Raw genomic sequence first — 71,109 nt, forward strand, 5'->3', positions numbered from 1 at the left:
TGATGCTGTTTCCGAAGCTATTCATTGCTGGGATTGAGAAGTCAGTATCAGTAGGGCATGGTGGTATAAACCTGTAGTCCCAGTGGTTGAGAGGTAGGGGTAGAAGGACCTGGAGTAAAGGTCGTTCTTGGATAAATAGTGAACTCGAAGCTGGCTTGAGCTATGAGAGACTATGTCTCGAACATACGAATACACACACACACATACACACATACTTATCAGTATTGACTTCTAGGTTAGTGTGTACATATATTTGATATTGATCTGTATTATCTTTCTTAACTATGGCTACAATATTGTAAATACCTGCTTCCTGAAATATAACTTGTGATAACGTAATTGCGTTTTAGGAGGTTTGCAGACGTATGCTTCTGATCAGGCTCAGAACAACGGCCTTGTTGATGCTTTCGCAGCCCTTTCGTCAGGAAATGGAGCTGTCTCTCAGCGCTCCATCCAGGTTGGGATTCTTACTATTTGGCTTCTCACGTCTGCTTATAATCACAGACAAGGCTGCTAGACACTTTGAGTTCTACACTCCTCTGGGTGTTAGTTAAAATGCAGAGTCTTAGCTTGCCATCCAAATACAACCTTACCTATTTAAATGTGGCTGTTGGAATTTACTTATTTTATAAGACAATGAAATAACCTATATGGTATGTCTAGTAATTCCTTATAAGCATTTGCTAACAAGCACGGGTTGGAATATGATTGACTTGTGTTGTCTTCAGAACAGATCATCTATACATATTCTAGGACAGGTGTTCAGACCTGAATCGCCCTATTTTTCCATTGCTCAAGTCCCTATGATTGGCCATGGTTTTCCCATTGCAGAGAGACAGCACTTTGCACTACTAAAACCCCATGCAGTTCATTCAGACTCCTGAGTCTTTACCCTGGGTCCAGCACGCCTTCAAACTTTCGACCAAAGTTTCAGTAGGCATGAAGTGGGAGGGGCCCAGCAAGGCCTGGATGACAGATTCCAAACAATAGGATTTGGGGCCAGCTGGTGTACTGTGTCTGTAATCTTGGGAGACAGCAATGGCTCCTATGTTGGTTGTCATGCAGGAAATTTAAAAATAAACTCAAGGGCTGCCTTTTGCCAAGAAAGCAATGTGCCCCGGAAAAGGAATTCAGCAGTTGAGAAGCTCCCAGCCTTGTCTATGATTTTTTTTTTTTTTTTACTCTGAGAAAGCAGGGAGGGAAACGGAAAGGTGAGCAGACTTGTCACCAAACCACCAGGAGAACAAGGGCCCGTTAACCTCCAGATCCATTCCTTGTGCATCCATGGGACCAGAAAGCCTGGTTCCATGAAGACCTCGTCTAATAGGCACCACCTTAGACAGAAAGAATTACTGTGGAAGGAGACAATTCTCACAATCGTGTTTTCCACCAGAACGTTGTTGCTCTTTTCCCACCCCAGCCCCTACCCTGCAGCAACTCCACTTTGTGGCAAACGGCAATCACCTGGTTCAGCGGTTTATTTCAGTCCCCTTCAGAAGGACTGCCATCTGCTTAACATAGTTACTTGTAAATTTTAACTTATATCCTCTATCCCTGGGTAATAAATGAGTACAGCCAGTTCCCCTCAGGGATTAGTGCAGCAAGAGGTGGGATGTTTACATTAGTAAAGCAGAAGGCGGCGAGCATCAAAGGCCGCCCAGGGAGAAAGCTGCATGGGAGCGCATAGGAAAAGGGTGACCCCTGTGTCCCAAGAGACAGACAGCAGTGGAAGCTTCATGAAGAAAGTCACACTTACATCCAATTCTGGAGGGTCAGTAAGACTCAGACAAGAAGAGAGAAAGTCCTGACGTCTAGGACAAGCTGAGAGTGTGACGCTTATGCTTTGTAAACCCTTAGAGGGAGGTGGTCTTTTTGGTGGAGAAAGAAGTATGGGAACTTGAAGGTAGAACAGTAATTTACAGCTGAGTCTTAAATGACCCTAAATACCAAACAAAGGACTCAAGGATGCCTACAGGCCATTTAACTGGCTCCTAGCAATGAGGACCTGGTACTAAGACCATGAGATGCATGTCGTATTGTCTGGGGAGTAAAGTGTCCGTCTTCTCAACAGCTGGAGAGCAAGGGAGCCAATCTCCAGAAGGGCCAGTGGATGAATGGCTCGGTGATTGTGGACAGCACAGTGGGGAAGGACACTTTATTTCTTGTCACCTGGACAACACAAGCTCCTCAAATTCTTCTCTGGGATCCCAGTGGGACAAAACAAGGTGGCTTTGTTGTGGACAAAGCCACCAAGATGGCCTACCTCCAAGTCCCAGGCACTGCCAAGGTATGAAGTCCACTTCCTTGCAGATTAGATTTTTTTTTTTACAAATGACTGTAGTTTTTTTTTTTTAAAGAGTGAGTGTTGACTTTAGGAACACTAAATAAAAAATTCTTCATTCATTGAAGTCAGCCTGTTGGTTAAGTCAAGAGAGAGGAAATGGGTAATTGTATGTCCCCAAACGAAAGGGAAACAAACTACATATCAATCCAGATGACAAATGATCCTTGAGGCTTTGGGATTAAGAAAATGATTTCCTGTCCCTCAGAAACCCAGCCTTAGAAACTCCAGGTAGTAATCAGTGAGGGTGCGGCTTTTGGGCCTCATTATCCCTATCTGGGTTTGTCTTGACAACGGGAGCCACATAGTTGGTCCAAACACACTCAAGTGTGCCTCGACTGACAGAGTGTTAAGGACGCCCACATTTTTCTATACATGCTCCCAACACGCTTTGGTCACATAGGCATTTGTCGTTAAGTCTTTGTTCCTGACTGGAAATATCTGCATCTGTTTTGGTCAGGTGGGCCTTTGGAAATACAGCCTGCAAGCGAGCTCACAAACACTCACTTTGACCGTCACCTCCCGGGCTGCAAGTACCAAAGTGCCTCCAATTACAGTGACCCCAGTAGTGAATACGAACGCAGCGAGCTTCCCCAGCCCTGTAACGGTCTATGCAGCTCTTCGCCAAGGAGTCTCGCCAATTCTCAGGGCCAGCGTCACGGCCTTGATTGAATCCGTGAATGGAAAAACAGTGACCCTGGAGTTACTGGATAATGGGGCAGGTAACCATCAAAGAAAGTAGAAATTAATTCCTCTTCCAAAACACCACCATGAAACGGCTAACAGGCATGGTCTACTGAGGACAGTTGGTACTAGGGCCTGGTGAAAGAGTTCTCAGCATCCTCATACATGCCATGTTCCCAAACACTGGGAAACATGAAGAGGCCCAGTTTGGGCCTCTCCAAAGCTAAAGTGCATTAACAGTTTGAATTCAGTAGTATTAGAGCCTGCACAGAACTGTCTGCCTTCCAAAGTAAGGGAAGGGAATAATAGTCATTTTCTGTTCATTGCCTCCTCAATCTGTATGCACGTATAAACATATATATATATGTACATATACATATATATATGTTTATTTTATATGCATATATAATCTTCATTGTTATGTTCACCACACACTTTTTAGGTATTACTATCCCTCCATTATTGATAAAGATATACTGTCACACTTTAATGAACAAAGATGAATTCCAGCAGAGTTCTAGATGATTCTTATATCCATGTGAACTTTGGTTAGGCTTGACCCCCAAGTATGAAATTCTGCCCACTTTCCTTGCATTTAAGAAATCTATAAAGAAGAAATACAATTCAGTATTTATTTTTTGGAATGTGTCTATTTATTCTGATAGAAGAATCTTTATTAGAATGAATTTTGTAAGTGTATTTCCTACTCAAACATCCTCTGGAGAGAAATTATGATTTTTTTTTCTTCCCCATCATATATATAAAGCAATCTGATTTGACAGGACAGATAATTAGTGAGTTGATAGCTCATCCTACCAGTCATGACAGAGACATGTGAAATGACCTCTGATTTCAAAAGGAACAGACTTTTCAGGGTGAGAAGATTTACACAAAAGTCTATATACATGTAGACACATAGTATACAGAAGCGTCAGGCCTCATCCTATACATAATCAAGCCTCTGGTCTCTTGCTGATAATGCTCAGTTTCTCTGTTTGCAAAATCTGAATCCACATGCGAATTGGAAATACAGGTGTCAAGTTGCCTTTAGGGTATTCATGAATTCGTTCATCTCCTTGTCAAGGTGCTGATGCTACCAAGAATGATGGTGTCTACTCAAGATTTTTTACAGCTTTTGATACAAATGGTAGATACAGCATAAAAATATGGGCTCTGGGAGGAATTACAGCAGGCGGACAGAGAACATTACCTCAGAATGGAGTCATGTACATAGACGGCTGGATTGAAAATGGTAAGTGGTCTGCAGATGGACCAAAGACTTGGGTCTAGAAGAATTACTGATCTTGAGGAAGAATAATGCAAGACGCCTCTTGGTTTCTGACTCTCACTCTACCTTATTGGTGTTTGGGGCTGGTGATCCTTTGTTCTGAGTACACTCTTACATCTTGTAAGATCCTTCTGCATCCCTGGAACCAAACAATCCACTAGATACCAGTAAAGGCCCCAACCCCAAGTTACTATATTCAAAAATGTCCCTAGTCATTTGCCATTGTCCTGTAAGAGAGGGCAAAATCCCCCCCCCCCATTTTATAACCAATTAGGCAAATCACAGCTTTTAATCACTTTGGCTTGAAATCATATCATCTACAAGACAAACTATGTCCTTCACTTTCTTCCACTGCAAAACAGACTCTTAGAGGGCAACCCCCTGAGCCCACATGTAACCAAGTGGGAAAAACACATCTTTAAGAAATAAGACCATACACAACACAGTGGGTTTCAAACGCTTGCTCAGGATCAGAGTGGATTAAGAGCAAGAGAGTCTAAAGGGTTTCACGATTTGCCTTCCTAATTAAAACCAACAACAACAACAAAAAGTCTTTAAACAAGTGGAACTTATGAGAAAGTAAATTCCGAATAATGTCATATTCTGCACAAAACACCTTCATTGGATGAGTTCTGAGAACTTAATTGACTGCATGAGCCATAGTAGTCTTTGAGGCACAGAATTTGTTTTATATAAGACTGTGAAGCAAATTCCTTTGTGAATAAATTCCCAGGAATTGACTGAGACAATTGGGCTGGAAGTGGGTGGCATATACCTGCAATCTCAGCACTCCAGAAAGGGAGGCAGGAAGATCATGAGTTTGAGACCAACCTGGGCTGTATAGTGAGACACTGCCTCTTTCAAAAGCATCAAGTGTTAGAACTCTTAACTCACAAACTATTTCATGAGAAATTGTAATCAAGCAAGAAAGATAAAGCACAAATATGGAGAATGTGAAAACAGGCAAAATTAAACAATCAAGGTAATTCTCCAAGACCAAGGAGATTAAGTGCAAAGTAAATGAGAGTGACTATGGCCCTCACAATATTAGAAAAGTGATAAGCGACTTCTTAAGACAATAGCAGAGATGGTATTTAATCTGACCTTATAGAAGACAGGAACTTGAGAGGCTGGTGACATAGCTCAGTGAATAACAGAGCTTGTTGCCAAGTCCAACACCTGGAATTCTACTCCCGGTACCCCTGTGTGGGAGGAGAGAATCCACTCCTGCAGTTTGTCCTCTGAATAAAAATTTTTAATTAAAGACAAAAAATGAGAGAATATATTTAATTCCAGGGCAAATGTTAGAAAAATTAATTGCAGGGTTTTTTTTTTTCGTATTACAATCAGGAAACACCTGTTAGGTAGAGAAATGAAGACCTGACTTTGCTCATTCCCTTCTTATGCAAAAGGATTTGGTGTCTTGTCGCCAAACTTTAAAGTGGATTTTGTGGGTGGGAGGAGAGAAGGAGAAAAGTAAGAAACAGGAAGAAAGAAAGATCCAGTAAGAAACAGGAAGGCTTGCCTTTCAGCAGCGTTGCCCTTTATATTTAACACAGGTGAAGTAAAATTCAATCCTCCACGTCCTGAAACTAATAATGTCCAAGACAAGCAACTGTGCTTCACTAGGACATCTTCCGGGGGATCATTCATGGCCTCTAAGGTCCCCTCGGCTCCCATACCTGACCTCTTTCCACCTTGCCGAGTCACCGACCTAAAGGCTAGCATCCAGGGGCACAAGCTCGTGAATCTGACTTGGACTGCTCCCGGGGATGACTACGACAATGGGAGAGGTAAGATGCTGTGGTACAGACCCTGAAGATGAGTTTATCAACCAACCAGAGGCACAGTAGAGGTTGTGTTGAAGGCAGGAGGAGACAGAGGAAGGGGATCTCAAATGGCTTCTAAAATTAAAATTAAAGATTTAAAAAGTCCAAGAAGCTTACCTACTTAAGGAATGAGATATTTTATCTCAGAAAAGAAAACCTTGGTATTTTGTTTTTTTGGTTTAGGCTTTGGTTTTGTTTTTGTTTTTAGCTGCTGACAGATGAGGTTTTGCTGTGTTTCTAGAGAAGGGTTATGAATACAGACGGCCATAAACATCTCCGGAAGAATTCTCCCACGCTACCAGACTTTGGCTCTCAAAATATCAGAATAGAAATTAGGTGTGGGATGGAGCCTAAGGTTCTCTGTTTCTAGCATGTGTTTATGAGATGTGTGGGCGACAGCCTGACCTAATTAACTAAATCTTTGTTTTAAGAACATCTGAGCACGTTAACATTCAAGAACCACTAGCACCAAAACCACCCTTCTTCAGCCAAGCCCTGTGCTCAGGGGCTTTAGGCAATCACTCAGCAGCTTTATAGTCCACTTTGTTAAGAGTAACAAAGGCACACAGAAGATGACAATCTTTGCGAATACGGTCTAGTTATGGTAACTTCATGAGGTGATGACGTAATCCCTAACAGGTTTTTAAAGCTCAAGATTTGAAAATTACAAGTCGCAGCCTCTCTCACTCCTCTCTCTCCCTCCCTCTCCGACCCCCATCTCTCTATCTCACATTTTAGCTTCCAGGTACATCATCCAAATAAGCACAAATATTGTTGATCTCAGAGACAAGTTCAATACCTCCGTCCAAGTGAACACTACCAACCTCATCCCCAAGGAGGCCAACTCTGAGGAAACTTTTGAGTTTGAGCTGGAAGATGGTAGTTTTGGAAATGGCACCGATATCTTCATTGCTATCCAGGCTGTGGATAAGTCCAACCTGAAATCAGAAATATCAAACATTGCACGGGTATCCCTGTTCATCCCCACTGAAGAGCAGTCCACCTCCAACGACACAGCGCCTCTCTGTCCTGATATTAGTATCAACAGCACTATCCCTGGAATCCACGTGCTGAAAATAATGTGGAAGTGGCTAGGGGAAATGCAGGTGACGCTGGGCTTGCACTGAATTTTCAGGAGATAAATAAATAAAGCATTTCTTGCATTGTAGAACTTTCTAAAATGGATTTTAGACTTCCTGTAGGGGGCAATATAGCAATATGGGAAGCTCAAACTCTGGATCCATGTGTATTAATAATTCTCCGCCCAAATTCTAAGGTTTAATCATTGTTCGATCTTTGGATGGTAATTTTTTTGAATGCTTGGAAGAACCAAATGTTGCTTTTACCAGTAGATTTTAGTTAGTCCTAAGGAACTTTGCCAGGTGAAAATAACATTCAGTTGCAGTTAGTTAATCTACTAACTAATAAAATGTCAGAAATGCCTAACCAAATTATTTAAATACAAAAGGTCTGGAACTAACATCACCAAGAATGTGTCTTCCTTTCTCTAGATTTGAGTAAAGATGGAACATTCGTGGAAGGGGGCACACTGTGGGAAGAAATCACACATTGGTAGTTCAATGAGTGTGGAAATGCAAGAGTCAGTGATGCTTAAAGCCACAGTGACGGGAAACAAGGAAGGGATGTAGATTCAGATCAAGTGATACAGAAATAAAAATATATTTTATAACTTTGTCCAAATGTTCTATTAACAGCCATCTTGGTTTTCTGTGGCTGTGAAAAGGCACCATGGCCAAGGCAACATATAGAAGAAGGCATTTAACTGTGGGCTTTCTTACAGTGTAAGCCGGTTAGTCTGTCATCACCACGATGTGGAGTGAGGCCATAGGACAGCAGGCATAACACTGGAGCAGTAGCTGAGAACTAAGTTGGAAGCAGAGTCTGGGTGGGGTAGGGTGGGGGACTGCACCTGGTGGGGGATTTTCAAACTTCAAATTCCAGCCCCAGCGAAACACCTCTCCCAGGAAGATCACACCTAATCCCTCCCAAAACAGTTCTACCAACAAGAGACCAAGCATTCAAATGTGTAAGCCTAAGGGGGCTGGTCCTCTTCAAACCACCACACCGACATACAAACATGAGCTTATTTAGCAGTATTCAATTAAATCCATGGGTGATTTCAGCTGTTAATAAAGCAGGCCACTCTACGTCCACCCAAAGTGTATTTCTTTACTTTCAGACCTTTCCTTGTTACAATTAGAATTTAAGAACAAGTTACAACAATTAAATCCACAGCAACAGTAAAAAAGCAGAGAGGAGATTTACTCAATGTGGGCATATCAGGAAGCAAACTGTCTAACACCCTCCCCTATTCCATATTCAAAGTGCTAAGGTGGGTTTAGTTTAAATAGGAGGTAAGAGGTGAGTAGTTAAGTAATCTGGGTCAAGGTCAAGCCCTTTCTATCACTGACCCAGGATTATCACTCATGCAAAGTGGTCTGCAAGTTGTCAGAACTGAGTTCCAGGACACAAGTCCTTCCTCCGGCTGGAACCGTGACCCCAGCCTTTTTCTTTTCTCAACTTGAGACTCTGGGAACTTCTGATTCTTTGGGGATTGTCTTAGTTAGGGTTAACATTGCTATGATGAAAGGCCATCAAGCATGGTGACCAAAGACATGACCAAATAACAAGTTAGGGAGGGAAGAGTCCATTTGGCTTACACTTCCACAGTGGTATTCGTCATAGGAGGAACTCAAACAGGGCAGGAGCCTGGAGGCAGGAACTGATGCAGAAGCCAGGGAGGCGGCGCTGCTTAGTGGCTTGCTCCTCACAGGTAGCCTAACCTGCTTTCTTATAGACCCCCAGGACCGCCAGTCCAGGGATGGCACCACCCACAACAGGTTGGGCCCACCCCCATCCATCACTAACTTAAAAATTAACCTCCAGGTTTGCCTGCAGCTGGGTCTCATGGAGGCAAGAGAGGCTCCCTCTCTGCAATAGCCATAGCTTGTATCACGTTGACATCAAATTAGCCGGCACAAGGATCAGTTTCATAGTCTGATGGGCAAATGGAGGAAGGAAGCCAGAAGGGCATGTGATTCTCTTTAAATATCTTCATTCCTGCTGGGGCGGTTATGCTGTATACTAGTCGCCTGTCAGGGGTACTTGCAGATCCTTGCCAACTCAGTGAACAGAAGGTCAGGAGGCAACTCTCTTGAGCCAAGTGCGAATGGACACCAAGCCACATGCCGGGTGAGAGGGCCACCTTATGTTGCCGTGAACGAATATGTCTGAGGCCCCAGTTCAGCTCTCTAGAGCATGGCTGCCGTAAGACTTGCCTGGGAAATTTCTAAGAGATTGCTCACTGCAAGAATTTAGCTTTCCCCCCTCCATGTAATAATGTAGATCCATTTTGGGACAAGCTGCCCGATGATTCAGAGTTCATGCAAATGGCGTTCTTCTGTTGGACTCTGCTTTCTGTCTTAGCTATGTGCTGACATTCATCCCCTTTCTCCTCAGAAGTTAGCTCTTACCTGTCTATGAGGATCTCACTATTCCATAGTACATTCCATTCAGTTCACTCAAATGGAAATGGGCATAGAAAGGTGTGGACATGACCAGAGACATTTGCCTGGTTACCTAGGAAACAGAACGCTAATGAATCCCCCCTCCCCCACCCCGGTTTATGTTTTGGTAAAAAGGCTGTTTGGGAGAATAAACAAGGAGGAAATTTCAGGATGTGAACTCTGGATTTCATGAGGGATCCCTGAGAATCTCCCTCCCGATAAAGCCATGGGAGTTGTCTCAGTTATTGCCCACATCTCCCTGGCTGGTCCAGAGAAATAATTTATGGTCCAGGCTGGCACCGGACCATGACACAATGGGTCCTTTGTCCTCTCAGTACACATAGCCAACTTTATTGCCCACTGTTCTACCTCTATGCCCTATAAACTTCTGCTTACCCCCTCGCCTCTCTCCTGTCTGCTTACTGGTGACAGTACTGTCCTAAGAGTCTGGGGAGAATTCCCCTAGATGGCAGGAAATTCCTGTGAGCTTGAGATCCAAAGCAAAGCTGTCTAGTTTGCACTTGGAGCCTGAATGGCGATTTTGTTTAAATGACCAAAGCTGTTCATACAAGTAAGTCTCCCTCTGAGCCTAGCAGTCTAAGAGCTAGATTTTGTCCTTTGAAGGTATTCTTAGAGGAAGACTTTATTCCACTGAGGAAAAAAGACTACCTCAGAGACGCTCCTAACTGAGCAACTTCATCCTGAGTGAGGGGGGTCAGCCTGAGCAGGAGGTTCAAACTCCAGCTGGGGAAGGAGTCAATACAGAAGAACTAGGAACTCAACAGAATTTCTAATCTCCTGTGCTAACACTCAGACTCACCCATGGACACCTGGATAGCAGGTGGTGACCGTGATCATTCTAGCCCATCTAATCTCATTAGAGACAGAGGTCTGCCTGTTTCCACTGCAGAGGCCTTCATTCCTGTTTCTATACTTGGGATTGTCCCTTGGACTCTGTGCTATGATAAAGCCTCAAGAACTGCACTAGATTCCATAGAACCTAAAGCAAAAGAAGCTAATACCGTGCTCAAACGCCATCTAGCCCCGGTACAAGCTGTGAGGGAGACACACGGGGAGGAGACTTAAACTACAATACTAGGCTCCAAGTGTGTTATATGTTAAACACACACACACACACACACACACACACACACACACACACACGGGGGAAACCTCTCCTATCTTAAATGGTCCCCATTTATGTTCAAATTCTGCTTTTAAAGCAGAAAATAGAGGGCAACAGAGCTAAGAAAATACGTCTTCTGCCACTCCACAGAGCTTCACCCTGTTTCTATATTCTCCCTATATTCCCAGGTTACCAGGGACATAGAGGCCAGCCCTACAAACCAGACAGAGAGTGGAGCTTGCTACCAACCATCCACTGTGTTGTCCCTAGCATTCTCCTTAAGGAAAATTCATAGATGGGGACAGTTGGAGTACATGTCCCTTCTTCACTCACTGACCTTCAACAATGCAAGGAAGGCTAGGAAGCCTCTCTGAGGACACCCCAATTTACCTCTCATGGAAACACCTATACTCGCTGTACCCCGAGTAACAATAGATGATGGGGGGGGGGTAACTAAAAAACATGCAGATGAACCAGTTTAGTCCGAGACCCTGAGGCCATCTGTTCATTTCCCAGGACCTCCAAGTTCAGAAGTCACTGGCTGGAATTATAGCCACCCAGCAATAAACCATGGATTTCAGCGGGTTCATGACTGGGATACACATTATACTTAGAACCTGTCAACTCTGAAAAGGCAGAGAGGTCACTCAAGGAAAGGAGGGCCTTATCTTCTAACAGGCCTTAGGCATTCTGTTGTTCATCCAGTACATTTTGTAAGTGTTCCTATTTGCACCATAACCTCTGTGCTAGCTGCCAACGGCACGAACGTGGGGACGGGGAAGCCATTAAGCTATCATCAGCACAAGTTGTCAAAGGTCTGTATTTTTCTGTGTCACCAAATGTATCTGCAGAATGACCTGGAAGGCCAGGTTCAGATGGGAAAGTCTTTTAATGCCATGCTGGCAAGGGGCAGCCCAGGACAAGATGGGTCACTGTTTGTGTTCTTTTCTCTCTATCCATTGTCCCCATATCCCAACGGGGCTTGATGGGGGAGGTTAGTTTTGATTTTGAGACAGCATCTAAATATACATATGTTACACACACACACACACACACACACAGTAAACTGGCCTTAAATCCATGGAAATCCTCTGCCTCAACCCCTTACTGGCATGAAACATCATGCCTATCCTTGATGATAGTCCTAAATCATTTAAAGTTTTTAATGTCACTTTTATTGATCCTTTTATACTTTTATCAATTACACACTATACTTTGATCATATCCTCTTATCATTACTGCCCCCCTACACTCTCTAGTGCCTTCCACACCACTGCCCCCCGAACCTCATGTCATTTAGTTTCCCGTTACTGATAACCCCCGAGTCCAGGTAGTGCTGCCCATATGCGCATGAGTGTGTGTCCACAGCCATGTTCTCAAAGGAGGTAAGAGTGTTTGATTTGTATGTGTACAATGTGCATTTCGTAGCTCACACACGCTTGTGAACTTTGGTCAGAACAATAAAAATATTTTACAAAACTGACTCAAATATTTTCCTCTCCCTTGATGTGCTAGATCTCTGCCATATTGAGTGTATTTGGGGGTTTCAGTACATTATGATGGGGAGTGCGTGGCAGAAGGCAACAGATCACAACATGGCGCTCAGGAAGTAGACCAGGCACCTTCTTCCTCTAACCAGGTCTTCTCTCCATCACAATATTCTACCCAAACTTTGAACTCACTGGTTAGATCAGAGTCCTCATGACCTAATCACCTCTAGAAATAGTTTCACTGTCACACCCAGGGGCATACTTAACTAACCTTGCGGTCATCTCCAAAGCCAAGGAAGTGACATTCGAGATTAACATCACCCTGGCCAGGCCCATGCTACCTCGAACGTCACGTGTTGGCCCATGGCCCTACAGAAGCCAGGTTCTGTGTTGATGTCTTGTGCTACCACCAAATGCCATGCAGTTGTCCGTGTCTGTGCAGTAGCCTGAAGCCATTGATGTCCCAGGGCAGTGCTGCCGACAGGTGTCGTATTGCTTCAAGCGGCTTGCATTGCCACCTGAGGCCAGGGTGATATCTGGGTCAGTGCTCCTGCCAAGGACCTTGTCTGGATTCATGGTCCTACTGCAGCTGGGGCGGTGTTTGTGGTCTGGGCTGTGGCCCGTGATCCATTCTCCCGTGAAGAGCAAGGAGACTTTTGTGATACTGATGACTCCAGATGCACAGTTGACAGGGAGGGACATGGACGGCTTCGGTGACAACCCCTACCACAACTCAACTCCCCAACCCCCACATGCTGACAGAGACTGCTTGTTTGTTCCCTGCCACACAGACCAGAAATAATCACACAGAAACTATATTAATTAAAACACTGCTTGGCCTATTAGCTCGGGATTCTTATTAACTGACTCTTACATTTTAAATTAACCCATTTCTATTTTGTATTTTACCATGAGGCTCATGGTTTACTGATAAGGTTCCAGTGGGCAGGCATATTTCTCCTTCAGCAGCTATATGGCATCTCTCTGACTCCGCCTTCTTTTCTATTCTATCTCTGCTTGGAATTTCCACCTTGCTCTATTCTGCCCTGTCACAGGCCCAAAGCAGCTTCTTTATTACCCAATGGTAATAAAACATATTTACAGCATACAGAGGGGAATCCCACATCACCCACACACAAAGTAACAGCCTAGACAGGAAGCCATTGAACACTCTCCACAACTGATGGCTTGTGGCGGGCTGAAGGAGGGGAAGGACTCAGTACTAGTTAAGGGGCAGACCACTGAGAGTTTGTCCATACTCCAGTGAGTGTATACATAACAAAAATTAGACTTTTTATTGTTTTTTTGGGGGAGTCACAAGGATGAGGAGGGCAGACATGGAAGGACTGGGAAGGGAGAAAGATTGGAGTGCATGATGTAAAATTCCCAGAGAATCAATAAAAATGTTACACTGGTTTAAAAAGAAATTATCATCACCCTTTATATGATTGCATTCTACCAGCATTCTTGACCTTTGGCCTCCTGAAAAGTAAGGACAAGAAAAAGAAGTATGGGTCATTCTGTCTGCCCTTCTACAGGTTAATTTTCATGAAGTAGTTGACTGATACAGAGAAGTAACACATAAACAGAAAGGAACAAGTCCTTGGTTCTTTCTTAAAATGTCATTTCATTCCTTCTGTGTTTGAAGTTCTAGTCTGAACTGGAATTGTGGCGTCTGACTGTCAGGACATCTGCTTACACGGTTCCTGGTTCTAGATACAACATGCTTGTCTTTGAGTTTCTCAATTCCCACACATTTTTGGTCCATGCGAATTCTGTGTAAATGAGTATCATGAACCTCTATGTTAATGATACAACAAGCAACAGCACACGTACACACACACACACACACACACACTCCCCTCTCCTGAAGCACATTTTTCATGGTCCTATCAGATAAAGATTAAGAGGTCAAATTGTTAAGAATTTCAAGATAACCAGGGAAGAGCATTAAAACACACGGTACTCTTGTGAGGTCAGGACTTCAGGTGACTCCACCAGTCTGGTGCCCACGAAGACAGCCGTAGGTCAACACAGCCGGGGAAGGGCGGGGCAGTCACAGAGGTCCTTCCACTGTTGCTTCCACAAACAGCTGGAGTTTAGAACCTAACGCACTGCTTGCAGTCTCTTTGGGACGTGCTGAGGCCACCTCCACCCTGAAGTTAGCTTGACTCTGGAGACGAGCCACTGAAATCGGCATACTCTTCCATCTTTCTGAAAACAGAAAGCCAGACACAGTCTTGGACCAGCGTGGAGACTTTCAGGCCTTCTAGACCTCTCAGCCAAATAGCATTTTCAGACAATTCATTAGCAAACGGGTTCGGAAACATAGTTATAATTACAGCTAGGCTATTCGTGAAATATGAGCTTGGTGAAGAAGGGAGCAACAGATGCTTTTTAGTAGTAACAATTATTCAAAAAATAATAATATATATTATTGCTTAGATGTAGTAATCAGAATGGCTAGTCTGTGCTGGGCACTACCCCAAGGATTCTGCTACAATATCACATTTTCTTCACAGGAACTCTATGAGGTTCATAATAATCTTGTCTTGCCCAAGTCTGACAAATCAGGAGGTCAAAGCCAAGAGTGATTCCACAAATTGACTGGAGTCATCAGCTCGTTAGCACTTCAAACCAGGCAGTTCTACTACTTCATACAGTGCTGTCTGTACTTGGATCCATCCCTATAACTGCAACTCTTATGCAGGCAGGTGGGATTGCTCACTGACCCAGACAAGATTATCGAACACTATCCCCAGAATAATAGTAGGGAATTTTAAAATTTTTAGAAATTTATCTGACATCAATAAATTACAAGTTATAGTTGATACATATTTTAATTTAATTTCTGGGGAAGAATTTTTAAATAATGCTATTATAGACATCATTTTTATCAGATAGCCCAGTTTCCAAAGGTGGGGATCTTACAGATGCCAGAAACATTTTATTTTAATGTTTCCATAGACCAGAAACCTTGAATGGAGTTCCACTTGAAGAAACATATGACATTTACCTGAATATCCTGTATGCTTTTTTATAAGTCTACATTTATGGTCTGACAGGTATTGTAAAATAAACCAAAACCCCTACTGACTCACAAAAAAAAAAAAACAGTTCTCTGCATAGCTGTTGACTTTAGCATTATGTGTCATTTAGATTGCTAACAATGGTCACAGGTCATTGTCCGGCCTGTCTGTTTGTTTGCTTTCTGTGTTGTTGATGCTGGGTAACGTGCTAACATAATTTGCTACATAACACAGCTGACTCAGTAGTTTGTCTCCTCCTCTGTTTACCTCTGTACTGGGTCAGGTCTACATGGAAACACACGTACTATCTATGTGTGATTCGCCTGGTAGCAAATCAACAGCCATGAATGATGAGCCATGAGTAACAAAGGTAGCCAGGAAAAGCAGACAGAAGATCCCAAGTACCGGAACTCATTTAAAATTGTATGTATTAAACATTTTACAGGCATAATAAGTGATTTAAAATACATATATACTTGCTAATTTTGTAAATTAGAAAAATTAATGCATTTCTGAATTAAGTGCTGATCACAGAAAAAGCACTAAGCAGTTTCAATGTCTCATCGTTTCTCCCTTCCTCTCTCTTCTCATTCCAAAGAATTCTCTCAGTGGGCTGTTGATCATACATTATACAGTGTTTAGATGTTTGAATGCATAGATTGTTTTGATGTTTTAAGAAAAAAATGTGTGTGGTAATAATACCTAATTAAACTATTTTGAACCTTGTACGGTCCAAACTAAAACAACAAACACACATAACTTATTTACCCAATAGATATTTGTACACACAACAAAGATATCATCTGTGCAGAACAAGTCAAAACATACTGAGAAAGGAAAGAATCATATTCTAAAGTCATTAACATAGTATAAATTAAAACTTTATACTAAATTAAAGCACTTATCTAGAAAACTCTCAGATAGTATTATGTAAATCAGGCGAGTACTGATTTGTGCCAGACCATGAAGCTACCATATACTCATACAAACAGCAACAGGGAATAACAAACCCGCTGGGGCTAGTTCTCTTGGAACTACCTATGTGAATGGTCCTCCCATAGCAATCTCTACAGCAGCTAGATGCTTGGGCACCAGGATGTTCTCATCTGGGACCATCCCATTCTTCAGAAATTATCCCCTAGGTAACTTCAGAAGTCAATATAGATTGGAAAAGTTGTCAATAAAACTGGTAGTGGGAGGTGGAGAGATGGCTCAGTAATTAACAGCACTGGCTCCACTTTCAGAGGTCCTGAGTTCAATTCCCACCAACCACATGGTGGCTCACAACTGATGTGGGAGTCCCTTCTGTGTGCTGTGATTGCCTTTAATGAATTTAAAAACTGCTTTGGACAGAACTAAGGCAGAACTTAGGTAGGCAGGGAAAGCTAGGCTGAATGCTGAGAGAAAGAAGGGCAGAGTCAGAGAGAAACCATGGAGCTTCACCGAAGATAGATACCGGAACTTTGGCCATTAAGCCATAGCCACGTGGCCATACTAATATTAATAGAAATTGGTTAAATTAATATGTAAGAGTTAGCCAATAAGAAACTAGAGCTGGTGGGACAAGCAGTGATTTAATTAATATAGTTTCTGTGTGATTATTTCGGGGCTAAGTGGTCAGGAACCAACAAGTGGCCTCCGCCAACACACAACCATCTATAATGGGATCCAATGCCCTCTTCTCTCTAATGCCTTCTTCTGTCACAGGTGCTATGTGCAAGTAGAGCTCTCATATACATAAAGCACATAAATAAATAAATCTTTTAAAACTGATTGTATATTTATTCCTACTTAATAAAACACATAAACAAATAAATCTTTTAAAACTGATTGTATATGTATTCCTGCTTAATCTTCAGTTTAGCTGAGTTCTGAGTTCAGGACATCTTTAGACAGAGAGTGCTTCTTAGCTACTTTATTTTTGTCATATCTCAAATGAATAGATGCAAATTCAGAACATTTCACCCAGGTGTCCAGGAAATGAAGCTTCAATATGGGCTAGACAAGCTATGTTCCTTTAAATTACTGTATAGCTCACCAGCCATGTATGAATTCAGCCAATCTCAATGGGATCTAATTCACTAGTTTGCCTGTTGTGATATGATCCTTTCTTCTCTCTGTAGTGACATTTCAATTGCATTTTAATAAATAAAGACTGCCTGAAGATCTGAGAGTAAAGCAGTACCACTGGTCAGCCTTACAGACCAGGTAATGATAAGACACACCTTTAATCCCAGTAGCCGTACTAGTTGCCATAGTAACTGGGCACTGAATGTCTTTAACCACAGTGGAGCACGTCTTTAATCCCAGCCCTAGAGAGGATTGTAAAATGGGAGGAAACAGCTCTCAACACAAGGCTTACTGGAGCATTCTGTGAGGCTGGATCATTTCAGCCAGCAGTCTTGAAGCTGTTCTGGATGTAGAACTCAGAGGAAGCGGCAACAAATGTACTCTGAAACATTGATCATTTGGGTCATCTCTTCCCACTGGAGATTTTTCAGGGCATCTCCCTTGATGAAACCTTATTCTTTTAACCCAGAATGAATCCACGGCCTCTCAATTCCTGTGGAAAGAAAACAAAACATCTTCTCCAAAGTAACATATCATTTGACTTAAATTTTGAAATCAAATCATTTTGATCAAACCTTAATTTTTTTAAATTCAAAATGAATCTGCAGCCTCTTCCTTCCTACGGAAACAAAAGCAAAACTTCTTTTCCAAAGTAACATATCTTTTGAATTAAATTTTGAAGTCAAGGCATTCTCAAAATTATAAATTGGATTAGTCCAGCAACATTTAAAATCAAAAGTCTTTTAGCAGCTGTTGCTCCTTCCTCAGCAGTCAAACAATTCAAAGACAGCATAATAACATACAGTATCCAGAGTCTCTGTGCATTTTCCATCTTTACATGGAAGCTAAACTGGGGTAGATGGGAGCTGGGAGTGTTAGTTTTTCTCCTGAACCCAGGTGTCTAGGTTTGAGTTCCAATTCCTAGAACTGGATTCCAATCCCAGCCCTGGCTTGGGCTGCTGGCTAAAAAGCCTCAGGAAAATGGCTTTTCTGCAAATTTGTGCCCCAAACACTTGGGTGTCAAATGAAGCATGATTCAATGAAAACTTGGTCAGAAATCTGAGATTCTGGGAGAGAGAATTACCATTTCAGACTGAGGTCGAGGTAAGAGTCAGTGGCTGGTTGTTTTGCTTTTTGGATCTTCAGGTTGAACCCTCCCCCCACTCCAAAAAATTGTACATACATTTCTAATCTTGTTTAAGGTATTTTACCTATACAGCTCATTTAAAAATGTAATGCAATTTTTTAGTCCTTAAAAATTATTAACGACTGTTTAGGAAAATAAAGAAATATAGTAGTTATTCACCTAGTCCAATCTAACTTGTAGTCATATTAGTTATGTTCTCAAGGTCAAACAAAGATATAATTTAGATAGATAGGTCATCTTCAAACACTTCAGAGATCTATAGAATATGGCATTTAAGTGTTTTAATAACCTAGGTTCTTCTTTTTTAAGACAAGAGACATGTCTGTTCCTGGCAGCACCAATCTACTTCAGAGAAGATAATGAGCACTGAAGAGACGCTACATGGTTTACTTTCTTTGTGGAAAAAGTAAGTCACTGGGCAAGAAAATGCCCCTGCCTCGACTGCTGACATTATGCTGTCCTAATTAGACAAGCAGGACACAAAATATCCTGCTTCACAGAAAGGTCTGTTGAATATGCTAGTCCTGTAGTCCCAAAGTAGCAGAGGAACTTTGGGTGACTGTCCACACAGTCAACTGTTGTAGCATGAGGTCTGGCTTGTTGGGGTTTCTGTCCCGCCCAGTACCCCACAGCAGGCAAGTCCCAGAGAAAATCACACACAAGACTTCATAAGATTATAAACTGATTGGCCCATTAGGTCAGGCTACTTATTAGTTCTTATAATTTATGTTACCCCATTATCCTTATCTACGTTAGCACATGGCTCCGTACCTTTCTCAGCTGGGCAAGTTACATGCTGCCTCTTCAGTGGTCTGCGCAGGAGTGGCTGAGGAACCTCCCTGCTTCCCAGAATTCTCCTGTTCTCATTGCATCACCTCTACTTCCTGTCTGGTTTTCCCGCCTATACTTCCTGCCTGGCCAATCAGCGTTTTATTAAAATACATGATTGACAGAATACAGATAATTCTCCCGCACCATTTCCCTCTTTTTTTTTAAACAAAGGAAAATACCCATAGTCCATTTGTTGGGAATGTGGGCGTAGTATTTCAGGCTACTTCCTGCTGGTTGGGGGTGCTGATAATCTTATGGGGACCTAAAGAAAATTTAGAGTTATAATCAAGTCCTGACTGAAGTATCCTGTGAGTCTTGATCATCTCAGGCAGCAGTCTTGAACCTGTTCTGGATGAAGAACTCAGACATCTGGGCCATCTGTTCCTACCGGAGATTGCTCAGGTGGTCTCCCTTGGCCAAAGATGATTTTTCTTAACTCTGAATAAATCCAGAGCCTCTCATTTTCTGTGGAAACACAAGCAAAATCTCTTCTCCAAAGTAACAAACCTTTTGACTTCAGTTTTGAAGCCAAGGTATTTTCAAAATACCTATCTCGGGTTAGTTCAGCAGTATTTATAAACAACAGTCCTTTAGCAGCTGTTGCTCCTTCCTCAGCATTCAAACAATTCAAAGAGAGCATAATAGCATACAGTATCAAGATTCTCTGTTTATTTTCCATCTTTATTTTAACCTCTATTTCTTTTATTTTTACTTTTACTTTTTGAGACAGGTTCTCTGTATATCTTTGTCCTGGAATAACACTGTAGACCAGGCTGTCCTTGAACTCACAGAGATTCTTCTGTCTCTGCTTCCCCAGTGCTAGGATTAAAGGTGTGTGCTACCACACCTTGAACTCAGAGATCTGTCTGTCTCTGCCTCCCAGGCATTGGGATTAAAGGTGTGTGCTACCACACCTTGAAGTCACAGAGGTCAATCTACCTCTACCCCTTGAAGACACAGAGGTCAATATGCCTCATATATTTTTAACACACTGTAAACTCTTTAGAGGTTTTCTTCATCTTTGATCCTCTATTTACTGTATCTCTCTCTCTCTTTTGACTACATGAGTCTTTAAGGAGAAGATTAATCCTCTCCTTTAAAGCCGTGACTTTGAAGGCTAGATACAGTCCATTCCTTAGCTTTCCAGCCTCGTGGCTGAGGTACCAGCCAGAGCTGTGTTCACTGGCACAACTCTATGGCGTTTCAAGGTCCTTGCTAGCAAGCAAGCTGCAGCATTCTGCTCACAGACCACACTCAGTCGGACTGCCTGCCTGAAAGAGTCAGAGATTGCCCTGGCAGGACAGCCCAGAAAGCCGACATTTTAAAAACAGCGCAGCTTTTTTCCTGCTACAGCTGAAAACCCGAAAAGCATGCGTTCAGCTTTTCATCAACACCGTTTAAGTGCTTCACGGCAGGACCTCTTAAAAGAGCTGCAAGGTTTTGCAGCTAAAGCTGAGTCAGGAAGCCTCTCTTAGATGAGAGCCTTGCTTGCCTCTAGCAAGCAAAGTAAACCCAAGAAATTGCTGCTACCAACAAAACATGCTTTACTCTATTCTTTCCCAAGCTTTCTCAGGCTTTCTGTGGATTCTGTTATCCACACGTTGGCGCCATATGTAACATGATGGCTAGCTTGTTGGGGTATCTGTTCCTGCCCAGTACCCCACAGCTGGCAAATCCCAGAGAAAATCACACACAAGACTTCATAAGATTATAAACTGATTGGCCCATTAGGTCAGGCTACTTATTAGTTCTTATAATTTATGTTACCCCATTATCCTTATCTACGTTAGCACATGGCTCCGTACCTTTCTCAGCTGGGCAAGTTACATGCTGCCTCTTCAGTGGTCTGCGCAGGAGTGGCTGAGGAACCTCCCTGCTTCCCAGAATTCTCCTGTTCTCATTGCATCACCTCTACTTCCTGTCTGGTTTTCCTGCCTATACTTCCTGCCTGGCCAATCAGCGTTTTATTAAAATACATGATTGACAGAATACAGATAATTCTTCCGCACCAAACTGTTTCTATCATTACTCCCGTTTTTTGCAAGTCACTTGCTTGTACTTCCTGCTTACTCAGATAATATTATTTCCTTCTTAGGTCTCCAAGGGAGTTGAAGATTAGATAGCTATACTTATAGTTTATCAGACACAGAAAGCAAGTTATTATAGAAAGTAAATTAGGTGAAAGACCTTGAACTCACCAAGGTAGGATAGACATAAAACATTTTCTCTGAATTTGTCAAATGTAAATTGACTAGACATTGTTGATATATTTATTGCCTGTATATATTGTATATAGTCATTGTCTTTATTGTATATAGTTCTGTTTTATCAGTTATAGCTTTCTTTTTCATTTTAGACAAAAAGGGAAATGTAGTGGCATTTCTATTGTATTTTAATAAAGACTGCCTGAAGATCTGAGAGTAAAACAGTCCCACTGGTCAACCTTACAGACCAGGTAATGGTGACATACACCTTTAATCCAGTAGCCACACTAGTTGCCATAGAAACCGGGTGGTGCATACCTTTAATCACACTGGTGCACGCCTTTAATCCCAGCCCTAGAGAGGATTATAAAATGAGAGGAAACAGCTCTCAACATCTTTCCAATGTTTTATAGAAAGTGTCCTGTAAACAATATGTGTGTATACATACATATATATGGTATATATACACACACACACACACACACACACACACATATATATATATATATATATATATATATTCAAGGACACAAACAATAAGAGGGGAGTGGTAGGACTCAGCTAATGGGGTATAATTTCCCTTGGTGCTGGCAACATCTAAGGAGGCACAGAGTGTGTTAAGTAGTTACAAGAGGTTTTCATGGGGCAGAAAACCTGGTGAGGATATTACAAATCAAGTTTCTGGGCTTATTAATAATATAACATCCTTATTTTCAATACTTGAATACAGTTGGTCTTAAAGCTTGAAGGGACAAGTGTTTATGTTGCTGTGCACGTGTGTGTCTGTGTGTATCTCTGTGCGTACAAAGCCTCCTTTGTCCCATGCTGCTTCATAACCCAGGAAACCTTTCCATTAAGACTCCATTTTTCTTTAATGAACTCTAAAAAGTCTTCCATACTTAAAACTAATGAACCTAGTTAGTCATGTCTCTACATGTATATATGTATATGATATATATGTATATGTACCAGAAGTGAAGATTCACAAATACAGGAAACCTGTATGAACTTGAGCTACATTGTGATTGTTTCCCTTTATTCTCTCCAGAAAAAGCTTTGACATCCTGCAGAGGCTTTGTTACAGAACACCCAATGTCTCACACCTGGCTGATCGGTTGACACAGATCACTCTGATACTGAAGGGATACCAGTCAATGACCAACAGGGAAAGTGGGAACATATGGCAAACACAAGGAAAGTAGCCCCAGGAGAATGTCTGCCACTGACCGGTGCAGACAGGTTCTAGGAGCCAGTACTAAATCTCTGGCAGGTGCATTGAGGAAAGTAAATTGGCTAGAAAAATTATAAAGGGAGTGAAAATGCCTGTCTTTGCATATGTGACAAATTATCCTTAAGAAAAATACTTTTTCTCTTTAAAAATTCCTGTAACAGGCATAGTGGTGCATTCCTTTAATTCCAGCACTATGGAGATAAAAGTAGAAGGATCTCTATGAGTTCAAGGCCAGCCTAATCTGTGTAGTGAGTTCCAGGAATTCACAGGGTGACTCTGTCTCAATAAAAATCAATCAATCAATAAATAAATAATCACTAATTTATTTTTTAATTCCTCTAAAAGAAATTTCTAAACCTTGTCATATTTTGTCCCAGTTGCTTGGGATGATCTTGTATCTCTTGAAATGCCTCCTGTCACTTGACATCAATGCTAAACTTTCCATCTTCAGGAGAAATGAAGAGTGACTATTCCTGGTACACGAATTGTCACCTTCTCAAACTTCAGTTTGAACACAAATCACTTGGGGAGCTATTTAAAAACACAGATCTGGTTCAGTAAATTCAAACGCCCAGGATTCTTTGTTTTGAGCGAGACTCGAGTGATGCTGAGGGCCTCCCCTTGAAAAGGAAGGATTGATCCCACCCACCATAGCTTTCATTCCCTGGCTTCTCCTTCGAGGTTGATTCACCGGGGTGGACCTGAGTCAGGCGGATGGGCATCTTCTCCTGCTGGCAGGTGAATGTTCAGGGTGGGTGACTCAGGGAAGGCTGAACACTTCTCTTCTGGACACAGGTGATTCATTCATTGAGGATGAGTGAGTCAGAAGCCAGGCACCTCTCTTCTTTGTGAGGTAAGCACAAGGAATAAGACCCGTGTGTCTCTGGCAGCAAAGCTGTGTGTTATGAGGTTCTGACCTGGTCTCTGGGAACTTGTTCTGATGAAAGAAGAGACAAAGAAGGCAGGAAATGATCAGAAACTTGACGCTATCCTTATTCCTCGTTTCCATAGTTACTCCCAACCTGACACTTACTTTTGCTGTGGCATATAATATGTTTCTAATTGCCTTTCTGTGTAAAAATTCACTTGATATTCTGTTCCATGCAACCAAGAATGCCATCTACATATTACTCAGAAAATATAATAAATAATTCAGAAAGCAGTTCATCTTCCGTCTTTAAAAGCTAAATAAATCGAATTTTAAACAGAGAGCCTGCTTTCTAAATTTTGGTCTGTGTCTTAATCACGTAACTGACCAAAATATCTGAGAGGACAACTGAAGAGAGGAGTGGTTTGTCTGGGTTCATGGCTTCAGGGTGTTCGGTTACTTGGTTTTTGGTCCCATGCATTTGGGGCATCATGGCAGTGGGAGCATCTGGAAAAAGAGAGTCTTCTCCTTGTGGTGGGCCGGAAACAGAAACAGAAAGGAAGTAAGGAACAGGAATAATCTTCAAAGTGCATGTCCAGTGACCTAGCTCCTCCAACCCGTTCAACCAGTCCCCACCTCTTAAAGACTCCAGAACCTCCTAAAGCAGTGTGACCTTACAGGCATGAGCCTGTAAGGGTCATTTCATAGATACACTGTAACAGTTTGGGCACTGCATGGTCTAACATCTGGGCTATAATAACTGCTCATGAGTGAGTTTGTGCTAAAGGCTCCTTCTATAAGATACTTGCCTACAAACGGCTTATAGTTTAGTAGGAAAAGCCAACAAAAGGGCAATATCAATTAACATGGTGTGATAAATTACAGGGAAGCAAAAGAGAAAACAATTTCGACGAGACAGCACCTCATCAAACTCTCAGAGAAATGGGGAAGGAGATTCTGGACAAACAGGAAAAGGAAATAAGCAAAAATAAGGCCCCGTTTAGTAAAGTCAGAACGATTCACCCCAAAAGCATGAGGACAGACAAGCCAGAGGTGAAAAGGCCAGAGCAGCAGCTAAGCCATGAATCTGGAAAGTCCCTTGTAAGCCGCACATCTTGGACTTTAAACTTGGGCGATGCTCACAGATGGCAAACGGTACTAACAAGACAGGGCCATCTTTGCATGAGAACAAGGGTGCTGCCCAATATAGTGGGAGGGATCAAGAGATTCGGTCTGTCGGGAGAGACTGTGAGCTCTCTGAGCTGGAGAGCCACTGAGCAAAGATATAATAGGGGGAATGAGAATTTTATGGACAACTAATTTTGCCATTCTCATTTCCAACTGTAAACATAATATCTTTCTTACAATTTGTTTGATATTTGATTTTATTCTTTGGGTTTTTTTCCAACTTCCAGACATTTTTTGTATTTATTATTCACTTAATAGTGATCCAGTTCTAAGGGGTATCGTTCCTTTCATCTGCTCACTTCCAACAGAAATGCATGATCAGTCTCATCTATCTCTAAACTGCAAGCTACCCATCCACAGAGTGCTGTCTCAGATTTTGTTCTTAGGCATTGCATGCTCAGACAAGAAATTTTACTTAATTACTCACTAACATTTATTTACTTCCTATATCTTGTTGATTCTAGAATTTCTCGATAGATAGTTTTCTCAATGAGGACATTAAGTGTGCTTTAGGTGGCCTGAGGCCTAGTGATTCTGACATTATTTATACTTCATGCCAGTATTTAAATGATAGAGACACATTTAAAACATAAACTCCCCAGCTTCTTGAGTCTAGGGCTGTTGTTGAGAAACCTAGAATGGAGGTGTATCACCATTAACACAGAGAAGATGCTGGAAACCATGTGTAGAAGTGAGATTACTCTCTATACAGAGACAGAGAGCCAAGCATGAACATTTGAAAAGAGTTAGCATTTTTAAAGGGGACAGGAAGAAAAGAGCGCTGTGAACTCAACTGAAAAGGAGTAGCCAGGGCATTGTAAATGCAATTAGAGCATGTTATGAAAACAACCAAGGGTTGCTTCCCCAAAGAGGAAATGGCCAACAACATCAAGTACCAAGAAGAGGTCAAGTAAGGCAAGCACACCAAATTGTTCATGGCATGAAGCAGCAAATCCAGGTTCTGGGTTTTCCTTTTAGGAGAAGGGTTCTTCTAATATGAAAAGTGTGTGTACTGTTTCCAGATGCAAAGCACCATTAATAAAAACTCAGAGACGGATATTGGAGTTCAACCTGAAGACCAGAAAAGTGAAACAGCCAGTCACTGACTCTTACCTCAGCCTCAGTCTGAAAATGATGACTCTGCCTCCAGGAATCTCACAATGAGACTGAAATTGAGAGCTGTCTCCTCCCGTTTTATAATCCTCTCTAGTTCTGAGATTAAGGGCGTGCACCACTACTGCCTGGCTTCTATGAAAAGCTAGTGTGGCTACTGGAATTAAAAGTGTGTATCATTGCTGCCTGCTCTGCAAGGCTGGCCAATGTGGCTGTTTTACTTTTCTGATCCTCAGGCAAGCTTCATTTATTAAAATACAAATAAAATGTCACTACACAGATGCTGGTGAAGGAGTAGAGAAAGGGATAGAAACACGTGTTTATCATGGTTTCAGCCCATGATCCATGATCACCATAGTTCTTGAGCCTCTGTAGTAAGCAAGGCCCATTGTGGTAGCCAAGATGAAAAGACAGAAAAGAAAATATCATGGTGCCAATATCCTCTTTTGAGAGTATGACCCCGTAAGCTAACTTCCTCTCACTAGGTCCCACCTCCAAAAGTTTCTACCAGCTCTCAGCAGACCCATAGGCTGATGATGGTCAAACCTGTAATATTTGGACTCTTGGGGAGTCAGATACTTTAATATATAAAGTACAATGTGTTATATGCTTGTGTTTTATGTTGCATGGTATCATATTGCAATCATCTATCTCAGTGTCTGTTTTGCATATTAACTGATGACCTCAATAACTCAAGACTGTTTTTATTTTTATCTGACTTTGTTGAGTTTGTGGCCAGCTCTAATCTATGACCTCATTAAAGACTGTACATCTATGACATTGCTGCACTGGTAGTCAACAGGGGCTCAGGAAATATATGCTGAACTATTGGCAACTTCATTTTCTGGGAGTTCCGTGCCTAGTAACCAACCTAACAACAGCAAGCTCCCAAAGAAAGGAAAGCTCACTACAAAGAAAGGGCTGACCGACTCAACACGAACATGTAGTATAACAGATAAATAGTAACCACTCATTCTCTCAAATTCCTGGGTGTTTTCAGTCTGGTAAAATACACAGACTGCCAAGGTTTCCTGCTAACCCTCCTTCCGTCAGTAGCCACAGCACTGAGCACATTCACGCTGTCACGCAGCCCTCAGTCCTCTTCACCATCTGCTCCAGCGGAAGCGCCATCTCTGTTAAACAGTAACTCCCTCTTGCTCATCTCAGCCCCCACAACCACCGATTTCCTTTCTGCCTCTACGTCTGACTCCTCTGAGTGCTCTATGTAAGTGGATGAGAACACTTGCCCTTGTATGACCACATCATTTTGCCTGCATGCCATCTGCAAAGCTACCTACAGGGTAGCGTGTGTGAAGATTTTCTTTCTTTTGAAGGCTGGAAAATATTCTGCCATGGACATCCTCTTCCGTTTAGCCATAAATGGTTACTCGAGATGCTGTTATGAATCATAAAGCTATGACCATGCGTGCAAATATCAGTTCCTCCTCCTGATTTCATTTGCCGTGGTGTTTACCCAAACGTGATTCTTTTGGCGTTCATTGTGACGACTGGCCGCACGTTTTCTAGGATGGCTGCAATACTTCTACCAGAAATGCACAGCGCTTCTATTTTATGTATATCCTTACTTATTTTCTGGTTTTATCTACCCGTCATCTATTGATTGTGTATATATATATGTGTGTGTGTGTGTGTGTGTGTGTGTACACACATATAGACAAATGTGTATATAGATATTGGTTGTGTATATAAGTATGTGTGTTCACATGTGCAGGTACATGTATGTTCATATACATGTGGAGGCCTGAGACAAAGTCAGATTTTGTTTATGGCCTTTGTTTTATGTTTTGATTTGTTTGAGACAGTGGTTACCACTCTTTATCCTGGAACTAGCCAAGAAGACTGGGCTGCCCAGCCAGTGAGTCCAAAAGATCTGTCTGTCTCATCCTCATTCCTAGTACCAAGATTACGAGTGCATATCACTGCAGATAGAACGTTTGTTTATTTATTGGATTGTCCCGGGATCACTAAACTTTGATCCCCATGCTCCCAAGGAAAGCATTTCAGCAACTGGTCTATGGCTACAGCCCTTTGTTTGTTTCCGACACGTACTTAGTCTACTGCTCTAACAGGTGTGAAGAAGTACCTCAGTGTGAAGCTCTTGATTTTAGCTCTCAGAAACTCTGAATTCGTTCCCAACTTCATATTTGTTATGAAAGATGATAAAGTGGCAGTCGGCCCAGAAAGGAAGTTGGCACAATTCACTTCAATGAGGTTTTACTATCATGAAAGAGCCTCAAGGACATGAGGGGCCTTGGGTAGAAGAGAGAGCACAGCCAGAAACAAGACAATTTATGGAGCTATCCACATGATGGAGCTTCAGAGGGAATGAAAGGCTTCCCTTTCAAACCTGAGGATGAACTCCATTAAGAGTGATAATGAGAGAGAGACAGAGACAGAGAGAAAGACTGAGAGAGAGAGAGAGAGAGAGAGAGAGAGAGAGAGAGAGAGAGAGAGAGCCATGAGCGGGATTGCAGGTAGAGGCCAGAAAACCTCTTCAGTGAGCTGCCAAGCCTTCTTCACCAGTCCAACAAAGTGCTCTCCCTAGGGAGCTCCAGACAATCTCCAGAGCAAAGGGCATGCCTGACTGTTTGTAGTCTTTTAGGAATAGTGGGACGATTCTCATCCCACTAAGTGCTGACTTAGTTCAGCACGCATATGTGACGAGGAGCATGGAGGCGCCAGCTACCTAAAATTGAGAGTTGTTAGGCTGCAGCAGAGTGCTTCATAACTCGGACAGAGAACTGCAGGGCGCCATGCCCTGCTCAGGCTACAGGTTCAGGCTTGTTGGTGCAGGCCAGTGTTGTAACAATGATCTGTTTTTGAATCCTATACTGGGATTTCCTTTAAGTTTCCTGAATGAAGAACCCTTTGCACAGAACGACCTACCCATGCGCTGTTGTGGAGCTGCTAAAATACTTGTCACGTCTTGTTCCACAAACAAAACCACTCTTCTCTCCTGTTAACCTCACTAAAGTAGCCTTTGTCTTCTCTTTAACTGCTGACCTTAGATTCGTTTAAGCATTATTGTCTATAAATAAGCTCAATGATGACTTTTATTGTGCTGCTTTGAAACACATGGAAAAAATGGGCGGGGGTGACTAAAAGTGCTTAGAAACAAGCAATCCAACCAATCATTAGTAAATACTTGGGCTACTATTTCATGGAAACAGGAGCAACGCATAACATTTCTTCACAGGTAGCAAGGATCGACAGGAGAATGGAGATAGGTGGGCATACCAAAACACAAATACACAAGCTGGCTGTACCAACAGCAAAGCTCATGACTACTAAAAAACCTAAAGATGTGAACCTTGCCAAGAAAACAGGCCAAGCATGAAGGATTATTTGGGTGTCAAGCCTGCTATGCAGAGCCTGTTTCTCCTCCCGAGAGCTGTCACTGGAAAGCAGGAACGTGCGTGCAAGGCAACCTAACAGAGCCAACGGATGACAATTCTGCCAATATGGTGAGCACCGGCAGCTCTCCAAAGTCAATGCGATTAATGGAATCTTGTTACAATGCGGTTTCTTCCTGGAACCTTATTGAAATGAAAGCTGTGATCCATCAGATCTGGGTTAATGCCTGCGAGTCTGCATTTCTAACAAGCTCTCAGGTGATCAGTCATCGCAGCTGATACACAAATGACTCCTCCTGACCAGCATAACAGCCACGATATGAAGGTCTATCATATTTGCTGATGTGTGAAATCTCTTGAGGATTTTGGTAAAACTTCTACTAAAAGAGCTAATACTGTTGGGGCCACCACCTCCCTCTAATTAAGAGTATAGGTATGAGGGCCCAGGCACAGCAACCGTATTATCATTGCTAGTAAAAAACCACCAATCTAAAAAATATAGAAAGAACCTGCCATGTGAAAAACCATATCGAAACCTACTACTATAGAATTTTCTAAAATATACATGTATGAATGGAACCTAAGTAAAGTCACAAAATAATAAGGGAGACAATGCTGCAACTATATCTTAAGCCACCAAGTAAGACCTCCAATGTCTCAATATCACGTTATGTTCTTGACCAAAGGAGCCCCAATGAAGCTCTGAAACATCACAGGCTGTTGTCAAGACTATTGGTTGCTCACTGCAACTTGATGGTAAGGCCTTCCTGTTGAAGACAACACTTATTTAGGTCATCAAACACAGAGAAGTCAAGCTGGTACCTAACAAGAAGCTTCACCCTTAATGACCAATGGTCATGGTACTAGAAGGTACTCTGCAAGCTACCAGAAAGGAAAGATAATCATGAATATTGCCCACATTAACAGACCCTGTGACCTTCAACAGTGGCCTGCCTGCAATAGTGGTGCAAATGTTATGGGAGCGACCAATCAATTTTTGTTTGCATTTAAAGCCAACTTCATGAAATAGAACCTATACCGAACACTGCTAGAGTGGCCAAGAAACTGTGACTAGATAAGTTGTGAGTCTAGGGGGAAACCTACTACTATCACTCTGCTTTTTTTAAAAAAAAAAAAAGAGAGAAAATACCAATAAAATGGCTCCTAATGGCATAGCTCAATATCCACAGACTAGTTCCTCACTCAGCTCTCATCAGAGAAACTTCTTCTTCCAGTACATGGCATTTTAACACAGTATCCCACAACTAGACGACATGCAGTGAATTGAACACTCAGTTCTAAACAGGATGTGTTCGTCAAATCCCTCCTCTCCAAGCTCAAGGATCTGTGCAGAAAAGGGGATGGAAAGATTGAAGACGATGGATGATGCCAAGAAAACAGTATTTTCAAGAATTTATAGGATAGATGCACACATGAACTCACAGAGACTATGGCAGTGCACACAAAATCTGCACAGGTTCAAACTGAGAGGGGGAAGTGGCCATGGGGTCTGACCCCCAATCTAGAAGCTATTTGCAACTGATACAAGCTGACACAGAGGGGATTCGTTTTCTCCAGTGGAGTCTCACTGAGTATATTAGCCTGTTTTTAACCAAGGTTATTAGTCTTGCAGAGAACAGAATAAACAGGAGCCAGGGTTGGGGGAAGAACCAGAGGTGATGGGTGGCCCCAAGGACATCTCTTTTCAGAAAACCTTCTTCTAGACCCAGCAAAACTGATGTGCATATAAACTCACAGAGAGTGAAAGCTTCTACAAGTCCTGACCAAGTTCACACCAGAAAAAAGTCCAAGCAGAAGGAGGGGGATGTAAACACAAAGTCCCAAGAAGCAAGCACAGGTTCAAGCCAGATAGAGTTCCAGCACTAAGACTGGGACGTGGGCATGGGTCCTACCAGTACCCAAGGAGCTCTCTGAAACTGATACCAGCTGTCAAAGGGAAACCATGTTTCTCCAGTGAAGTGTCTGAGTGTATCAATCACACCTCAGGGCAGGCCTCATGCCCACGAGCAGTTGACCAACACAATGGTATTTTTGTGGGCATTTTCATTAATTTTGTTTTGTCTGGCATTTTTGTCTTACTGGTCTTCATTTGTTTTGATTTTTATTTTTGTGTTTTTGTGGGGGTTTCTTGTGCTTTTGTCTTTGTTTATTTTGAAAGAGAGAGAGAAAAAACATAAGGTTAAGAGGTGGGGAGGGGAAGCATGATCTGAATATATATGAAAATTTTTTCAATAAAGATAAATAATAAACTCTGGTCTGATAAGGAGGCTGTGCTCTGTTTTTCCTGGTTCTTGGCTTCCCCATCTCTTCACACTGTTCCTTGACTTTCAGTAATGCTTTGTGTTTTATTTTCAAGCCTATCCGTGATGAACTGGGTGAAAGGATCTGAAATAGATTTAGATGCAGTGACAAAGTGTGTCCACAGGAAGAAGGCTTGCTTTGATCCTGTGAAGTCAGTTTCTTTTAGTGAGCCAATGCCTCTGGCCTGTGGGTGCCTCAAATGACCTCAGAATCATTCTCCCTCCTTCAGAGGATGGGGCAGCTGAGTGAACTCACTTGAGTAATTTCTTCTCCACGTGGGAGCCTAGATCTGACAGAGCTGGACTCTTCTCCCATGCCATATGGGCCCTGAGAAACTCGCAGCTGGTTACGCTTGGCTTACTGGCTTCTCCTGGGGGCAGATTTTATAAGGACAACTATATCAGAAACTTCTGTTTCTCTTCCCCCTGTGAAGAAGGAGGTGCTTGTCATCAGCATTTTCCGTGAGAACTTGGTTAGACTCCCCAAATAAAACTCACAGAAAGTGGGTTCCCCCTCCCATGGCTGGATCACCTGAGTCAATACTGAGCCTCCAAGACCTCACCAGTACAGTCAGGTCTTCCTGACTTGGTACTGCCCTATTCCCAACGGCAGAAGGCAAACCAGTGCTCAACGCTGTGCCAGCATGTCTTTAGAGTCCTGTCTTTAATTCTCTTTTGCTTTGCAACATTCTGAGAGAAATTTTATTATCCCTACCCTGGATATGGAAGTAGGGAGAGGGTAATACAGCAGCCATGCTATAAAGATGGGGGTTAACCTCAGACAGCCCAGTCTGTACCCTCAACCCAGTGCGAAACCATGCTTCCTTAGGGAGTGTTGCCGTCGACACCTGCCAAAACCTCTCCCACCCCAGAACAAACGTACTTTTTAAAAGTCACTTTTGCTAAGTGAGTCAGTGTAAAAAGTGTGTGCAGGGACGACACCTGTCCTATCCCCAGTGACGAGTGGACAACAGAATTAAAAAGCGGACCCAAGAGTCACAATCACAATCACTACCTCAAAGGAGGTACCCATGCCAGATTCCTGTGTAAGGCAAGCAAAGTTCTTGCTACTTCATTACACAGAAAGTTGAATTCACATATATACCAGAGGGAAAAAAACATGACGCCGTTGGAACTAGGAAACAATACTAGTTTCCTATCATCTTCATAACTTACGCGTCCATTTGACGGGAGGAAGAAACACATCCTAATGATGAAATAATTCTGCACTATTTTAAAGAACACAGAAACTCCCCTCACTCCAGTTCCCAGTCAGAGGGAAGCTGTGTTGCTCCACCCACCAGAGTGAGTGCTTGGGGATGGAGACCTTTGTTAGAAATGTACCTAGAAGAAGGGATGTCCGCTCTGTCTTCATCTGGGACAGTCTGGCTTCTCTTTCAAGCACAACTCTGGTATCTTCCAGAATAAAACAGAACGGAACAGGGTAAGAGAACCATCTAACTCCTCCCCTGTCCTTACGGCCCATCCTAGATGTCATCACTGCCCAGGTCTGTCAGCAGCCCTGACTCACCCAGGAAATACACGGGTGTGTTTCTTAGCTTCATCCTTACTATCATTCACTTTTATTAAGCTACTCATCTGCCTCCATGACAGAGCTTCATCAGTCAGTCTTCCTCACTGATTCACACGTCCCCTGTGGAAAAGGACATCCTGTCACCTGAGTTTATCACAGAGCGTATGCTCCATAAATAATTAAGGGATCACTGTGAGGACGACGTGACTGAGCCTGCTAGGATTCCTCAGACAGGAATTCTGCTTTCCCACCAACTTCACACATCTTGAAGAAAATATCAGTATAAAACACGCAATACTTTTGTTTGGGCTGGGATTTTTAGTGTTGGCTTTTAATAGCCTTCTTCAGATAGGGTTTGACCGGCTGTGAACTGGATTTCTGAGAGAGCAAATGATGAACTCTCCAGGAATGCGGCGTAAAGGTTACAAAGTGGCTTAGAGTCAGATCAGGGTGTCCACTTAGTTCTCAGTCCTGTTGGGTGTGTGACTGAACAGGAAAGGAAGGCTCAGCTCTCTCATTTGTAAAATCAGATGTGTTATCTACGGGTGGTGCTGTTCTGAGGACTAAGTTATCCCGTGAAGCACGTCACACACATAAGGGCTTAATAAATATCATTTGATAGTTAAAGTTTGAAATTCTATCTTATTCTGGACTTCCTATGAGCAATTTGAGACAAAGCCATTTACTGAGGATTTTATCAGAGGGGAAAAAGTGGGTAGAAGAAACTCAACAGTCAGAGAGAAGTAGCAATCAGGAATGTGGTGGCAGGCGGAGTCCCACACAGGGCACATAAGATTGACCCACAGGGATCTCTGCTGTTGTTTTAGACAGAGACAAGGGTGCTCATATTTCCCGACCCCAGCACTGTGGAAGACCAGCTCTCCAGACGGGAGCTATGTAAAGCAGTTTCCTTAGCACAAAGTCCATTCTCCATGGAAGAATGCAAGGCCGATTCCCTAAAGAGATGTAGGTGTGGGCAGGGGGAGGAAGCTGCACACTGGAACATAAAAGACATTTGGAGGAATTTTGGGTGGAAGACCACGTCTCAAGATATAACCAACAGGGCATAATACCCAAGCATACCCAGTGTAGAAACAGGCAAACATGCGTACAAATCTCACTTCCTGGCTAACCAAATGTGGACATGGTTTATCAGCTCTGAGCCTATTTCACTGTTTGAGAAAGTAAATGGTGATACGTACTTCAAAGAGTACCTGAAAAGTTAGTGAGTTCATGTAAACTAAGGCTCACTGAACAGTTAGACTCAGATAAACCCAGCAAATATTTGCTCTCTCTAATTCTTGCAAGATTGCAAGATCCACAAAGAATGAATTGTGCAGACCGGGCTGAACAATGAAACTCTCAGACAAAACCAATTTCAGGCAATTTCTTCTAGGATAAGTCTTAAGAGTCTTTTTATTCCTCCAATTATATGAAAAGATTGTAAGAGTCGGGTTACCATATTTCTGTAGCAGCCACTGAGTTTATAGAATCTAAGAAGAAATGGATGCCCTGTGCTCAGGGAAAAGCTGTGGAGCAGCCAGAGAGAATGGGGAGAAGTGAGGCTTGGTCAACAAAAAAACTTGAAGTGGGTCACCCTGGGGTACAAGGCAGGCTCTCCTGTCTGTCTTGTCATTAAGTCAGCTGTCATTCTCGGACCTTGATGGTCTCAGCTACAAACAGCTGCAGCTGTGCTAGCTGATCTCGGGACTGCTTCCTGGCACTGTCTTTACTGTATGGGTCTCCAGAGTCTCATCTAAATCCTGAGGTGGGGACTCCCTTTGTCATCCAGAAGGTAGAGGACTACAAAGAAGGGCAATGACAGGCTGAATCCGGAAGGCTTCACAAAAAAAGCAGACTCTTCATCGGAAGTGAATGAGAAAGCTGGTGAGAAAGATAAACGTGCACAGGGCCGGAGAGTTGGCTCAGCTGTTAAGCATATTGCTACTCTTGTGGAAGACCTGGGTTCAATGCCCAGGACTCACATTGCAATTTCAGTTCCAGGAGGATCCAACACCCTCTTCTGACCTCTGCAGGAACCAGGCCCACACATACATTCAGGCCCAACATTCCTGCACATTCAATGAAAATAGGTAAATCTTTTAAAAAGTGTATTTGTTCATTTAAATGAATAATAATGACAAAAATAATTTTTCATAGACTGTGAATACACTATGGGAGGAGAAATTCCTTATCGGTAATATTTGGGACTAAGACTAGAAACTGTGAGTTAAAACCAACTTGCAAAGAGTTCCGAATAGAAAGTACAGCATATGCCAAGACAAAGCACAGATAAGGTCTTGAAGAAATTGAGAAAGGAAAAGTGATACTGTAAGGTGATTTCGTGAGGTGTGAGACAAACAGGCTAGAAGATGCCACCCTGTCCAATTATATCCATAAAAAAGACCTTGCCGAGTGGGGGTTTTGAGCCACTTGGCTAATACTGTAGGAAACATTGATCAGAGCACAGAGCTCCAACAGGGAGAGGAAATGGAATCCCCAGGGGCATTCCATCAACACTGAGACTGGTAGGAAAAGTCTCCCTGTGCTTGTATCAGACTCCAGAGCTCTGGAAACACATATTCCCCTCATGCTGACGGGGATGAGTTCATGGGTGTGAGTGGAGGGTAAAGAAAGAACTTCTGTACTGGCTCATAGCACAGAAAATAAAGGAATTTAAAAACCCAACAAAGAGGGAACAGAAGAGAACAAAGGGCAGAGAGCAGAGAAATCAGGACGTTAAATCAAAAGAGGGGGCAACATTTTCATGTTAGCTTCCTTAGTGAGGAAATTAAGCGTCAAACAATAAAGCCCAACCTACTTAGGGCCCAAATTCCACGTTAATGGTGACTAAGTTTGATGACTAAAACCCAGCACCCTTCAGATAAAAAGCTCTTCCAGGAAATAGAAATGAAATTGTAGCGACTTCAACAATAATTCAAAATTTTCTTATTCCAAAGAGAGAAATTGCTGTTACCCTCTTAGCATGTAAGTAACCTTTATCTTTAAAAGTCAAGGTGGGAGATCCCCGACATAAACATGGTCATCAACATAACTCTCCCTGAAGAATTACAAATTAAGAAAACATACCAAAATGATACAAAAACAACAAAACACATTAGATCTGTTTTGGGTGTTGACGACTTTGTTTTTGATTTTCATTTTTGCTTGGAGAGAGAGAGAGAGGGAGAAAGAAAGAGAGAGAGAGAGAGAGAGAGAGAGAGAGAGAGAGAATAAAGTTATAAAGTTGGGTGGGGGAGGAGATAGGGAGAATCTGGGAGGATTTGGGGAGGAGAAGAATATGATCAAATTATGTTGTATGAAAAAAATTAAAGAAAAAAGAACTTGATGTTGTTCACTTGAAATACCAATGAAGAACCTAGACTAAAATGTTTCTAAAAAAAAAATTGAAAAACTAATACACCACTGTGTTGTTAAACCTGAAAACTACAAGACAGACAAACCCACGATTGCTCGATTACAGCAAGCTTCATTTAATGCTGGCCAGGAAGACGAGCACTGGCCAGGTCCATTCCCAGAATTCCCAGAGAATGGCATTGAATTATGTTAGTCAGGTTCTCATAAAGGCAGAACCCACAAGGCTTCCCACTGTCGTCCAATCGTGGGCAAGCATACATCCTGACATGATCCATACCTCTGTGCCTCCCACCTACATGTGTAAGGCACATCCGATGCAGTTGAGACAACCAACCTTGTTTACATGTGAAAACACATGACTTGTGATCTCATATGAACAACAGCCCCTGCACTCCAGGACGTTTTCTGTCCTTGGGGAGGCGTGGATTACAGGCCAACTTTGAGCCTCTTCAGTGTGTTCCTGGTGTGTGTTTTTCTATAAGGAAGATATAAGAAATTTTTCATGATAAATTAGACATGGGAAAGGAAAAATCCATTTCTTTTCTGGTTCTTCAAAGAAAATTAGTATTTATCCAATGAAATATCTGAGAGACAAAGTGAGCAGAAAAGAGAATTGTTAACAAAGATAAGTTGTTTAGCTTAACTGACAAGACATCACGCGATCTTTTAAATACTTATACATAACCCAAAACAAATGCTTCTCCAAACCTTATTCTTCGAAGACCCCCTTTGCAGTGAATGGAGAGAATGCAGAGACTCTTGGCTACTTAAGATGCTGAGAATACATGATGGTTGATGGTTCAGACCTAAAATATATATTTATACCACCCCCTCAGTGAGTCAGGGAACATCACAAGAAAAAACAGAAGGAGTGAACTCGCTGGCAGAGAGAGAAAATGATTAAACAATAGCTCCAGAGAATGACACAGCCATTGCAATTGTGATCTAACAGCAGCTGTGGCTACCTTCATGAGGCCACACAAAACTAAGCCTGTCAACAGTCAATCAGGGATCGGGGAGGAGTTCAAGGGACCCTACACTTCCTATTCTAACTGATGGCTATTGATGAATTCTCAGGGAGGGGCAGTCATCGCCTTCAGTTGTGTGCCACTGATGTGCCCAGCAGCCTCCAACAAACAATTCCAATGCCATGGTCACATAGATAGCCCTGGTTAAAGTGAGTGGGTCACAAAACAACAAAGAGACATGCGTGTGGCAAAGGGACTTTTAGGGAGTCATGGGGTGGAGGTGGCAGGGTGGAGGTAGAAGAAGATGCGGCAAGAATAAAGAGAACATATTAAGTACATGCATGAAACTTTTAAAGAACAAAATTAACTAATTAAAATCTTCAATTATTTACTCTCCCTTAACAATGACTAGCAAATTATGATACAAAAAACAAATTCTATTTCTTTATTACTAGAAATGCTATTTGTTTATTCTAATAACTTGAAGTTATCAAATTTCCTAAATTTAATCAAACTCTTTACAGTCTCTGAGCATCAAGTTCATCTTCCCTAACTTTTCATCTATACCATTATTGCTTAGATAACAGTCTAGATAATAATTAAATTACCCTTTAAAATAGAGAGATTTAGCACCGCTCTTCATTATGATGGTTTTCCTTTCAGAGCCCATTCTATAGAAAGCACAAATTCTATATGTATGCTTGGGAAATTAACTAAATTTAGGAAGCAATATTTTTTGTCCCGAGAAGAAAGTGTGCCTTGTGTTTTATAATGCTTCTGAACTCTTTAACCATTGCCAAACCATAAAACTATTGCATAAACTACCCGAATGACTTTCCATATGTGAACATTGACCTCTACGCAGTCGGCATCTCTCCATCGTCAGCAGGTGATTGGGGGGAGTATATATAGACCTGGCAGGAGACACAGTGAAGAAGCCACGGAGAAGCCAGGCAGGAGGGATGGGGCTCCTCAGGGGTCTTGTTTTCCTCCTCCTCCTCCTGTACCAGCTTCAGGGGTCAGACTCTTCCCTGATGAAGCTGAATGGGAATGGCTATGAGGACGTTATTGTTGCTATCGATCCTGCCATGCCAGAAGATGAAGCAATAATTGAAGGAATACAGGTAAGAGAAGGTGGCCTTGCTTGTGTTCACGCTCTGTGGAGTGGAAAGGTGAACAACAGTTGAAAGAGTTCCTATGGAGACCTCTGAGTGCTCTGGCAAGTTCAAAAACGGTGTGGTTGATTTGGGAATGCAGAGTGAGATGAAGGCCCTAAAATGCTCTAGAAGAAAGTCCTAGAGGTTCTAGAAGGGACTTCATTTTCTAGCCTAAGATCCAAGTTGGTTGTGTGTGTATACTCATATGTTTATTATATCCTTGAGGAAGAGAAATAAGTTAAAATAAAAAAGAACTATAGGGTTTGTATTCTTTTTCAGAGACATCACTGATACCGAAGTGAGTGGGATAGCAGGTGTGATGTTTGTAGCCAGGGGTGGCAAAGTTGGGGAAGGGTGACAGGGCAGGGTGCTGCTGCCGTTAGCAAGAGCACAAGTAACTGTTTCCTTCAGGATACCCAGAGAAGCCCTCCCTCATGATGTGACATCTGAGCAAACCCCAAGATGAGTAAGAGAAGAGATGAGAGCATCATGGGGGTGATAGCATCTTGTGTGATCAAGAAAATAACAGCGAATTAAGCATCAGGAAGGGAGGCTTAAAGAGCTGAGATAAGGTCACATATGGTGGCAGAGTCCAAACCATTGGAAAAGGATGTTTTTGCTTTCCCTCTGAGTGATATGAGACTCCATGAAGGAGATCTTAGCAGAGGTTATGGACACTTTGGTGTCTAGTCTAGGACCATCCTGACTACTTAAAACTGTAGAAAGCTTGCGTTTATCACATCCACTGTATGAACGTTGTAGTGTAGGGATGCAGAAGGATCTAGGCTAGAGCTGGCCAATAGGGATGTTGATGACGACAATGAGGTAGCAGTAATGATTAACGTGTATGACTCTGAACCTGTTTTGAGCATATCAAACACAACATTGTTGTTGATTTACATGTGTGGGAAGGGACAGGTAGGGAGGAAATGTTAAGAGGCAATAAAAATTTCACAACTTTGACTTAAATACTTGGGTAGAACTTTCATCAGCTGGGAAGGAAAATTCCAAGTAAGAAAGAGTTGGACCAATCAGGGGTGGTGGGGAGGATTTAACTTAGTGTAGTTTCAGATTGAGGTGCCTTTCAGACATCCAGGACAAAGAGACAGGGATCTGAATCCAGAATGAACAGTAAAATGTGTGCTTAGATAACACAGAGACAACAGCGTGCAGAGAATATGAGTCAACCAGATGGTTGGCAACAGAGAAAGAACCCGGTCACGCAAATGAGGACTTTGGTTTGCTGAAGTTTCTTCCAACTCTAGCATTCCATGTGAAGACTGGCATTACAGCTCCACGGGTCACTTGTCATGTTCCTGGAGCCACATCTACCATTTCTACTTCCTGTCTTCAGATCCTGCCCACTAGGGGTCCTACTGCTGCCCGCGGAACTCCCTACTGGGCATGAACTGAACTGTCTCTGGTGATTTCCTTTGGTACCCTCTAGTCATTCTGGAAACTACACTGCAACCCAGAGATGATACTTGCTGGTACTCTTTGCGCTCTAAAGATAAAGATTGTTTTTTCTATAGCCAATGAGAATGAATTCTGAATGAAAGATTCTTGGTGTTTGGGGGTAAAGGGTCGGTTTCAGCCTTTTTTGAATTCAGAAACAGGTACTTGCTAGGTATTTTTAGAGGCAAAAAATAATGTATTCTTAGCATCGTCTTCTATTGAACATTACAAGGAGAAATGCAGTCCTTTGCCAACATGTCTACAGTTTAGTGGTTTCTGAAACTTGGCCTTTTGCAAAGTCCTATATCATCAGCCACTTTTGTGAATGACCATCATCCACTTATTACACAATGATTTTTGCAAAACTCCCATCACTCATGGCCTGAGAGTCTCCATTTTAAGTTTCCTTTGTATCTTGTGTTTGTGTTCCTTCTGGGTTTAAAACATGATCACGTTTGCAAACACTGATATTTCACTTTTTAAAAATCAAAACCATTATAGGAATTTTGAGGAGGAATTTAGAGGGGCTATCATAGGTTATAAAACTGATTAGAAATCTCTGAGGAATCATTCTTGGGCACCTGAGGTATCCCTGGAGATGGCAGTCACCTCAGGGTTTCTGACATCTCTCCATGACCTAAGAACACACTGCTAGCTAAGATAGCCTGTGGCCATGGAGACTCTACAGAAAATATTCCTATAGTCCCCTGGGGCTTTATAATACACAACCTACACAATTGTACACAGCAAGCCTACTGGTCCAATCCATAACTCCATCTGAGCCATCAAAACACTGTTGTCTCCTGGATACAGAGAGCCCCCTCTTCCAGCAGAACATGACAAACCACATATCTCTCTTTAAAATGATGGAGGGGTGGCATACAGGGAGAGAGAGAGAATTCATTTATGGCTCCTTCTGTGGGTGCTGAACAAGTTCCCGCATGCCTTAGAGTTCTTCACAGCCTTCTTACACTAGGCCTTCTGAACTTCGGTCTTCTGACTCACCATTTGATGATGACTCACTAATGAATTTGCTGACTTCTTGTCACACATGTGAGTCAGAACCCCGGACTCTCAGCGTAAGCAGGAGGAAAGAGGGAGGCCTTGAGAAGCAGTTCTGATGTGGGCTTATGTTAAAGCTGGGGGCACCGGAGGGGTTTCTCCTGATAAATACGGCAGTGGAGAGCAAGATGGTTCCTAAGAGAAAAAGATATTTTTACCTTTACTTATTTTCCTTTCTTTATATCTACTTTTTACTTACCCCTGAGAGGTCTGGTCGTAAGGAATAGGCTGCCTTGGATGGTTTTCACCTACTGTTTACCTTTATAAGATAGGAACTCTGTAAAAAGAAATTCTCTTAATAAATTACAGTGAGTTTGGGCTCAAGATACTGAGGAAAATCATGTATTTTCACGTTGGTAGCAGAGCAACAATTCTGTGCTATAGAATTTTCCACTGCACCTCCCTCCAAGTGTGCAGCGTTCCCAGCCCTTCCAGGGGTACAGAGAGTCCCATCCTGATGACTCCTATGGACTATTTTCCTTTGCTTTCATCTGCTAAAGATGTTTTTGACTCAAGTTTCTTGAAATCAGGAAAGACATCAAGCACTCTTAGAATATTTCTCAGTTCATTCCAGACTTGTGTCCATTAAAGGGTAAGATCACTGGACTTCAGAGCATTCTATAAGTCATCCGGAAAGTGGAAACACAAAATTAGAACCAAATAAATGACTCTAAAGTACATATTCGTATGAATCAATAACTGTAATCACCAAGCAGCTAGCCATCCTTGCAGGGTGAAGCAAGTTTGGGATTGACAGATTAGAAGTGTGGGTTGAGACCACTGCGGAAGGGTCTCGATGAATGGTTTACTTTTGTAGTAACTGCTTTTGGGAGAATGCCTGAGGAGGTCCCGCTGTGTGACGCCACCCTTGCTTGGCCATTTCTACATATCCCTTTACATGTTCCTTTTGATAATAGGAAATGGTGACCGCAGCATCTGCGTACATGTTTGAAGCCACAGAAAAAAGATTTTATTTAAAAAATGTATCTATATTAATTCCTGAGACTTGGAGAAACAAACCTGAGTACAGGAGGCCAGGACAGGAGACCTACGCACATGTAAGTGTCAATCTTTTCTCTATCGAGAGAGAGAGAGAGAGAGAGAGAGAGAGAAAGAGAGAGAGAGAATATGTTTTCTGGTGCTTGCTAGTTTTGGCACAAATTGATTCATTCGTAGTCTTTCTAACTTGTTTCTTCTGCTCTTCAAGTTTTAACAATCTTTTTAAACATTCTCAGGCAGATGTTAAAGTTGCACCCGCTGATGTCCCGGGCAGAGATGAACCATACACCCGGCAGTTCACAGGTTGCGGAGAGAGAGCAGAATACATCCACTTCACTCCCGACGTCGTGCTGGGGAAAAAAGAAGATGAATATGGACCTACAGGTGGGGCTTAAACATTACACGCTTGCAACAACCAACTCTCTACTCAGAGTAAATGAACAGACTCTGGAGCAGAAGTGCTTATATCTAAGTCCAGGTTGCTCTATTTATTAGCTGGGTGGCATTAAACAAGTGATTTACTTTTCCTTTCTATATAATCTATAATATCATATCTCAATCTCTTTTCATTGCCAACAGCTTCAGGGGCATTTTCAGGCTGTCTTTCCTAAAATTGCACCCTCAAAATAGTTATAAAGTAGAATGACTAGGGTGTTGTCCTGGTTGGCCATAAACCATTAAAACATGTGAGACCTTTGGCTCTCCAAGAACTGAAAATCAAATGCAAGTTTAGTGTGACTGCAGCCTATGTTCCATTAATGTTCCATTGATTTAACATGCTGTATAATTAAAACTTAGTATCCTATAAGAAATGTAATATAATTTAATACAAAAGCCTTTTATAAACAAAATATAAACTTCAAGAGCTACAGAAAATCTAAACCTAAATGCAGTCTCTGTGTGTGTGCATATGTGTGTGTATGCTTGTATGTACATGTGTGTGTGTGTGTGTGTGTGCATGCATGTGTGCATGCATGTGTGTGTGTGTGTGTGTGTGTGTGTGTGTGTGTGTTTAGGAGGACCAGAGGACAACTTGTGAGTCAGTTCTCTCTCCCTACCACATGGGATCCAAGTACTGAACTCAGCTTGTCAGACTTGGTGGCAAGTACCTTTACCCACTGAGCCATCTCACTGGCCCAGATATTTTGGGGAAATGAAATTTTCCACTTGAATTTTGACCATGTATTTGAAACTTTTCCTTATAGGAAGGCTGTTTGTCCACGAATGGGCCCATCTTCGCTGGGGAGTATTTGATGAGTACAATGAAGAGAAGCCATACTATGCTGCTTCAACAAGGAAAATTGAAGCAACAAGGTATGATTCCTAAGTACCCTGGAATGACCTCACAAATAGGCTTATATTACTTTCCAATCACAAGCATTCATTTTTGTCCCAATGCACATAGCAGATGCAATATTACAAGCCTGTTTTATGCTTATTTTAGACCATTATCCTTGAAGATGATGACTATAAAATATACATAGCTTTGAGTCTGGTGATGGTGGTGCAAGCCTTTAATCCCAACACTTGGGAGGCAGAGGCATGTAGATCTCTGTTAGTTCAAGGCCAGCCTGGTCTACAGAGAGAGTTCTGGGACAGGCAGGCTCCAAAGGTACCCAGAGAAACCTTTTCTTGGGAAAAACAAAACAAACAAACAAACAAAAAACATAGCTTCAATGTCATTGTCAAGCCTTTGCATGGCTATTAGTCGTATTTTATTTACACATGTCTGCCATAGATGCCAGAACTCATCTAGACCAGGTAGATGCTGAGATATCAAAGTTATTCACATTGCATAATGAGTGAACGTGGCGAAGTACTGTGAAATGTGGGCTGGGTGAGAAATCAAGCAACTGCAAGGAGCCAAGCTTCTTTGAGATTTACAAAGATGATTTTAAACTATCAGTGTAGCCTCATAGCTAATAACAGACCATTATCTTGATTCTGAAATTAAGAGATCAGAATAGTTGGGGAATTAAAACTTGGTGTCGGCATCCTCATCACTGTTGAAATCCCCCTGGTTTGAGGTTCTTGTCACAGGGAAGGGGGTGAGGTGAAAGGTGCATACCTGCCTCACAAGCCCCCCGCCAAGTCTTAGAAGGTATTGGGTACATTCTGCCTTTGCCATGCTGCTGCTATGTGTCATTTCTGCTACAGGATGTCATTACAACTGGTCATGTGGATGGCATCATTATGTTCCTCAGATTTGGATCAATAGTGGCATGGGTATACTTATGCACTTCCCTAAATACCTAGATCTACAATTCTCTTGCTGGATTTGAACTGCAAGCCAATGAAATGACTTGCGGGTAAAGCCTGGTCTGTCTGTGAGGATCACTGCCACCTATGTCCACCCCGTGCACTAACACACAAACCCATCATTCTTTCTTCCATTGTCTTTCTTGGCAGCACCTCACTCTGATTCCAGCCACATTTTCCTCCAGATAAAGTGATACTCCTTGAATAACCAGAGAACATGTAGTTTTGTGATGCCCTCCTTAACCTCTGCCATCAGTGGGGGGAGGTCATGGCAGATACACAAGAAATACTGTATCACAAACTCAGTGTGACCAGGACCACTTTTCAAATAAATGCCTGCTATCTCTAAGATTCCCGTCTATATTTCTAGGTGTTCCACAGGTATCACAGGTGTGAATAGTCTATAAAGGCCTGTTGTCTCTAAGATTCATATCTATATTTCTAGGTGTACCGTGGATATCACAGGTGTGAATAAGGTCTATAAATGCCAAGGAACCAGCTGTACATCCAGAAATTGCAGAACTAATTCCACCACGAAATTGTATGAAAGAGACTGTCAATTCTTCCCTGATAAAGATCAATCAGAAAAGGCATCCATAATGTACATGCAAAGTATCGAATCTGTAAGTATACCAGTCACTGTGTCAAAGTGACCTGTCTAATTTCATTCATCTTAGAGTTACAACGATGATTCAGATGAAAATAAGACACTTTACATTGCTAGACAAGCACTCCACCACCTGAGATACAATTGATCTTAAATATGACATGAGAAATCAGTATATTAACGTAGAGTTCAATGATACACAGTAAGCACTCATCAGCTATTATATATTGTTAGCCCTTCTGTACATTAATACGTAGATAATTGTTCTTAACTATTATAATATTAAATCTACTTCAGTGTTAATTATATTTCACTTGAGCAATGCATATTTGTTAAATACATTCTCTCTCTCTCTTTGTCTCTCTCTCTCTCTCTCTCTCTCTCTCTCTCTCTCTCTCTCTCTCTTGGTTTTTCAAGACAGGGTTTCTCTGTGTAGCTGTAGAGCCTGTACTAGAACTCGTTCTGTAGACCAGGCTGACCTCAGACTCACAGAGATCCTCCTGCCTCTCCCTCCCCAGTGCTAGGATGAAAGGTGCATGCTACCACCACCTGACTGTTTTTTTAAAAAAAAAATAAGTTTTTAATACTTCTCCCAGAAACCACCAGTTGCCTGTGATTCTTTGACTAGGGGTAGGGCCCTTGAAAGTCTGGGTCTCCACATCCACATTAACATATCCATTGAAGTTGCCATCGTCTGGGTCTTGTTAATGCGGCCATTTCTAGTAGAGACTTTTGCAGACTTCCAGGTATTCTGACTCTTACAATTTTACAATCTTCCTACCTCCTTTTCAAGATATTCTATGATCATAGCAAGCTTTTTCTTTTGGACCACCAATCAGCTCCCAAATCATGTCGTGGAGATTTATTATTAATTATGAATGCTCACCCTTAACTTAGGCTTGTTTCTTGCTAGCTCTTATTACTGAATCTGTTTCTCTTTATCTACATTTTGCCTCGGAACATTTTTACCTCTCCCTTCTTTCTCTCTCTCTCTCTCTTTCTTTCTCTCTCTCTCTTTCTCTCTTTTTCCTTCTCTCTTTCTCTTTTTCTTTCTTTCTTTTTTTCTACTTTACTTTCCTGCTGTCTCCGTATCTGACTGTCAGTTACCTGGCTCGGTCCCAGTCATGTTCCTCTCTCCCTTGTTCTCTTCTCTTTCTCTCCCATTCTTCTCGAGTCTAGATTTCTCCTTTTATTTATTTTCTCTTCCTGCCTGCTCCGACTGTCCTTCTGTCTGCCTAGCTGTTGGCCATTCAGCTCTTTATTAGACCAATCAGGTGCCTTAGGCAGGCAAAGTGAAACAAACCAACACATCATTATAATTAAACAAATGCATCCAAAACAAATGTAACACACCTTTACACAATTAAAGTAATACTCCACAACATAGACAAATGTAATACATCTTTACATAGTAAAATATTCCACAACAATAGATACAGGAGCTGTAATGTAGATGTATCCGTTAGTGCTGGGCTCTACAAGATCTGTTGATCTCTGCATAGTATCTAGTTGTGGTTTTTTGGAATGGACCCCATTTGCTGTAAAAAGAGACTTCTTTGATGAAGTATGGCCGCTACACCTATCTGTGGATGTAAAAATGAGGGACAAGAAACAAGTCACACCATGGATGTTTAAAACTCAAGAACTCATATTATTTCATATTTTTATTTATATAAGATTCTAACCACATGTGCACACACACACAAACAGAGAGAGAGTGAGAGAGAGAGAGAGAGAGAGAGAGAGAGAGAGAGAGAGAGAAGTTCTTGTGCCCCTACACAAGAACCACAGACTAACAAGAACTCCAGTACCATGTGGTTGGTCAGGGCAGTCCAATCAATATATTACTGATGCAGCCTTTAATTACATTTCAGGCCTTGATAATTAGTAACTATTGCTGAATACACCACACATTCAGGTCACAGGACTCTGAACTAAGAGCCTCTTTCCTATGGTCTAATTTCTATGGATCCAGAAAAGACTATGCAAGCTGCCAAGGGAGGGAAGCAATTAAACAGTTCTCCAACTGCAACACCTATGAGCCAGGACAATGACCAGCATGGCAAGATATGCATAAAGGTGCAATAATGTCTCTCACACGTTGGTGGCGGCCAATGGCTGTCTAATTGGATTTGAGTGGAGCCTGGTACTTTGAGCATCACCAGCTTCCGTTGCTAGTAAGGTCCTGGACCTTAGAAAAGAATCAACTACTGCCACTTTTCTAGACCAGCTTAATTACTTTGACATTCTAACATCGAATATACACTCGCTTTATTTTTCAGATCATTTTTCAAGTACATGAAAGAGTAATTTTCTACATTTTACTACACTTTTAGGTGACTGAATTCTGCAAAGAGGAAAACCATAACAAAGACGCTCCAAGTCTTCATAATGAAAAGTGCGATCAGAGAAGCACATGGGACGTAATCAGCAGTTCCGAGGATTTTATTGACAACGTGCCCATGGACACGCCGCCCTCTCCACCCACCTTCTCACTGTTGAAAATTCATGAGAGAATCACGTGCCTTGTTCTTGATGTGTCTGGGAGTATGACTGTAAGTTCATGGCTCATTTTGTCTTATAGTGTAGGAATGGGGATAACTAAAAGACAAAAACAAATAAACAAACAAAACAAAACCAAAAAACACCCTCAACACTACTTGTTTTGTGAATTTTTAAAAACTGTATGATGTCATAAAATACTATTTTTCCTGGGATCATAACCTGAAAGACACTGAAAAAATATTTTGCTTAGAGAAAGATATCTAAGAACAGCTAACCTAAGGGATTCCCTTTAGTAGGAACACGATATTGAAATAAAATTGTTTTTAACCATGGATCCTCCACATGAGGGAAAATGAGCCTGGGGTATATTAGTGTATGCTCAGACTCCATTTCAGCTCAAGCAACAGGATCAATGAGCAGAATGCCTAGCATGGGATCATCCTATTTCCCACCTGCTCAAGTGCTCTCCTCAGACATGAAAAGAACAGCATCACCATGAAGAAGAAATGGCTCCATGGAGTCTTTCCTTCATTCTGTTATCAGGCACAGAATAGCGGGCATTGTGCTAGACTTTGAAAACAGAGGTGCATGTTCTTGAGAAGTCCATGGTTCCTTTCAGCTGAGCTGTGGAAGTATGTCCCTGTAATACTAGCATTTGGGAGACTAGACAAGATCAATGTCTGTGGGTTGCACAGTGGAGCCTGTCTCAGAAAGCAAACCAACTTAGGAGAGAGGCTGGTTTCTGGCAGGAGGAGGACAGGACTCGTAGGGTGCTGTATAGCTGCCGATCCTTTCGCATCTCTCTGCTTCTGAATATTTGATCAATACTGCTTCGGCCTCTCCCAGTGAGATCAAGAATTCTACTAGGAACCTGAACCACATCCAATCCAGAGCTCATAACATATGTGTGACCAACAGATAGCTGCCAGAATGGACGGGAAACACAAATAATCAGATGTCGTGTGATAAAGCATTCAGATGACTGCACAGTGGCAGAGGGACGGTCGTGCTAAAGCAGAGATTAAAGCTTCAGTGGGTGAGGGAAGGTGGTTGCTGAAAGGGGAAAGAGCAATAGAAATTGGTGGGATGAACCCCAATAACAGAAGAATGCTCAGAACTCCCACACATGAGTAGTCCTAGAGATGTCTGAGGAGAGAAGAGATTGCTGATTCAGAGATGAGGAGCCTACTACTGACAGGGCACTAGGAGATCCGGGTTAAAGGCAAAAGTGGGATGATGGGATGATGATGATGATGATGATGATGATGATGATGATGATGATAATCTAAAAATAATAATGGCAGACAACATAGCTCAGAAGGTAAGGGCACTTGTAGCTAAGACTAAAGGAAACTCTGGTTCAGATGGTGGAAGGTAAGATCTGACTTGTTGCCCTCTAACCTCTGCATGTGTGTGCTGTGGTGCAAGTATCCTTGGACATCACACAAACCAAACGTAGTACAAAACAGAAGAGAAAGAAGACAAGAGCAATAGAGAAACAGGCAAAGCAAAGCTCTGGATTTGTAGGGTTTTTGTTGTGATTTGGTTCAAGAGGGTACCAAGCAAATTTGGGTATGGATTGCATGGAGGATCGAGAGAAAATACGTAAAGTGTACCATCTGGGTATTCATCTAGTGAAGAGAGACAAGATTGCTGGTGAGTTCGCAGAAAGCCGATGCAGTCAGCCCACTGGAGGCGAAGCAGTGGGGGAGGTTAGCAGAAGGGGACAGGGCAGGCCGGCCTTCTCGGAATTACCTGGAACTCAGGTAAGTTTCACCCTTGAGGAGACTGCTTGGTACTGAATTGGTCAGTCCAGCGGTGTTTGGGACCAGGAAAGTCTGATTGGGGTTTTGTACTGTAGGTTATAAATTTTAACAGGAGTGGCTACAGTGGGAACTGTGCCACTAAGATGAGAGTCACTGCCTTCGAGTCAATGCAAGCTCCACCTTTAACTTGAGTAGTTAGCAACTGGGAACCTCCCCTTCTTATGTGTCCCATGTTACACATAACCACACTTTATATATTTACCAGTTAAAAATTACAATTGCCTTCTTTGACAGTACAAATTAATAGTTATAGACAAGTCTTGCCAATAAACTTCATGCACTTACTGTCCCTTCTTTTTTTTTCTCCTTATCGTTTTCCAATCAGCTTTCTGATCGCCTCAGTCGACTGAAACAAGCAGCACAATATTTTCTAATGCAGATCATTGAAGATGGGTCCTGGGTAGGAATGGTACACTTTCATAGCCAGGCCACTACTAAAAGTGAACTGATCCAAATAAACAGTGATGCTGAGAGAAGCAAGCTTCGGGAACTCTTGCCTTCAAGTGCCGGTGGAGGGACCTCCATCTGCAATGGAATCCGACGTGCATTTGAGGTGAAAATCTACTGCAAATGTATCTTGTTTTCTCTTTCGCTTTTAGGGCCTTTCTTTGTGAAGCTACTGTTCTTACTTGCCTCCTCATTTTAAGAGGATAAATAATCTTTTTAAATATAAATATAAATTTATATTTATAAATATATATTTATATTTATAAATAAGTTAAATAATCTTAAAAGGCTTGGGATAAAGCACACACAAAAAAGAGAAACTTTGATACATGTTATCTTAGCACTTGGAAGGATCAGAAATTCAGGATCATCTTTGTCTAGATCATCTGAGGACAGCATGGGAAACATGAGACCTGAATCAAGTAAATGTAAATAACTCTCACTTCAACATGCCTAGAACATTTATTTAAGTATCCAAAAGATTTCTAATTTGGAGTCCATCACCATTTTTGCTTTGTTTTCTCTTTTGTTTTTTGAGACAGAGTTTCTCTTTATAGCCCTGGCTGTCCTGGAATGTAGACCAGGATGGCCTCAGATCAGAGACTCACCAGCTACCGCCTCACAAGTGCTGGAATTAAAGATGTGCGCCACCACCACCTGGCAGAATCTATCACCTCTTAACACTGATATTTAATATTGATATTTGATGCAACTGGCTGTGTGTACAACTGATTTCGTATGCTGTAAACTTGTTCAGAGTGTGTCGGGGGAAGAAAATGCGGTCCCTATTTTGAATATCTATTTGCTTGGGTTTTTCAGATGCCTCTGTCATTTAGCCATGGGAGTTTTTCATGATGCCTGAGCCCACCTATCTTTCAGTTGAACAAATATCCCCTGTATTTAGGAGACAAGAAAATAATATGTTTGTGCTCTCTCAGGACCATTGAGTATAAATTCTATGATTCTAAAACAGAAATTATCTCTTCTTTCTTACACTTTTTCTATTCAACTTATTTTGGTAAATTCTCCATCAGGATAGCTGATCTAGTATAATAATAGTATTCTGAATTATGCTTGCAGGTATTTAAAAATGGAGGTTACCCAACAGATGGAACTGACATTGTGCTGATGAGTGATGGGGAGGACAGCAGTGCGAAGGAGTGTGTTGATGAGGTGAAAGAGAGCGGATCTGTAGTCCATTTCATTGCCTTGGGACCAAATTATGAGACAGCTGTGAGAAACATGAGCATTCTAACAGGTGAAACATGAGCTCCATTTACAGATTTCCAATTGTTGTATATGAATATAGAGCTGATGCTCAACCACTTCTTCTAAGCTTCATTCTGCAAAAGTCAGGCCAGGGATTGGAGAACAAAGTCAAACAGACACAACCTCTGTCCTCATTACCTCGTAGTTCAATAGACTGGAAAAGCACATAAAACTGTCAATCCAAACACATGGGTCACACTCCTGCATAACAGCAAAAGCATAGAATAGAATTAAACTGAGGCAAACAAGCCTTCCATGTTCCCAACATGTTGTAAAAGTGGAGGTTTCCAAGCTGGGCCTTGAACAAAGTCTGATTTTTTTTCCCAGGAACAAACGGCAATGAGAAAATACAAAATTTCTTCATAAGTGTTAACTATGGTGACCACTATTTTAATATATATATATATGTGATGGAAACTGATTACATACTTCTAGTGCCTTCTTAAACACAGTAGAGAATGCAGAGCCAATAATACAAGTATTAATTACTACACTGATTTGGCTTTCATGGTAACAAATATATATACTTGCTTTTGTGGCTGGCTATAAAAATTCCTACCATTTCAAACACTTTTATGGCCATCTATACAGTTTATTTTGTCATGAATATTCTAACCAACAATAGTGTTTTTTTGGACTTGTCCCCACTGCTTATCAGTCCATCTCCACAGCTCCAGTTATTGTCAAGATACCTCAATACAGCAGCTCCTTCGTCTTTCCAATTCTCTGCTTCTCATCTATTTTCTTCTGAAAAAGATCTAAATGATGTAAATAAGAGTTGATAATTCCCCTAAAGGACTGTGTAAAATCTGTGAGTTTAAATACACACAACTGTAGTGCCTTTCATTGTCAACAACAACAAAATGACACACCTCATTCAACAGAGGCTTCTATACTGAGGCGATAAGGTGGGCTTTGCTTCACAGTTAGGATACATTATAGTCAATTAACATTTCAGAGATGGATGATCTTAATGATTTTTCTGACAATTTAATTGATCTATATGGAAACTTTGATTTTATTTTAACTGTCACCTTGTTAATCATTAAAATGTGATAAGTACACATGTTCTACAAAAACAACATAACTTATTCATTCATATTGTAGGAGGCTGGTTTGAAGGTCCTACAGATGAAGCCCAGAACAATGGTCTCATGGATGCTTTTGGAGCTCTTACTTCAGAAAATGCTGCTGTCACCCAGAAGTCAATTCAGGTCAGCATTTTTCCATCCCTGAAGGTTTTGGGGTTGTTTTTGCCATAACCAAGAAAAGGTACAAGGGCAGAATACATGAAACCATACATAAAGGAGACATTTATAGATAAGATATGTTCAAAACTTTAAGTGTTGGCTACTTTTTTTCATGTGTTGAAAGAGTAGAAATAAGTTCTATCTTCTTCACTTGAGATACCTGTGGTAAGTCTTTAAATAAAGAAAAACAAAAAAGAAAGCACAAATTTTCAAAGCCAAGCAGTATTCTTATGCATGATGGGTGGAAATGACGAAAGTAAACGGGGACCAGCTGGAAGCATGGTACAATCATCTGAGTCAATGGCATTTGGGTTGGGTGGTGGTGCTTAGAATACAAAGGAAAAACTGTGCCCCACATTTATTTCTCCTAATACCACTGTGGAGCCAAAATGACCTTATTTTCCAAGACTTGCTGATGAAAAGACAAAATGTGTGGGTGACATTCGCACTCAAATTTATTCCAAATTCATTTAAATGAAATTTTCATTTCATTTAAATGCTTGCTTAACCTGGGACCAAAATTTTAGGCAACAGAGTGATGCTTGAAAGAATTTTCTTTCTAATAGGGCTGAAGCCGTTTGGGGTTGAGGTTGGGATGGAGTAGAAATGATATGTTCTATTCTTCCTAAAATAATATCCCTAGGAATCACTTACATGGGTAAAGTTGGATAGTCTAGGACTTCATGTTAGGTGGAATAAACCAAGCATAGAACAAAGAGATGTGTGGCCTCATGTACACTTGAAATCCAAAATAGCTGAATTCATAGACAAGAATAAAAACCATAATAAGCATCAACTGGTAAGATGTGAGGGTCAGAGAGATGTTAGGAAATAGATACAAACTTTCAGTTAGGTAATAAAAAGTTCAGGAGATGTATTATTAAGTATAGTGACAACTATAATTGATAGTACACATATCATATTTGGTGCAATAGATTAGAAAGTGAATTTAAGTGTTCTCAATGTGGAGTGAGAAAATGCTTGTGTTAAATAGCTCTTGGCCCATTTATAACATTTCAAAACATTATGTTTACATGATAAACATACAATTGCAATTTTGTGATTTTAAAAATAATGTAATATGTTGACTCTCCTCAGCTAAGAACTTTCAACAAAAGATGAATCACTTCTTTATGCCTTCTCTCAGAGAAAGACCTTGCTTTTGTTTTCTCTCTTTTCAGGATTTTATCCTTCACAACCAGTTTTCCTTCTTTTGAACAGACTTCATGTGCAATGTTTCACCCTCATACTGTGTGAAAAAATCATTTAAAGATTCCTCTTTAATAATCCACCCAAGAGAGCTTGTCTCAACTGTCTTTTGCATCTTCCTAGGAACTGAACCTAAAATCTCCAATGCGCTAGACAAGTGTCCTATCCCAGACACTTACCTGTCTTTGCTTTTCTTTGGAAGCCTTTACTCTGCCTCAATTAAAATACTCTAATTACCCCTAAGTGTTATCTTTTGGGTCATCAGCCAGATGAGTAAGCATGTCACATATACACATAGCTTAGACCAACCCTCTGTGGGTATTAGTATCCTCTGATGCCAAAAGTCAGCACGAGCATTCTCCCAGAAAGTTAAGAACACATAGCAGGGTCACAGCCTCAAGTTTTCTACTGATGTTTCCACTTTAAATGCCCTATTATACCCTGTCCTTTATTCAGCCCCTGTATTTCCAATCTTGTAGCTGTCACATAGGAATAAGCCTTCAGAAAGGGGACAAATCTGTTGTTAGGAAGAGACAGAGAGAATGCTAGGAATTTGAATCCACCCTGAAGTACATAGGGCGACCAGATCAACCATGACAACATAAGAACACATTTTTGAGAAGGAGAAAGAGGAAGAGAGAGAGGGGGACACGGAGAGAGAGAGAGAGAGAGAGAGAGAGAGAGAGAGAGAGAGAGGTCTAAGATAGCTCAATATAGGCAAGACTGTTTCCAAATTAAATATAAAGAATTATCTGTATACAGAAAAATAAAACCAGTTTCTTCTGTAGTCATTAAGTTTTGTCATTTTATGTTTTGCATTTAAACAGCTTGAAAGTAAGGGAGTCACACTGGACAATAGTCACAGGCTGAATGACACTGTAGTAATTGACAGCACCGTGGGAAAGGACACATTATTTCTTGTAACCTGGAAGAAAGTAGCTCCTGGCATTTCTCTATGGGATCCCAACGGAACACAAGTCACAGATTTCACAATGGACACAGATTCTAAAATGGCCTATCTCAGTATCCCAGGAATAGCTCAGGTAAGCCATTAGCTCTTCAATTTCCCCTGAACTAATATTTTTCCATAGGCTCTCTAAAGTCATCATAAATATGAGTACCAACAATTTTACCATCTTCAGAGTGAAAGTAAAATTTATATACTTTCATTACCCATGCAATCCTGAAAACTGTGGTGTCCAGGTAAAGGCAAAACGACTTTATGGATTGATAGAAAGGAGAGGTATCTGAGGCCACCGAGGAGGAAACATGAAGAGTCCATGTGATTTAGTGCACCGTCTTTTGATCCTTCCGGAAACAGAGACTCCATGACATTGAGGCCAAAGAATTAGGGCAAAGCCAAGGCAGACTTATCAGAACATTATTTTCCAATTGAGAAATCACAAGACAAACATCATGCTCAGCACTAGCTGGGCTCCCTGTCTGAACCATTTCAGCCTCGGTAACTGAAGAATTAAGACCTTTATAAACCCACAAAACTTCTGTGATCTATTTTAAAGTCACATAATGGAAAACAATATAGTCAGACTCTAAATGCTTGCTGCATGTTTCCATTGAAATTTTTAGGCGGGCACTTGGACTTACAACCTTGAAGCCAAAGCAAACGAAGAAATACTAACAATTACAGTAAGCTCCCGAGCAGCAAATTCTGTGCCACCCATCACTGTAAATGCTAAAATGAACAGAGACACCGGCAGTTTCCCCAGCCCTATGATCGTTTATGCAGAAGTTCTACAAGGGTACACACCCATCATTGGAGCCCACGTGACAGCTATCATAGAATCAAGTAGTGGAAACATTGAAGAGCTGGAGCTGCTGGACAATGGTGCAGGTAAGCCGCAGCCTTTATGGATAAGCCTATATTTTTATAGTTCAAAGTGCGTCATGGGTTCCTGAGGCAGTGGGTACAACAAGATGGGAATCCAAAGAGTTAAGACAGACAGATTCTAAATGAATAGCAAGACCTAAATTCTAAATGAATTGCAATAGGAGATGCAATCAGATATTCTACAAAGGGCTTAGCAAGTGTCTTGCACCTGGTAAACATTCAATAAATGTCATCTACTCTACTGCCAAAATCATGTGCATAATCTTGTCAGGCAACGCCTGTCTCCAGCTAAGACAGGCTCATGCAGAAGACTGAGAACATAAGCAAGAATTCTAGTTACAGGCTTCTTGGAGGAGCATCACCAGGAAAGCATGGTCAAAGCATCAAAGACGATGCACAAATAATCAGATGGGAGGGGTACAGAACCTGTCATCCTGACAGGGAAAGGAAGAGAAGCAAGAGTGAGTCCCCACAGCTGAAACAAAGCACTTACTCATGAGAGCCAGGACCCGGGAGAAGGAGAGGTGCCACAAAGAGAAAGACTTAGCCCTGCAGCATCAGATGCCAGGTCTCTCTGGCAGGAAACTAGGACCTTTGCTGGCTGTCTCTGTCCTCCAGTCTGTAGCGTGAGTGGGACATTCACTGCACTCCGTGGGTTCTGTAAATGGAACCTTGTGTTGAAGTCATTGAACAAAATAACCCGTTTGGTCCACACTGGAATTAGTAAAGTTGTCTAGCAGTGCATTTTGCAATGTCTTTTATGTCATTTTGCAATTTTTTCTTCAGCTATATTTGACTGTCATTGTGGGTTCCTCTTCCTCTCTTGGCCTGTCAGTCACCAGATCAAAGGGGACAAGAGGCAGTAGATGTAAAAGAAAGCTTTGTATGAGACCCATGAGCACGAACAGAGACAGGCTTCCAGGAGACAGTCTTTGGTGAATCAACTCAACTTTATTTCAGTGTATAAGGAATATGTAGGATTAGGGAGCCTGGAGACAAACACTAATTTGTTTTAAGAGGCACGTTTCTATCGTAAGTCTCCTAGCACAATCTTAGTTACCATATGTGCAGCAAGGGAACCTTCTAGCAGGGATCTATTTCAGGGTTCCAGATAAAGAAAAGTCAGGCATCTGGTTTAGAGAAGGAGGCATCTGAATTAGAGACAGTTTTCAGATGAGGTCAGTCCTCCAGGCCCAGGGACATTCTCCAGATCAGAGCAGGTAGAGACAGGAAGTTCTGCTGGGGGAAGGTAGTCCCATGTTGCCCAGCTCTTGAGATAAGCTGCCAGGCCATGGGGAGACTGCAACCTCTACCAGCCAGCAATGTGCCAACATTTTTGGATTGACTTCCATGTTTTCTTTGGTTGCAATGGTAATTCTACAACTAGCTCCTGCCTCTTTGCAGTCCCACAAACCCATCTACACCACATATAACTGCATTTTTCCTGCTTCATTTATTGAAATGACATAAGCATTTAGTTCACTGAGAAATAAGCTAATTTGAAATGCATTTACTGGAAGAACAAAAAACGTTGACTAACAATAGCTAAGGCAGGCATTATCACACTTTTTAATACAAAGGAATCATCTGTATAAAATGGGAAATACGTTTTGCAACTTATCAGGTAAATTCAATGCTCATGATTTCAAGAGTATACTTATTATGCAGTATTACTGAGATCCTTCAAGTATTTTTTCCAGTAGTAAAATGGTTTTTTCTCTGTCGGACTAGAAAAATAAATGAATGAGAGAACACAAACTTAAAAAAGAAGAAAGACAGAAGTTGTTGACTATGAAGCAAAATAGTAAATTTAGTTGTCTATGGATGATGATAGTTCCTGCATAAAGATACATTTGCCATAGCGAGGTCCTCACATAACTAAAGAAACGAGAATACAGCAAGATTTAACTAAGCAAACTGAAAGTCAAGCAATTGGCAGAGAAATTGTAAGATGAGTCTTATGGCCTCTGTATAAGTTTGTTGGACACAGAAAGATGAGGCATTAAAGTATTTATTACATACATGCAATTATCATTGTACGTAAATGTGTTCCAAGAGTGCAGATGTAGTCATCCCAAAGTGAGTCAAGGATATAGAATTAATTAATGTATTATTTTGGCAGAGAATGAGGGAAATATATTCCATTCAAAGGTGAAATAGTAAACATGGGTTGAGAACATGCCCATAGCAGCCCATGTGCAGTTGGAGAGCACACCAGCTCCTCATTTGTCACCATGATTGCAAATTTACTTCTTTCTGTCTTCAACAAGGGGCTGATACACCAACTCCTCATTTGTTACCATGATTGTAACTTATTTCTTTATGTCTTTAACAAGGGGCTGATACTTTCAAGGATGATGGTGTCTACTCCAGGTACTTCACAGCTTATTCAGAAAATGGCAAATACAGTTTAAAAGTGCGGGCTGACGGAGGCACAAATTCTGTCAGGAAAAGCTTACGGCATCCATCAAGTAGAGCCGCCTACATCCCAGGCTGGGTAGTGAATGGTGAGTAGTACACATTATCATAAACCTAGGGGATAATATTTGTGATTTGATATGATAGAGGCTCCAAACATTTTATAATTCAAAATAAAATTTTCCCCATTTCTAGAATGAGATCTTTATATAATTGTCTCTGAGTTAACTCAATCTAAGTCTGATAAACAGTAGACACAGCAAACCTACAGGCTATTATTAAGTTAGTGTGGAACATTCTTACATGTCAACAGCGATGTGTTAACCTTTTAGCTCAGGACAAAGGAAGCAGCCCACCATGATATGGCAAGTGCGAGTCAGTGGGAAAATCTGTCCTCTGGGTTCCATGAGCTTCGATGGTTTTAAGTTTTCCTTTCCTTGCTCCTTATCTTGTGACTCTCGGGGTCTTTTTAAATGGAGTAAATCAGGAGTATTATTCCTTAGCACGTCCAGCATGGAGGAAAGGATGTCATCTGAGTGTCAAGAGAAGAACTGGCATTGATTTCTCTAGATGTGTTTCTAATTGGAAATGACTTAAAAATAAAGAAAAACTTTTCTTAAGGCATAAATTAGTGAGGCATGGTGACACACGCCTGTGACCCCATTACTTAGGGGACAGAGGCAGGAGGATAAGGATTTCAAGGTTAACATTGGCTACTTAAGTGCATTTGAGGCCAGCCTAAGCTTAATGCCACCTTGCCTGGTTTTGGGTTTGTTTTTATTTTGTTTTGTTAATCCATATAACAAATCACATAACATTCTTATTTGGTGCAGTTTTCATTTCCAAGGAAGTTGTTGTCCAATTGTATTTGGTAACATCTTGGTAAGGATTCTGGAGGAAGAAGTTTCCCATTAATTGAATGCTTGTGATTGTAGTGCATAATAAAATGCAGCCGTATAAAGGAAAAGAGAAAGAAAAAAAGGAAAAACAGGTAGGGTCAGGAAGTTGGCTGACCAGGCTCCAAAAACACTAGCACAGCTTCATCCTAACTAGAGAATTTTAAATGCAGGTGAAATTGAAGGGAACCCACCCAGACCTGAAACGACCGAGGCTGCTCAGCCAGTCCTGGAGAATTTCAGCAGAGCAGCATCTGGAGGGGCCTTTATCGTATCCGATGTTCCAGCTGGTCCTCTGCCTGACCAGTACCCCCCAAGTCAAGTCACAGACCTTCAGGCCACACTGGATGGGGAAGAGATCAGCCTAACATGGACAGCACCGGGAGATGATTATGATACTGGAAAAGGTAAGAACAAAGAGTCGTGCAGGTTTGACTCAGGTGAGAGGTGTCCAATGTGATGCAATAGCAGATAGGTTACAGGAGAGTGATTTCTCACTGAGAACTCAGCCAAGTGGGAATTTTATGATCAGATACTTTAAAATTTATCAAGATCTTGCTTTTCATGCAAGTGATTAAAAGTCAGACTCAGTTTTTATTGAAAAATGGGTAAGACTTTTGATATGAGCATGCTTTACATGTTAAATATTTTTTAGAATAACTAGAAAGAAATTTAACATGGTAAGATGCAGCAACTAACCCATAACATTTCTCTTAGCTCAACAGTATATCATAAGAATAAGTGAAAATATCACTGACCTAAGAGACAATTTCGATGAGGCTCTTCAAGTCAATACGACTGACCTGTTACCAAATGAGGCCAACTCCAAGGAAACCTTTGCCTTCAAACCAGAAAACATCTCAGAAGAAAATGCAACCTACATATTCATTGCCATGAAAAGTGTTGACAAAAGCAATTTGACTTCAAAATTGTCCAACATCGCACAAGTAGCCCTATTCATCCCTCAGGCAGATGCTAGTCCTGACAGTCCTGATGTCCCTGGGAGTCCTGACGGCCCCGGGAGTCCTGGTGGAAGTCCACAGTCTGGAGTTAGTGTTTCCACTATTGTGCTGTCTGTGATCGGCTCCCTTGCAGTTGTCTGTATTATTCTAACTGTCACTGGTTTTGTCCTAAAGAAAAGAAGGTCCTCATCAAACATTGAAACATCGTTTTGAAAAGCAACATAAATAAAAGGATACTTCTGAGGTTTTAAGTACATCTTATGTGATCATGAACTCAAAAATAGTTTCAAGAGGGTTTAAAAGAATGCTTTAAGCACACCCATTCATGAAAAACTACAAATATTAAAGTTTAAAATTTTATCCACTTAAAATAAATAGTGACAAAACCTTTTTATATTGATCTCTAGTTATGAATTTTTTCTGATGCCAAAGTTTTCTGAAATGATACTTCAAATTTCCTGGAGAAATTAAAAGTATCTATGCAAGTAGTCAAGACACAACATCAGAACAAATCAGCAATATTTATAGGGAAGAAATGAATGTGGTCTTAGTGTTATCAATATAAGCTAATGGCAGTACAGTAACTCAAATCGGCAACTGCACACTATCATAGTGAAGGTCATACTTACTGCCATTCATGGATACGGAAGATGCTATTTTAATTATTTTTATTTAATTTATTTGTGTATGTATGTGCATGCATGCATGTATGTGTTCATGTGAGTATACATATTATGTTATGGCACTGTGTGTGTGTGTGTGCTGTTGCATGCATGTGGATATCAGAAGACAGTTTGTGGGCATGGTTTCTCTCCTTCTGTCCTGTGGGTCCTAGGGATCAAACTCAGGCTGTCATGCTTGGCAGCAAATCTCACTGGGTCCAGGAAGATATCGCATTTTAAAAATCAGATTCCACCTGTTTGTCTTTCAATTCAATATAAACACCTCTTTCCTTCAGAAGCCACCTACCTATGCACTTTTTCGCTCGTCTTAAGAAAGAATTGTTGAAACTAAAGTCTGCTGACTTTTTTCCAGAGAAAAGCAAAGCAAAATATATCAAAGACTTGTTTTAACACATCGCTCAGAGGCACACCTAGGAGGCTCAAGCCTATTGATAAGATCAGTTAAGGAGAGAAAGAAAGTAGGCTGAAAAGAGTAGATTCTCGTTGCAGGAAGTATTCACAGCCCTCCAATGAGAACAAGGTATCACAATCCTCCCATGAGAATAAGGTATCACAACCCTCCAATGAGAACAAGGTATCATAATTCTCTGATGAGAACAAGATATCACAATCCTCCCATGAGAACAAAGTATCACAATCCTCCAATGAGAACAGGGTATCACAATCCTCCCATGAGAACAAAGCATCACAATCCTCCAATGAGAACAGGGTATCACAATCCTCCCATGAGAACAAAGCATCACAATCCTCCAATGAGAACAAGGTATCACAATCCTCCAATGAGAACAAAGTATCACAATCCTCCCATGAGAATAAGGTATCACAATCCTCCGATGACAATAAGGTATCACAATCCTTCAATGAGCACAAGGTATCACAATCCTCCAATTAGAGCAAGGTAATACTTCACATAACAGCAAATGCCAGAGAGGATGTAAAGAAAGAGGAACCCTTCCTTGTGGTTGGTGAGAATGGAAACTGGTGAATTTAAAGCAAGAAGTACCACATGACCCAGCTGGATCTCTCCTGTGTATACACACACAAGCCTCTAGGTCCCATCACAGAGACACGTGTACATCCATGTTTACTCACAATGGCTAAGAAGTAGAGGACCCTAGACGTTCATCAACATGCTCTGGCAAAGAAGACATGGTGTACATGATGCACATCAAATTTCATATAACTGGTCATAAATAGAAATGGAATCATGGCATTTACAGGAAAATGGATAGAATTGGAAATTATTATGGAAACAAAGTATCCCAGACTCATAAAGACAAATCTCTCCTGTTTTTTCTCCTATGTTAATTCTATGTTTATGTGTGTGTTCCTATAATACTTCTTGACTCTTTAAGTAATGGGCCAGGCACTAACTTAATTAATACAATTTCTGTGTGGCTATTTTGGGGGGTTAAGCAGGCTGGGTGGCGGAATGCGGCCTGTGCCTCCTACGACAGAATCTCTACTAGTCTCTGCTGTGTCTCAATAAAATGATTATGTGTACATATATTCTCTGTTTACTCTTCCTTCTTTCTTTATTAAAATCAATCCCATTAAAGGCATCAACAGTTGTAGGATAATCTTTTTGTACACTCTGAAGATGTGTCCCTGCCAGGTCACCTCCCAGTTGGTTTAACTAAGAGCTGAACAGCCAATAACTAGGCAGGAGAGGATAGGCAAGACTTCCAGGCGGAGATAGGAACTCTGGGAAGGAATCAAAGAGGCAGAGACTCACCAGCCAGACACGGTGAAAGTGGGACATATGGAGGAGAGGTAATGAGCCACACAGCAGAGCATAGACCAATATAAATGGGTTAATTAGAGTTATAAGAGCTAGTTGGGAACAAGCCTAAGCTAAGGCCAAGCTTTCATACTTACTAAGAAGTCTCCATGTCATTATTTGGAAGCTGATGGTCCAAGGAAAATCCAACTATAGTTAACAAATGTGTTAACTATAACGGTGCTCAGAGGCCACCGTTGTGCTTCTGAAGTCAAGGCTTTTAGTGAGGGGTGAGCAGTCATAAGGTCACAGGCACTCACAGCTTACAGCCTGCTGACTGTTTCTATGAGGCAGTATCCACTGACCACTTCATATAGAAATTTCTTGCTATGCCTTGGTGAGTCACCTTCGCATAATCCCACGGTTGTGTCCTTTCTCACTCTGGTTGCAGAGTCAGAGCTATGTCCCCCAGAAACAATGTAACAATATAATTTGGAGTTTGGGCAAATGATGAACTAGCTTAATTTTTTTAACCAAAAGTAGACATACAAATTTAGGGATACATTACAGAAAGTTGTTTGGGTATTGATTTGGTTTGGTTTGGTTGGATGTTTTGTCAGTGTTGGTGGGAAAACATTATAATTCTAAAACACCGCATTCACCATCTTCATCCATATCTCATGAATTTCTCTCTTGGGCTAAGAAAAGCATCTCACTACCCTGCCACTTGCCTCAGAGACCACAAGCCAATCTTATAATCTGCCAAGCTCCTCACCACTTACGCTCAGTCACTGAACAAGTCTTGCCCTCACATCCTCTTCCAAGGGCGTCTGCACACACGTGCTGCACATACATACACTCAGGCACATGAAATCACATAAATAGCTTTTCTTTAAAAGAAAATTCCTCTTCTTCTTTTCATTATGCCATCTCAGCATGTTGCTACCACCTGCCAAAAGAAACTGTACTCCCTGCCTGGTCTTTATTTCCTCTAACCTCCCCATCATTACTCCTCACTGACCTGGATACAGGATACACCCCACACGGGCTCCTAGATAAAATCTAGGGGTATAGATGTGTCTCTATGGCAGTGAGGATGTCTGCTTCATTCATTGCTTTCTTTCAGTCACCCAGCAGGGAGAGCACACGATTGGCAAATAAAGGAGCCTCATTATCACTAGGCCTTGCCCCATCCTCTAAAGTAAAACTCTGCAGCTCCAACTGGACTGGCTTCTGCACTATGCTCAGAGGGAGGCCTGCCTATGGAACTGACAGTGACCTTCAAGGCTTTCTCCCAGCTCACCTTCCAGTCTCTGTTCTCATAATTCCTCTTGCCATGCAGAGGGCTCTATCTGCCCTCCATGGACTGCTAGGAATTCTCGACTATGTCGGTTACTCTCACAGGAACCTGAGTCTATTCTCACTCTCCATGACAGTCACCTTCCTTTGTCCCCCATTTTCATATCCTAGAACCACCTGGTTGTAGGTGGAGGCTGCTTGTTCACTCCTGACTGCCAAGACCGGAAATAATCACACAGAAACTATATTATTTGCAATACTGTTTGACCAATAGCTCAAGCATATTGATAGCTAGCTCTTATATCTTAAATTAATCCATATCTATTAAGCTGCGCATTGCCACGAGGTCGTGGCCTACCAGCAATGTTTCATCTGGCATCTGTTTCCTGCAGTGGCTACATGGTATCTCACTGACTCTGACTTCTTTCCTCCTCTATCTGCATGGAATTCCCACCTTGTTCTATTCTGCTCAGCCACTGGCTGAAACAGCTTTATTCATTACCCAATAAAAGCAACACATAGACAGAAGGACTTCCCTCACCATTTCCCCTTTTCTATTCAAATAAAAAGGAAAGTTTTAACTTTAACATAGTAAAATTACATATAACAGTTATCAAGCAAGAATTACAGTTACAATATTTATATCTACTTTATCTTTTATCATAACTAAGGGAAGCTATATCTATAAATTCTTCAACTCCATCAAAGACCTCAGAAGGATATAATATTATCTAAGTAAACAGATAATTTTAGTGTATTGTAAGCAACTTTCAAAACTCAAGAAATGGCAGACATCTCACTGCCTGGACAGTCACCCAAAGGTTCTATGCACCATTGGGGCATCCATCTTTAGCCAACAGGCCCATAGTATCTGGCAGACTTTTCCATGAAGCAGGAAATTTCAAAGATGGTTCCACCTACATTGACAGTTTGTCAGACACCTTCTTCTGTTTCCTGCAGAATGTCTGCAGATACTTTCATGAAGCAGGAACCTCAAAGGACCATCTCACCTTTAGGCAAGTTCAGCAGTCATTTTTCTGTGTGTTCCGCGTGTCCCAGTTTATACAGCATAACATCAAGAAGTTCAAGCAAGAGTAGTTTCTTGCCCAGATGGCTTGCAAATTCCATAAGGAGCCTCTTTGTTCCCTACCATCCCCTTGAAGTAGATTGGTGCTTCCAGGAGCAGATGTGTCTCATTGTCATGAAAAGTCCTAAATTCTTAAACATTTTAAATGCCATATTCCATAGGCCTTTGAAAGGTTTGAAGATTACCTATCTAACTGAAATACACACACACACACATATATATATTTTTAAAAAACCTAACTAACATGACTACAAGCTTGACTATTATAAATGATTGTCTATTAGCCTGTATTTTAAATTATACATTACATTTTAAAATGAGTTGCAAACACATAATACCTTAGTCAAAAGCAGAAATATACTTATAACAAAATTGGCCTTAAATTTGTATCAATAAATCAAGATCCATACCAATGCAAAATATTCATCTCTATAACATATCTCCCTTTAAATGTAAAAAAAGCATTTATAAACAATACTTGAAAATTTGGACATGTTCTCTAGAATATTTCCTTCCAATTGGCACTGTTACTCAGATCTTTCATGGGGTATCTTGAGTGGTAGGTCCATCTCAGCCAGTAGTCCTGAAGCTGTCATGAATGTTGAACCATCTGGGCCATTTCCAGGGGGCCTTGATTGATCAAAACACATTAGTTTGGAAGGAATCCACAGGTTCTCATCCTCTGTGGAAACAAAAGTAGAGCAACTTTTCCAAAACAACCTACACTTAGACCCAAATTAGAAGTCAAGATACCTTTAAAGTATTTATGTTGGTTTAGTTTAGCAGCCTGTACAGTGAAATGACTCTCTGCACTTAGCTTATTCACAGTCAAAAAATGCAAAGAAAGCACAATAATATACATAATCCAAACTCCATTTTTATTTCCCATTTTTGCATGGCTTATTTTTCTTTACCTCTTTAATCTATGACTGTACTCTGTCTCATTAAAGACTTTATTTCTTAAAACCATTTACTTTCTTTTATAACTATCTATATTCTTTTTCTTCTCCCTTTTAAGCCTACTCACATTTTTAAGCACAGTGTGACATGCTCAGATGTTTATTATTGTCTGAATCTGTCTTTATTGCATATCTGTAATTATTTTTTTAACAAGTAGCACTTTTAAAATGGTAAGCAGCTTGGTTGCAGCAGCTATGAATGCTGACTTCTCTCTCTGCATCCTGGTAAGTCATGTTCATTTTGTGTCTTAATTTAGGTTCTGAACTTCCTGGAGAGGATGATCTATCTTTCCTAACCTTTTTCTCCAAAGGAGGCAACTTCCTGTTACCCTGGGCTCGCTGTAGCTCTGTACATAATTGTTTTTTCTTTTCTTTTTTTATTGATTTTTATTGATCCCTACATTTTTCTCTGCTCCCCTCCCTGCCTCTTCCCTCTCCTTCAACCCTCTCCCATGTTCCCCATGCTCCCAATTTACTCAGGAGATCTTGTCCTTTTCTACTTCCCATGTTGATTAGATCCATGTATGTCTCTCTTAGGATCCTCATTGTTGTCTAGGTTCTCTGGGATTGTGCTTGTGGGATGGTTTTCTTTCTTTATGTTTAAAAGCTACTTATGAGGGAGTACATGTGATAATTATTTTTCTGGGTCTGGGTTACCTCACTCAAAATGATGTTTTCTAACTCCATCCATTTTCCTGCAAAATTCAAGATGTTGTTATTTTTTCTGTTGCGTAGCACTCCACTCTGTAAATGTACCACATTTTTCTTGTTCATTCTTCAGTAGAGGGGCATTTAGGTTGTTTCCAGGTACTGGCTATGACAAACAATGCTACTATGAACATAATTGAGCACATGTCCTTGTGGCACTATTGAGCATCTTTTGGATATATACCCAAAAGTGGTACTGCTGGGTCTTGAGGACTGTACTGTAATTGTTATGTACTTGTGCTAACTTCTCTCCAGATGGAGAGATCCTTAAAGGCAGGAGATAATCCCTCATTCATCATTGCAACTCCGATACCTATCACCACACTCAATAAATATTTGCTCATCTTTCTCTCGAGTATCAGCTGAAATGAATCAGTCTCTGTATTGGCAAAGGGACAACAAAAGAACCAGTATCCACCCAATGCTCAACACATAGGCTACAAGGAGGAAATATGATTCTCCCAAAGAGAAATGTTGAATCACCCCACCTAAATAAGAAAAACAAGAGATAACTGACCTGTATTCTCGATGCTTCTACAATAACAAGCTGGGACTTACTTCCTCTTCATTATCCAACCAGCCTTTATCTGGTATGTAGGTTGATCCAACTCTCACATGAACTTTACCTCTGCCTAACATTCTTTCTATTTCAGTTTACCCGATAAACCATTCTTACAGCTATACATAGTTTTGAGTCACTTCGAAAGACACGAGAGGCAAATTTGTTCAAAAGCAGCAAAAACCGTTCTTCACAGCCCCTCCCTGTCCTGTTTTACTTCACATAAGTTGTTGGGACCAATTGGAGTCCTGGCCTTCAGCTGCTCTTCCCTGCTAGAGCCTTCTAATTGAAGTTACTAAAAGCTGTGCCTTGCCTAGAGGATCAGAGGATGGGATTTTCACCTGTTGGCCATTGACCGCTGGGTATTTAAGACTCCGTGGTGCTTTTAAAGAAGGGCCTTTGTACCAGTGATTGGAGATACGTGTGTCTGTCTCTGAGTGTGTTTCATCAACCTCCAGCCCCTTGCCCGAAGCTCGGGAACTGGATTCTAGCGCATAGAACGCAGACAGGGGGCGAAGAGCGCAGCAATAAGTAACAGCAATGATCCACCAGGCATTTCTGCAACTCCTGTTCCATGCACTAGATTTCAATGATTCCTTTTCTCTTCCTAACACCCAGTTTTGAGCAACAGCAAAGTCACAATTACATTTCCACTATAAAATGATATGTAAAGAATTTAACACTAGCTGGTATTTTAGAATATTTATTGTTTATCTTTTCCATTAATCATTAGGTATATGAGAGTAGAGGTCAGTCATAATTCACAAAGGAGAACTGAATTATGGTAAATTCTCAATAGCCAACTGTCACATGAATAAGGAGGTAAGGATGAAGGCACAGAATCAGGACAAAGAAGGTAATCAAAAATATTTATACTATGTGATACCTTGTTCAACTAGCTTTCTAATCTCTTCTCTCTGCCTTACTAATTGGAAACCTTAACCTTGGTCATATATGTTTTCGTAACAAAGTGAAGACCAATATGGAAAGAAGATTGTTTGCCAGCATTCCAGACACAACCTTCCTGGTCTCTTCAGGGTCACCTTTCACCAAGGTAACCGTAGCCTTCAAATCTACTAGCATGGACTCTTCCCTGTTTGTGTGCTTTGCCCAAGTGGAGCCATCTAGTACACTTTGCTTTGTGACAGGCTTCTTTCAATTCTATATGTGAGATTCCCCTATATTACCATAGAGAGTGATGTGTTCCTGAAACTGATTTCAATACACTACAAATTTTAAAAACTCAACTCAAAAGTTGGAAGTTACTTTTGCTCATAGTAAATGCTGCTGGCAAAGCTTATCTTATAAGAGTCTTCAAATAAATATTTGCACACCAGTGAATTCAATGAAGCAACAATGCATGCATCTATTCATAGAGCATGTTATTATTTCCATTTAGTTTGTAACCAAAACTGTGAGTTTGAATCTTAGAGAAAAAACATATTAAATAGATGCCAGCTGTTTCTCTCAGTTTATAAGAATAAAATCACTTATTTTACATTATTGAAGGATTTCTTTGTAAATAATGTGTATAAACTTCCTAATATTGGCTTCAGTACACACTAAATATTTAATCACGTAAGCTGCTTCCCAGTGTTCTTAACTGTAACATTGCAGTAGTATATTTCCTTCAGAGTTGTGCTTAAGAATAAGTGTGAAGCACTTACTGTGATATATAGGCATCTATCAAACTGCCAGCATCCCAGGGCCCAGCACCCAGCATCCCAGGGCTCTGCATCCCAAGTCTAAGCATCCCAGGCACCAATTGTTCTTCCAGAAGATCCAAGTTCAGTCTCGGCACCCTCGTCAGACAGCTAAACTGTAACCCTAGACCCCCAAAATCCCATGCCTTCTTCTGGCCTCTAAGGGCACCAAGACATGTAACATATACTCACACAGAAACACACAGATGTACATAAACTCAAATAATAAAAATAAATCTTTTTCAAAAGAATGCTGGTATCCAATAGGAGTTCAGTTACTCTTTCCTCATTTCCTATCACTGACTTCAGGAATACTGGATGAGCATCTGCAGCAGTCACTAGACAAATGTAATCCCAACTGCTAGAACGGTCATCTTGGATTTGGAGGAGAAGATTAGTCAATTAATTATGACTGAATAGGAGGTAGGAAGAAGCTTCTCCTCTCATGTTTCTGGGTTTTAATTTCACCAGAACAATTCTAAATATTTTTTATTTATTTATTAAAAATTTTCACCTTCTCCCCTCCTCCCATTTCCCTCCCATGCCCCCTACTCCCTCTCCCCCTCCCTCTCCAGTCCTAAGAGCAGTCAGGGTTTCCTGCCCTGTGGGAAGTTCAAGTTCCTCTCCGCTCCATCCAGGTCTAGGAAGGTGAGCATCCAAACAGACTAGGCTCCCACAAAGCCAGTACATGCAGTAGAATCAAAACTTAGTGTCATTGTCCTTGGCTTCTCAGTCAGCCCTCACTGTCAGCCACACTCAGAGAGTCCAGTTTGATCACATGCTCCATCAGTCCCAGCTAAATAAGAAGGTGAACCCAAAGGAAAACATATATCTATCCTCCTAGATATTGGAAGTTGACAAGATCGTCAGGCAAAAGTTGGGAGCAGGGGGGTGGGAGTGGAATGGGAGTAAGGGGAGATGGGGAGAGAGAAGGGAGAAGGGGAGGATTGGGGAGAGCTTGGGTGAACGGGATAATTGAGATGGAGGAAGGGTGGGTATGGGAGCAGGGAAGAAGATATCCTAACCAAGGGAGCCATTTTAGGGTTGGCTAGAGTCTTGGCTCTAGAGGGGTTCCCAGGTGGCCAAGGCGATTTCCCCAACTAGTTCCGTGGGCAGTTAACACTTTACCATCAACTTCTAGACTTTATGATAGTTTTTTTACTTTGGTTAGTCCAGTAATTGCTGCATATTTTTATATGTATATATATAAACATATGTAGAAATGATTATTATTTGAACATTGATATAACTATTATGTGGGTATGATATAACTATCATATGATATGATATTAAGTGTGATAGTTAAGTCTTAATTAACCATAAATGTGAAAAGTGTCTTTGAGTTGAGGTTAGACCCCACTAGAACCTTACAGGGTCTGCTATAGTTCTTAAATGTACTTATGTAATGTTATTGTGTATCAGATTATAACAATTTCACTTTATGTTCATGGTGTTTTTGTTGTTTTGTATTTGTGGCTTTGTTTATGTTTCTTTAGACAAGGTCTTGTCATGTATCACCAACTGGATCCAAACTTCATTCCTCAGTTCCCTGAGGTCACAGATTACAAGTTCGTGTCTCTATGTCCACGTCTTCCCATTCTCTTCAATTTAGTCTATTTACACCTGACTCATTACAATAGCTTCACTCTCTGTTGTACATCTACATTTGAGTTTATATTTCCTTCCTAAAATAATTTATACCATACCATACCTCTGCTTGAATGCTTCCCTATAGGATAAATTCAGAGTCCTCCCTTTGCCCCTGGAGTCCTACTCCCCATAGTCATCTGGTCTACCTCTACCCCACCTGTATGCTGTAACACCTTGGGTATCCAACATTCGTACCTTGGCTCTTCCTTGAGTTTAATTTATTCCTCTCCTACCTGTGAAACCACACCTTTTAATATCTGAATATACTACACACATATATTTATATATGTGTTTATATATTAATATGTTTGTGTACTTGAATTCAAAGCTATAATCACACATAAGGTAAATGTCAAAGAAGGAGGCAAAACTCCTCCTAGAGACAGGGGCTTGAGGACAAGACCTGCCTTGCACAGAGGGACTTTGTTATGTTAAAGATGAGCAGCTGTGCATGCTGGGATGCAAGATTGTCCTCTGTGCCTGTGTGAGGATGTCATGATGAAACATACTCTTTTATACAGTCAATAAACACCGATTAGAATTCAGGTTCTAACACGGAAAAAACGTAAGAGACATTTTAGACATTCACTGATTTGGAAATAACAAAAATCAAATAGCTTGTACTCCATTAAGTAAATATTTATCCATCTATCCTGAAATTTGAATGAATCATTTATTTATGAATTTTTAAAAATATCCGTGTCTTGGTTATTTGAAAATATTGGTTCTCTGAGGGATACAGCTCTTCCAAAGTTTGATATTTTCAAGTACACAATGTCAAAAGCTTAATGAAGCCACCAGTTGTATCAGAAAAGTCTTAACTGCTGGGAGCATATCATACTTAACAATATTATCTGGTTTTATTTATACATTTCTGTGTACATGTATTGCCATGTATACATATCTGTGTCATGTGTTGCCATGTATACATATCTGTGTCATGTATTGTCATTTATACATATCTGTGTGAATATATTACCATGTATATATACCTGTGAGCATGTATTGCCATTTATACATATCTGTGTTC

At 41.2% G+C, this 71,109-nt stretch overlaps 2 protein-coding genes and 1 long non-coding RNA gene across 3 annotated transcripts in view; 2 read left to right on the forward strand and 1 right to left on the reverse strand.

Moving 5' to 3' along the window:
- The window catches only part of Clca1 (chloride channel accessory 1), a 25,712-nt gene extending 18,090 nt beyond the window's left edge, over positions 1-7,622 (forward strand). Inside the window, exons 9-14 of the mRNA XM_048453676.3 lie at positions 351-457; positions 2,072-2,287; positions 2,802-3,063; positions 4,110-4,277; positions 5,873-6,106; positions 6,881-7,622. Of these exons, the coding sequence (XP_048309633.3) occupies positions 351-457; positions 2,072-2,287; positions 2,802-3,063; positions 4,110-4,277; positions 5,873-6,106; positions 6,881-7,269 (1,376 nt within the window). The 3' untranslated portion in view covers positions 7,270-7,622. The remainder of the gene's footprint in view (positions 1-350; positions 458-2,071; positions 2,288-2,801; positions 3,064-4,109; positions 4,278-5,872; positions 6,107-6,880) is intronic.
- Positions 7,623-23,359: 15,737 nt separating this feature from the next.
- On the reverse strand, positions 23,360-37,407 carry LOC146891166 (uncharacterized). The gene is made up of 2 exons (XR_015735241.1): positions 37,282-37,407; positions 23,360-23,734 (listed from the first exon to the last, which is right to left on the reverse strand). It is a non-coding gene; the product is annotated as an uncharacterized LOC146891166 (long non-coding RNA).
- A 1,046-nt stretch (positions 37,408-38,453) lies between these two features.
- On the forward strand, positions 38,454-60,109 carry LOC146891167 (calcium-activated chloride channel regulator 4A-like). Its single transcript, XM_087897479.1, has 14 exons — positions 38,454-38,665; positions 42,133-42,273; positions 42,451-42,598; positions 43,420-43,528; positions 44,919-45,096; positions 47,417-47,635; positions 49,737-49,964; positions 50,939-51,116; positions 52,235-52,341; positions 54,414-54,629; positions 55,174-55,438; positions 57,772-57,942; positions 58,923-59,156; positions 59,467-60,109. Exons 1-14 carry the CDS (start codon positions 38,504-38,506, stop codon positions 59,922-59,924), a joined length of 2,814 nt encoding a protein of 937 aa, XP_087753605.1. The 5' UTR covers positions 38,454-38,503; the 3' UTR covers positions 59,925-60,109.
- Positions 60,110-71,109: the final 11,000 nt, after the last annotated feature.

Source organism: Myodes glareolus, chromosome 17 (genome assembly GCF_982192425.1).
Source record: "Myodes glareolus chromosome 17, mMyoGla1.1, whole genome shotgun sequence".
NCBI classification, from domain to species: Eukaryota; Metazoa; Chordata; class Mammalia; order Rodentia; family Cricetidae; genus Myodes; species Myodes glareolus.

What these genes read in the sequence shown, in the direction of transcription:
- LOC146891167 (XM_087897479.1), top strand. Translation starts at nt 38,504, where the DNA reads ATGGGGCTCCTCAGGGGTCTTGTTTTCCTCCTCCTCCTCCTGTACCAG. An exon ending in AGATGAATATGGACCTACAG is followed by an intron (nt 42,599 to 43,419) that starts GTGGGGCTTAAA and finishes TTTTCCTTATAG; the next exon opens with GAAGGCTGTTTGTCCACGAA. An exon ending in GCTGCTGGACAATGGTGCAG is followed by an intron (nt 55,439 to 57,771) that starts GTAAGCCGCAGC and finishes GTCTTTAACAAG; the next exon opens with GGGCTGATACTTTCAAGGAT.